This window comes from Danio rerio, chromosome 10, assembly GCF_049306965.1.
Source record: "Danio rerio strain Tuebingen ecotype United States chromosome 10, GRCz12tu, whole genome shotgun sequence".
Lineage (NCBI taxonomy): Eukaryota > Metazoa > Chordata > Actinopteri > Cypriniformes > Danionidae > Danio > Danio rerio.
Window position 1 is genome coordinate 10,730,001 of NC_133185.1, and position 70,085 is coordinate 10,800,085.

A 70,085-nucleotide genomic window follows, 5' to 3' on the forward strand; every position below is an offset into this window, starting at 1 on the left:
GTTAGTATATTGTATTTTGAAACAGCTGCATTGTATAATTGACTTTTTTTTTCACAAACATTCAAAATGTTGGATTTCGCACAACAAAAGCAGTGCATTGCTGTAGTAGGCTTCTTCTACATTCAGACAAATTAATATGTTATGTTTTGAAGAGCATAACAATTAGTGATGCAGCATTATAGATTTTGGTTGTACGATATAGTCTGAAGAATAATCATGTTTTTATGGTTATCACATCTAATGTAATTCAGAACAACAAGCTTTATATTAGGGAAGGAACTATTTAGATGAACTGTTGTTCCCCTTCGGATGGGGAACTTCAATGCTATCAGTGAATTTACTTAATTCATGAATGGGGATTTCGTTTCAGAAAGCCAATCGTCTAAAAGAGTATACAATGGGCCAATGAAATGCCAATGAATTGGCAGCGTAAGCATGCGCACGTGTCCCTTATTGCCAATTATCTCTGCATATAAGCACAGGTGAAGCAAGATCATGCCATCCTTTTCGCTTCAGAGACTTCACAAGAATTCTGAGAGAGTCGATGAGGGTTCCCCTTCGGGGGGAACTTCAGCACTATAAGTGGATTTGATTTGTAAAATCCACGCATTGGGAGGATTCGGATCAGAAGCCGCTTGTCTGGAGAGTATTGAACGGGCCAATGAATGAATTAATTGGCAGCGTAAGCTTGCGCAGGTGTGCGACATCTGCAATTATCTCAGCACATAAGCACACCTGAAGCCAGCAGACGCCATCCTTTTCGCTTCAGATCCTTTCTGAGTGAGTCGATGAGGGTTCCTCTTGCTGATCAGCACTTCAGAGCGAACGAGTGTGTCTCCCGGTCCAGAGTGGGTCTTCGCGGTGGCAGACGGTCGAGCTGGGTTACTCCCTTGCCTGCGGTTCTTTGGGTCCGGTCCTCCAGAGCGGTGCGTATAGTTGCAAACTTTCCTAAAAGAGCAACACAGTCGTGCAGCACGTCCTTTTCAGGATGGCGCTCCGACTGTGCGTTTCTGGATGCGGGGGTTTCCTGGCTCCGGATGATGGACACGATCACTGCATTGCATGTTTGGGGGTCCAGCATGTTAATGCGGTGCTCGCGGGCGGTTCATGTCGTCATTGCGATGCCATGACCGTTGCACAGCTAAGATCACGGCTAACTTTCGCAAAAGAGAGAGCCACCCCAGTTGCCTCCTGTTCTAAAAAAGCAGCGGGCGCTCGGGCAGATCTGAGGGTTTCAGCGGGAGATAATCCGCCGCCCACGGGCTCGCGGACCTCTCGCTCCTCACGGCGCTCCATCCAAGCTTCGGGTGGTGAGAGTGATCCGTCTAACCAGATGGTAGCTCTCACACTCGCTGACACCGGAGATCAGATGTCCTCCGCGGCATCGGAGGGTGGGCTTTCACTGTCCGACGAAGATCCGGACCCGCTCGCCCCCTCCGGGCAGGTGAGCGCTGTCAAATCGGATCCTGAAGCGGACATGTTAGCCGTGCTTTCCCGGGCTGCTTCGGCCGTGGGGTTGGAGATGGTTTATCCCCCAGCTCCGCGGCCGGACCGACTAGATGGGTGCTACGTAGAGGACCAGAAGGCGAAGCCTTCGAAGCCTCTCGTCCCCTTCTTCCCGGAAGTGCACAGTAGGCTCACGCAGTCTTGGAGGGCACCTTTCTCTGCCCGTGCTGCGTGTGCCTCCGCCCTCACCGCCCTTGACGGCGGAGCTGCCAGGGGGTATGAGGCGATCCCGTCAGTGGAGCGCGCTATCGCGGTCAATCTTTGTCCGCGCGGCGCCTCTACGTGGCGGGGTTTGCCCCGCCTCCCGTCCAAAGCCTGTAGGTTGTCTGCCTCCCTCGGAGCCAGAGCTTATAAGGCTGCGGGCCAGGCTGCTTCTGCTTTGCACGCGATGGCCACCTACCAGCGCTACCAAGCGCAGGCGCTGGCCGAGCTGCACGAGGGCGGGTCCAACCCAAGCTTATTACATGAGCTGCGCACCGCGACCGACTATGCTCTTCGGACTACTAAGTCCGCCGCGTGTGCGCTGGGGAGGACGATGTCCACACTTGTGGTTCAGGAACGCCACCTCTGGCTAAACCTGGCAGATATGCGCGACGTTGACAAAGTTCGCTTTCTTGACTCGCCCATATCCCAGGCTGGCCTGTTCGGCGACACCGTCGGTGAATTCACCCAGGAATTCAAGGCGGTGAAAGAGCAGTCGGATGCGATGGGCAATGTCATCTATCGGCGTGGCCGTAAGCCCGCTCCGCCCGCCGAGCCATCCACCTCCGCTGTTCCTCGCCGAGGGCGCCCGCCAACGAGTGCTGCCCCGCCCCCGCCTGCGCCTCCGGCCAAGCGGGCGCGGCGTTCACCTCGAAAGCAGGCAGCCCCTCCTGCCCAGGGCGCCGTTAAGTCCGGTAAACGGACCGCGAAGCGTCCCTGAGACAGGCCATCCGGAGAAGAGGAAACTTGCTCTTTCCCCGCTGGAGGGCGGGGCCCCGATAACAACGGTACTTTTCAGTGCCACCAAAACATCAGTAAAAGAGCACTTTTTCCCTTCCCCGGATGTGACTGCACGAGTTCTGCCAGTCCGGGACGCGCTGCCTTCCGGCTCGCAGACTCTACGTGCTTCGCCAGTGGCTCACGAGCGCTGGGGGGACGGTCTCCCTTCCCTCAGCCCTCCAGCCCCCTCTCCGGAGTCAGGGTGTGGAGCCAGAGTGAATCGCTCTCCTCCAGCTCTTCCGTGGGACCCTCGTGCTTCCCGGATCAGCACACCCACTCCGCGCTGCCCCACCGCTGGTACGTCAGCGATTGTAGCGATGACTCCATTAGCGAGGGCTCTGCCTGCCTGGTTAGCGCGGGCCAGCCCCTCGCGGTGGCTCATACGCACAATCAGACTCGGTTACGCGATTCAGTTCGCGAAACAGCCCCCCAAGTTTACGGGCGTGTATTTCTCCAGGGTCAACCCCCTGTCCGCCCCTGTCTTGCGAGAGGAGATTGCTGCCCTCCTGGCGAAGGGTGCAATCGAGCCGGTTCCTCCAGCCGAGATGGAGAGTGGGTTTTACAGCCCATACTTCATCGTACCCAAAAAGAGCGGTGGGTCACGGCCAATCCTAGATCTGCGCGTTTTGAACCGCTGTCTGCACAGACTGCCGTTCAGAATGCTCACGCAGAGGCGCATTCTCCAATGCGTTCGTCCTCGGGATTGGTTTGCAGCCATAGACCTGAAGGACGCGTATTTCCATGTCTCCATTCTTCCACGCCACCGCCAATTTCTGCGGTTTGCGTTCGAGGGTCGAGCGTGGCAGTACAAGGTCCTCCCCTTCGGGCTCTCTCTGTCTCCGCGGGTCTTCACCAAACTCGCGGAGGGTGCCCTAGCGCCCCTTCGGCTCGCGGGCATTCGCATACTCAATTATCTCGACGACTGGCTGATTTTAGCCCACTCGCGGGAGCAATTGATTATGCACAGGGACAAGGTGCTTCGGCATCTCCGCCTACTGGGGCTTCAGGTCAACCGAGAAAAGAGCAAACTCGCCCCCGTGCAGAGGATTTCTTTTCTCGGGATGGAGCTGGACTCGATCACCATGGTAGCGCACCTCTCCGAGGAACGCGCTCGCCTGCTCTCCTGGGGCATATGGCATCCGCAGCCGCCGTCACGCCGCTCGGGTTGCTCCATATGAGACCACTTCAGCACTGGCTTCACGATCGGGTCCCCAGACGCGCATGGCACGCGGGCACACACCGGGTCTCGGTTACTGCGCTGTGTCGCCGCGCCCTCAGCCCTTGGAACGACCCCTCGTTCCTACAGGCCGGTGTGCCTCTAGGACAGGCGTCCAGCCATGTTGTTGTTTCAACAGACGCTTCCAACACGGGTTGGGGGGCTGTGTGTCGCGGGCATGCGGCTGCGGGCCTCTGGAAGGGTGCCCAGCTGCATTGGCATATCAATCGCCTAGAGCTGTTGGCAGTGTTCCTCGCTCTCCACCGCTTTTTACCGGTGCTGGAGCGGCAACACGTGCTGGTCAGGACGGACAGTATGGCGGCGGCGGCGTATATCAACCGCATGGGGGGTATGCGCTCTCGCCGCATGTCTCAGCTCGCCCGCCGTCTGCTCCTCTGGAGTCACCCGCGGCTGAAATCGCTGCGCGCCATTCACGTCCCAGGCACGCTCAATCGTGCAGCCGATGCGCTCTCACGACAGCTGTTACGTCCTGGAGAATGGAGACTCCACCCCGAGTCTGTTCAGCTGATATGGGCGCGATTCGGGGAGGCCCAGATCGATCTGTTTGCTTCCCCCGAGAACGCTCACTGCCAGTTGTTTTTTTCCCTGACCGAGGGCTCTCTCGGCACGGATGCACTGGCCCACAGCTGGCCTCGGGGCATGCGCAAGTATGCGTTTCCCCCAGTGAGCCTGCTCGCGCAGTTTCTGTGCAAGGTCAGGGAGGACGAGGAACAGGTTCTGCTAGTTGCGCCCCTTTGGCCCAACCGGACCTGGATATCAGAGCTCTCACTCCTCGCGACGGCCCTCCCCTGGCGGATCCCTTTGAGAGAGGACCTACTCTCTCAGGGACAGGGCACCATCTGGCACCCTCGCCCCGATCTTTGGAACCTCCACGTGTGGTCCCTAGACGCGAGGAAGACTTAGGTAACCTACCGACTGCGGTGGTTAATACCATCACTCAGGCTAGAGCCCCCTCCACGAGGCGCGCCTACGCCCTGAAGTGGAGTCTATTCACTGAATGGTGCGTCTCTCGCAGAGAAGACCCCCGAAATTGCCAGATTAGTGTTGTGCTCTCTTTCCTTCAAGAGAAGTTGGACAGCAGGCTGTCGCCCTCCACTCTCAAGGTTTACGTGGCCGCCATCTCCGCTTATCATAGCGCGGTAGCTGGCGGCACCGTGGGAAAGCATAACCTGGTCATCCAGTTCCTTAGGGGTGCTAGGCGAATTAATCCATCTCGCCCCCCTCTCATGCCCTCTTGGGATCTCGCCCTCGTTCTCACGAGTCTGCGATCCGATCCCTTTGAGCCACTCGAATCAGTATCTCTAAGATTTCTGTCCCTGAAGACAGCTCTGCTGGTTGCGTTGGCCTCCATCAAGAGGGTCGGGGACCTGGAGGCATTTTCGGTCAGTGACTCGTGCCTGGAATTCGGGCCGGATTACTCTCACGTCATCCTGAGACCCCGCCCCGGTTATGTGCCCAAGGTTCCTACCACCCCCTTTAGAGATCAGGTAGTGAACCTGCAAGCGCTGCCCTTGGAGGAGGCAGACCCAGCCCTTTCTTTACTTTGTCCAGTTCGCGCTCTGCGCATTTATGTGGACCGTACTCAGAATTTTAGATCATCTGAGCAGCTCTTTGTCTGTTATGGCGGTCGGCAGCAGGGAAGTGCCGTATCAAAACAAAGATTATCCCACTGGATTGTGGATGCCATTTCACTCGCTTATTCGAGTCGAGGTCAGCCGTGTCCCCCGGGAGTTCGTGCACACTCCACTCGGAGCGTTGCATCCTCTTGGGCGCGTGCACGCGGCGCCTCTCTAACAGACATCTGTAGAGCTGCGGGCTGGGCGACACCCAACACATTTGCAAGGTTTTACAATCTGCGAGTGGAGCCGGTTTCCTCAAGGGTATTAGGTAACCCTTTGGTGATTGAGGAGACAACTCGGTAGGGTGTTGAAACACGCTTGCTGCGCCATTCTCCCTAACACGGAGGTACGTGCGCCTTTTTTATCTGTCAGTAAAGTTCCCCGTCAGGTGAGCCCTGCAGATTCCTCCGTGGCCCCCAGCACTGACTCAGCGGAGGAGTCACTTGCTGGCCCACTACGTTGTAGGCCCGCGTTTTGGGTATAGGTGCCTGCTATGCGTGATCCCCACTAGGCGATCCCATATGCTTATTCCGCCATGGTTAAGTCCCCCCCCTGGGCGGACCCGTGTCTTCCCTCTCCGCTAACCACTCTTTTGCTATGCGTACTCCCCCTTTTTAGGGCTAGTCCATATGTAAATTCTGCCATCTATCCCCCATTGGGTAACGGATGGCCTCCGCAGCGTCCTCCCTATCGGGATTGCACGCTTCCCAACGTACTGTCGTATTTCCTAGAATTATCTAGATGCTCACGACTTCCCAAAAAATATATCTAAATCCGTAAAACTTCTGTTGAAGTAGGATAAATTAGGGCCAGGGACACGTTGGAGGACCGCGCCCCCCATGATGTGGGTGCGTCACGCTTGCTTGACTATCTCCTCATCGGGGGTGTTGGTAAGGTGCAGTCATTATGGCGCTTTCAATGGGCTCCCAATGCGTGGATTTTACAAATCAAATCCACTTATAGTGCTGAAGTTCCCCCCGAAGGGGAACGTTCGAGGTTACTAAAGTAACCCTTCGTTCCCCGAGGAGGGGAACGGAAGCACTATACTCCGTCGCCATAATGACTGTCCCTTAGCTGTTTGAAAGTCTCTTCAGCTTAAAAGGATGGCGTCTGCTGGCTTCAGGTGTGCTTATATGCTGAGATAATTGCAGATGTCGCACACCTGCGCAAGCTTACGCTGCCAATTAATTCATTCATTGGCCCGTTCAATACTCTCCAGACAAGCGGCTTCTGATCCGAATCCTCCCAATGCGTGGATTTACAAATCAAATCCACTTATAGTGCTTCCGTTCCCCTCCTCGGGGAACGAAGGGTTACTTTAGTAACCTCGAACGTTCCTCCTGCTATTATCAGCAATTTGAGCAAACGAGAGTTCTCCCGGTCCAGAGTGGGTACACGCGACGGCAGACGGTCGAGCTGGGAATCTCCCTTGCCTGGCGTTCTTTGGGTCCGCTCCTCCAGAGCGGTGCGTATAAGTTGCTTATTTCCTAAAAGAGCAACACAGACGTGCAGCACGTCCTTTTCAGGATGGCGCTCCGACTGTGCGTTTCTGGATGAGGTGGTTTCCTCTCTACGGATGATGGGCACGATCACTGCGTTGCATGCTTGGGGGTCCAACATGTTAATGCGGTGCTTTCAGCAGGAGATAATCCGCCGCCCACAGGCGCGTGGACCTCCCATTCCTCCAAGCGCTCCATCCAAGCTTCGGGCGGGGGAAGCGATCCGTCTAACCAGATGGTAGCCCTTACGCTCAATGACACCAGAGACTAGATGTCCACCGCGGCATCGGAGGGTGGGCTTTCATTGTCCGATGATAATCCAGACCCCTCGCCCCTCCGGGCAGGTGAGCACTGTCAAGACGGATCCTGAAACAGACATGTTAGCTGTGCTTTTCCGGGCTGCTTCGGCCGTGGGGTTGGAGATGGTTTATCCCCCAGCTCCGCGACCAGACCGACTAAATGGGTGCTACGTAGAGGACCAGAGGGCGAAGCCTTCGAAGCCTCTTGTCCCCTTCTTCCCGGAGGTGCACAGTAGGCTCACGCAGTCTTGGAGGGCACTTTTTTCTTCCCGTGCTGCGTGTCCCTCCGCCCTCACCACTCTTGATGATGGAGCGGCCAGGGGGTATGTGGCGATTCCTCAGGTTGAGCGCGCGATTGTGGTCAATCTTTTTCCACGTGGCGCCTCTTCTTGGCGGGGTCCGCCTCGTCTCCCGTCCAAAGCCTGTAAGTTATCTGCCTCCCTCTGAGCTATAGACCTTACATGGCTGCGGGCCAGGCTGCATCGCCTTGCACGCGATGGCCACCTTACCAAGCGCAGGCGCTGGCCGAGCTGCACGAGGGTCGGTCCAAACCAGGCTTGTGAGCTTGGCAGCGCATCCGACTATGCTCTTCGGACCACCAAGTCCGCTGTGTGTGGGTTGGGGAAGCCACCTCTGGCTAAACTTGACTGATATGCGCGAAGTCGACAAAGTTCGCTTTCTTGACTCCCCCATATCCCAAGCTGGCCTGTTCGGCGACACCGTCTGTGAATTCACCCAGGAATTCAAGGCTGTGAGACAGCAGTCTGAGGCGATGGGTAATGTCACTTTCGGCGGGACCGTAAGCTCGCTCCGCCCACCGAACCATCCATATCTGCTGCTCCTCGCCGAAGGTCTATTCACTTAACTTAATAGTGCGTCTCTCGCTGAGAAGACCCCCGAAAATTGCCAGATCAGCATTGTGCTTTCTTTTTTCTTTCGCCTAGAGAAGCTGGAGAGCAGGCTGTTGCTCTCCACACTCAAGGTTACGTGGCTGCCATCTCCGCTCTCATGATGCGGTGGCTGGCAGCACCATGGTAATGCAAAACCTCATCATCCGGTTCCTCAGAGGCGCTAGGGGAATTAATCCACCCTGCCCCCCTCTCATGCCCTCTTAGGATCTCGCCCTCGTTCTCACGAGCCTGCGTCAGATCCCTTCAATCCTCGACTCAGTATCTTTAAGATTTCTGTCCCTGAAGACAGCTCTGCTGGTCACGCTGATATCGATTAGAGGGTCGGGGACCTAGAGGCATTTTTTGGTCAGTGACTCGTGCCTGTAATTCGAGCTGGATTACTCTCACGTTCCAGCCCGGGATATGTGCCCAAGGTTCAATCCACTCTGTTTTAATACCAGGTAGTGAGCCTGCAAACGCTGCCCCCGGAGGAGGCAGATCCCAGCCCTTCCTTACTTTGTCCTGTTCGCACCTTGTGTGTTTATCTGGACCACACTCAGAACTTTAGATCATCTGTGCAGCTCATCGTCTGTTATGGCGGTCGGCAGCAGGGAAATGCCATATTGAAACTAAAGTTGGCTGGATAGTGGATGCCATCTCTCTCGCTTATCAAAGCCAAGGCGAGCTGTGTCCCCCGAGAGTGCGTGCGCACTCCACTCGGAGCTGCGCATCCTCTTGGGCGCATCTTTAGAGCTGCAGACAAACATCTGTAGAGCTGCGGGCTGGGCGACACCTAATACATTTGCAAGGTGTTACAATCTGCGAGTGGAGCCGGTTTCCTCAAGGGTATTAGGTAACCCTTGGTGATTGAGGAAATGATTTGATAAGGTGTTGAAACAGGCCCCCAGCACTGACTCAGTGGAGGAGTCACTTGCTGGCCCACTACGTTGTAGGTCTGCCCGCTGGTCAGTCCGCGTTTTGGGTATAGGTGCCCGCTACACGTGATCCCCACTAGGCGATCCCATATGCTTATTCAGCCACGGTGCAGTCCCCCCTCATGGGGGGACCCGCGTCTTCCCTCTCCGCTAACCATCTTATTATATGCGTACTCCCCTTTTTAGGGCTAGTCCATATGTATTTTTTGCCATCATGTCTCTCCCATTGGGTAGCCAATGGCCTCCGCAGCGTCCTCCCTATCGGGACTGCACGCTTTCCCAACGTACTGTCGTATTTTCCTAGAATTATCTAGACGCTTGCGACTTCCCAAAAAATATATCTAAATCCGTAAAACTTCTTTTGAAGTGGCATAAGTAAGGGCCAGATATCACGTTGGAAGACCGCGCCTCTCTTTGATGCAGGAGCGCTCATGCTATGCCTGACTATCCTCTCATCAGAGGTGGGTAAGGTGCAGTCATTATGGCGTTTTCCAGAGATTTCTCCATTCGTGAATTAAGTAAATTCACTGATAGCATTGAAGTTCGCCATCCGAAGGGGAACGCTCTGGTTACTAAAGTAACCCTCGTTCCCTGAGGAGGTGAACGGAAATGCTATTTTGCATCGCCATAATGACTGTTCCTTAGCTGTAGTTCAGTCTCTTCAGCTTAAAAGGATGGCGTGTCCTTGCTTCACCTGTGCTTATATGCGGAGATAATTGGCAATAAGGCACACGTGCGCAAGCTTACGCTGCCAATTCATTGGCATTTCATTTGCCCGTTGTATACTCTTTGAGACGACTGGCTTTCTGAAACAAAATCCCCATTCGTGAATTAAGTAAATTCACTGATAGCATTTCCGGTTACTTTAGTAACCAGAGCTTTATCATCTGGGTTCATGCGTATATAATCATTTTAAGAATAATTTGTCTAACATATATTTTGTTTTCATTGCACTGAAAGGCACGCACAATTCTCTAGTAGATGTTTCCTACTTCCCGGACAGAGGCAAGCGCGTTGTTCTGCTTGTGCACGCATTGTGTCATTCCTACATTGGAAATAACAAACTTGCAAGCGGAAAATACCTGATGTGGGAACGACTGCCGCTATAATTAATCCGGTGTGGCTGTGTATAAGCCTCGGTGTACATTCTTGGGACATTAACTAGCGCACAGTTGGCAACTTGTCATAACTTTTCCGTGCAACAGAAATGCGGCTTAGAGAAGACTTTATGATTAATTAACTGCGATGAATTAAAGCACAGTTAATAGTGAAATCAGCTAATCGATACATTCGTATTAATGATTACAGTGCATTGTACAAGAGGCATTTTCTACAAAACATATCTAAATGTCTTCGGCTGTCCGCACCACTCACTAATGGTGACTCACGCTCTGCGAAGCCTGTGCAGCTCATACTGAATTGAACAGACGCACGTCACTTTATAGCTATAGAGGCCGTTTTTTGACTGGACTAAATTTATTTTTACGTCTTGGTCACACTATTTGGAGGGCCAGAACATATTGCCTCTGGGGTCGGGTTCAGTCCACGTGCCGCCAATTGAATAGCCAGCCTTAGACCATGTATACACAAACATGGCTGAAGCCTACACTGTGACCCTCCTCCCCCACTTTAGTCAATCAGATCACCTTTCTTTGTTCCTCACACCCAAGTACTCACCCCTCACCAACCGTGTGTAGCCATCAGTAACAACCATCAAAGTGTGGCCAGCGGGGGTGGACTCCACACTCCAGGACAGGTTTCAATGCACAGACTGGAGTATGTTTGCTTCCCAGGCCACATGTGGCTCTCACTCAGACATTGACAGTTACACGTCCTCTGTTCTGGAATATATCAACACCACCATAGACAGCGTTACAACCCAGAAACAAATCATTACATACCCGAATCAGAAGCCATTAATGAACAAGGAGGTGCGCCTCCTGCTGAAGGCACGCAACACTGCCTTCAGATCAGGGGATGTACAGTACATGCCTACAGCACTTCCAGGTTTAATCTGAAGAGGGGCATCAGAAAGGCCAAGCACTGTTACAAGCTAAAGCTAGAGGAGCACTTTTCCAACTCTGATCCTCAGCGCATGTGGCAGGGCATCCAGGCCATCAGAAACTACAAACCCAGCCAGTCCACACCCACAGCCACAAATGTCTCCTTCCTGAACAAGCTAAATGACTTTTATGCCCGCTTTGAAAGAGACCAGGCACGTGCACACATAGGGCTCAACCTGTGCAGTGCACATGCCCTTTTTAGTCTTGGATAAAAAGTGCCCTTCCAAAAGGATCACAAGTGCCCCCGCGACGCGGCACACCCTCGGTCCCGCCCTTCAGTAGGCGTGCGACAACACCGCTCTTGAGTACGCGCGCGATAACACCGCTCTTCAGTACGCGCGCAACAACAACCAACACCCCCCCCCCTCCTCTTAATAAAATTTATTAACTGAGTCGGATCAATGTGCATAAGGGTGCTGGACCAGATGGTATTCCTGGGCGCATCCTCAAAGCCTGTGCAGAACAGCTCGCTGGGGTATTCACAGACATTTTTAACCTGTCGCTTAACCTAGCAGCTGTGCCAACATGCTTTAAAACCACCTCTATTGTGCCAGTGCCGAAACTCTCCAGCCCAACATGCCTGAATGACTACTGCCCTGTAGCACTCACACCCTTCATCATGAAGTGCTTTGAGCGGTTGGTCCTGGCACATCTGAAAGACTCTCTGCCATCCACACTGGACCCACATCAGTTTGCCTACCGTGGCAACAGGAGCACAGAAGATGCAGTCTCCATAGCACTGCACTCTTTACTCACACAAGACTGTGTGCTGAGCCACAAGGCTGTGTGCTGAGCCCCTTCCTCTACACCCTTTTTACCATCGACTGTAGGCCTGTAAACAGATCCAACACCATCATCAAATTTGCAAATGACACCACAGCGAATGATCTAATCAGCAATAATGATAGGACGGAATCCAGGGAGGAGATACAGCATCTGGCCACTTGGTGCACCGACAATAATCTGCTCCTTAACACCAACAAGACCAAGAAGCTCATTGTGGACTTCAGAAAGGGACAAACAGGCTCACATGATCCCTTTCACATCAATGGGATGGCCGCTGAGCCTGTCTCTTCCTTTAAGTTCCTGGGGACCCACATCTCAAAAGACCTTTCCTGGACCACCAACACCTCCAGCCTGGTATAGAAGGCTCACCAGTGCCTATTTTTCTTAAGGCATCCTATTATAAATCAGCCGTCTTGGTGAACTACTACCGCTGCGCAATAGAAAGCATCTTGACCAACTGCATCACAGTTTGGTATGGAAGCGGCTCTGTTGCTGAGCGTAAGGCACTGCAGCGAGTGGTGAAAACTGCCCAACGCATCACAGGGACCACACTTCCAGCCATAGAGGACATCCAGAAGAAACACTGTCTCCCCAAGCACGCAGTATTGTTAAGGACACCTTTCACCCTGCACATTGACTGTTTTCACTCCTGCCTTACAGCAGGCGCTTCAGTTTCCCCCGGACAAAAACCAGCAGACTGAGTAACAGCTTATTCCCCAGAGCTATCTCCCTCTTGAACTCTGCCCATCACTGACTCTTTTGTCCCCTCAATACACCACCCACTCTCCTCTAACTTATACTTCTGCCAATCACTGCACTGTTTAACATTTGCACAGTTAAAATTTGCACATATTCATTGCACTGATTCACTTATTTGAACTGTACATCCCTACTGCACATGGACATTTGTAATTATGGTCACACCCACTGGACATATACATTTGTAATTATGTTTATCTATCTGCACACTTCTGATTATTAATAGCAACCTGTACATATATTCATTTATTGTAAATCTCTGTTCATAGCTAATACAACCTTTATTTATTGATCATAGTACATCCATCTGTAAATATCACCATAGTTTTTCTATAACTGCACTTTATAACTTGTACCTGTATCTTGCACTTGCTGCTATTGAACTGCTGGTTAGACCTAAACTGCATTCTGTTGCCTTGTACTTGTACATGTGTAATGACAATAAAGTTGAATCTAATCTAATCTAATCTAAAGTGCCTCAGTGTCCCACTAGGGATGATATAGAGCCATATCGCACTGCTACAAGAGTGATATTGCATTTAAATAACTGTTCGACAACATGATCGTGTATAAAAAATCCTTTCACAAGAGGAACTACTTTCTTAAAGTTCATACACATATAAGGCTGAACGGCATAAAAAGACACCAGTCTACTGAGATTTTCCAGTATTTCTCTGTTGCAATCGGGAGATCACAATAATTAACCCCAAAAAAGTAAAAGCAACGTAATTACTGCAAGATTACTAAGGTGTAAATACAGCACTACAAGAGAGAGAGTGTCGACTTAGAATGTCACTTACCTGATATGTGATTTGTTCAGCTGTAGTTTGAAGCATATGTTGATCTCTACTAAGGACTTTTTATGCAGTCTTTGTCGCCATCTTGTGGCAGAATGTCAACTGTCTTCGCTCTGTTCGGTACGACAGACTAATGGCCGCTAACGTGCTGAATCTCAGAAATTATGACTATTTAAAATAGGCACTATTGTAAATAAACTGCATAGTTCTAATCTAAACAACTACATTCTCGCCTAATAAAGATTTAAAAGTACATTGTTATCCAATAGCAGCAATATTTGTCAAACTGTAGTCCTCTGCTTGCCACTCATGTGGGTGGAGTAATAAACAAGAGGGAAGAGGCTGTACGAGCGCTGATATTACTTTAATATCTCACGGCTATCAGCCAATCAGATTTAAGAACCAGACAGAACTGTTGTATATTTATATACACACAAAATATTACAATGAAAACAATATATTATTATAAATGTTAATAATATTTCACAATCTTACTGTTTAACTCTACTTTCATTAAATTAAGGCATCATTTGTGAGCAGAAAACTTTTTAAAACATGTCCCTGTAAACTCCCATAATATTTCCACACATTAAGAAAAATTACAGGAATGCATTTGACGGAGGCATATTTTAACACATCTTTTTATATTTTTTTTGGTATGAGAGTTGCAAAATATTAAAGCTCACTCCATTACAGAACTTGTCAAATGTGCTGTTAGATGTGCTTTGCTCATTGTTAATTGAAGGAATGAATTATTAAAGCGCTAAAACAGACTGGCTGTGGGGAGGCACTGAGCGCTAAATATGTTGACGATGAAGATTGAAGTGGGAGAAACTGGGGCAGAGAGAGAGAGAGAGAGGGTGAGAGAGAAACAGATGAGGTGATATGGAGGGTATAAAGGGCACAAGGCAGACTGTTCTGGAAGTGTCAACAGGAAACGTCTTCCCACCCTCATTTTCACCTCCAACACATTTTCAGTGAGCGCTCGATGCCTGCATGCGACAGACTCAAATGTTCCTATTATAAATGAAGATGTTAGCGTTTAAGGGGCTTTCACATTAATCGTGATTTAATCTATTTCAGACAAGAGATAACATGGTTTATATGGCATAAACAGATATTACATTTATAATTATATAAAAAAAAATTTTAAGGAAATTTAAAGTTTTGAACAAATGATAAATGTAAGGTAATTATATATATATATATAATAGTTTTTTTTTTCAATACAATAAATTATGCATTATTTATGGAGATGAAAATGAGAATGAACATTTATTAATTGAATTAAGAAATACAGCAATTTTAAAAAGCTGTTTAGTATATACATTAGCATATTATATAGTGTACACATATTTTTTGGGCTATAAAAGCATGTATATAGCTTATAAACAGAAAAAAATTAAATAAATATATATTTGAATTAATGAAAATAAATTATTGGTGAATAATAAATTACAAATTATATTTTCTTTTTAGAAGCATAAAAATGACCACCAAAAATGAATCTTTATGGAGCATAACTATTTGATTATATTACATATTAACAGAATACATTTGTTTAGTTTGTTTTTGTATTATTTTGAACAATGTACTATTTTATCTACTCATAAACCTATGAAATAATTTCACAAGTTTGGCAAAAGCTGATGCATTGTAATGTTCAATAAACTTTATGTTGTTAAAATTATGGCTGCATGATATTGGAAAAAAACTGACATCGCAATATTTTATTTCCTACAATATACACTAACAGGGCCTCATGGTGGCGCAGAGGGTAGCACAATGGCCTCACAGCCAGAAGATCGCTGGTTTGAGTCTTGGGTGGGTCAGTTGGCATTTCTGTGTGGAGTTTGCATGTTCTCCTCATGCTGGTGTGGGTTTCCTCCAGGTGCTCCGGTTTGCCCCACAATTCTAAAGACATGGGGTAGAGGTGAATTGGTTGTGGTAAAATTGTCCATAGGGTGTGTTTGTGAATGAGAGTGTATGCTGGATGAGTTGGTAGTTGGTGGTACACCTGTCCAACTGCTTGTTAACGCAAATTTCTAATCAGCCAATCACATGGGAGCAACGCAATGCATTTAGGCATGTTGACATGTCAAGACGATGTGCTGCAGTTCAAGTCAAGCATCAGAATAGGGAAGAAAGGTGATTTAAGTGACATTGAGGGCCCTACAGGGGCGGACTGGCAATCTGGCAGAGCGGGCACTTTCCCGCTGGGCTTACGTACTTTTTGGGCCAGGCTGATCATTGTCTTATGATCTGATCGGCCCATAAAAGGATTAGCAGCCTATAGTTTTTTCTGCCTTATTAATTGACGCTGCTGTGATCTGTGACTCTCTGAAAGTAGATGCTTTTTTTCCCGGACAGACAGACTGGGCCGGCCCATGTGACACTCTGCAGCCCATTGGCTCTTTTCTGTATTGACATTGGGCTGGCCCAATCACAAACTCCTATTTTGGACTCTGTGTGAGTGTGCATCGTCTGTGTGTAGTTGTCAAAATAGTCAAGAGTCAGAGAGAAGAAACGCTAGGGAGGCGCAGAGAAATCACGGGAAATACACCGGCGTTTCATTTAGCGGTTCTGAAAAGTTCTCAGTTCATTCTAGTACACGGCTAAAAATGCAAATCACGTGACCACACACTCTCTGCCAAGAGCTGCAGCCAGTAGTTCTGCGGATGAGCATAAACCCCAGGTGAGAGTATAGTGCACGTCAGACAGTTCATCTGCTGGACGATCTCATCTCACTATAGTTGTTAAACGTGATATTGAACTCATCTTGTCTCTATCTAACAACTCTTGTGTCTATGTCTTTTGAATCACTTGTTCTCAGGTAACTCTGTTTTGGCTGAGTGCAAAGATAAGCTAATATATTAATTTATGTAGCATACACTGATTTTGCACATTGACTGATTGCTTACCTTTATCATATAAATTTATTGTACGTTATACTGTTATAATGGCCATTATTGATTATTAAAACTGATATTCTGCAAAAGTGACAGGGTAAAGTTTGTTCTTTTCAATGGAAATGAAAGGTGGCAGTTATAATTAAGCTCTGTTTTGTTATAAATATGCAGAGTGAAGATGACGCTCATATAAATGTGTAGCTACACGAGGCTGTTTGGTGTCTGTTAATCATAATATCAAAATGAAACAAATTTCCTTATATTATGTTTTCATTGTTTAGATAGTGAAACAGCAAGCAGGATGAGATGAATGAGGTTTTAAAGTACACTGTTCCCTTTGAAGAATTACCCATGCATTAGCAGGCAGTGTTTGTTATGTTTATTGTTTAACTTAGCTAATATAGGCTAAGTGAATAGTGTATTGAATAAGCTAAATTGGCTGTAGTGTATGAGTGTGTGTGAATGAGTGTGTATTGGTGATTTCCAATTTTGGGTTGTGGCTGGAAAGGCATTTGCTGCATAAAACATGCTGGAATAGTTGGCAGTTCATTCCACGGCGGCAACCCCTGATAAATAAGGGACTACGAAGAAAAATAATTGAATGAATAGTGTATTTTTTAGAACTCAACAAATATCTTTATGGACAGTATACAGAAATTAAATTGAGATAAAAGTTTGTATTTATTTATTTCACATATATAGCTTTTGAGTTTTATAAAATATGAGTTGATAAAAATATTGGACGTGCATAGATAGCATTTTGATTGAATGTAGTGGGCTGCTCTGGCCCAAAATGCCAGGGGCGATTTTTTGCCCCAGTCCAGTCCAGCCCTGGGGCCCTATCATACATCCGGCGCAATTTGGCGCAAAGCGCAACGCAATTGTTGTTTGCTATAGTTTCAGCTCGATGCAAGTGTGTCATTTTGATGTTTTGCACCACGCTGTTTAAATAGCAAATGCATTTGCGCTCATATGTGCGCCCATAAGCGTTCTGGTCTAAAAAAAAGCAGGCGTGTTAAGGCGCATTGCTGGCGCGTTGCTATTTTGAGAAACTAGAATAGACTGTTTAATACACCAGCTTAGATGAGGTCTGAAGTTCAGCGCAGAGCACGTTAGTTGTGCGCCTCGCTTACACATTGCTTAATACACACAGGATGTTCAGCGATATGAAAATATATTTACAAATGAAAAAGAATTAAAGGATTAAAATATTAAAAATGTATGTTTTCTAGCCTACATAAATATAAAAACCATTGCCTCCATTCCTTCATCTCGAAGGCTTTTGCAGTTTAATCATGAAAATTTGCTTTTGTATAATGTTATTATTATTAGCATTATTATTTATTATATGCATATTTATATTTGTTTTATTAAAAACATGCTTAGATTTGACCACCTGTCAAGTTTTAGACCATATGGGGCATTACAAATGAAGTTAATTATGTATAGGCTAATGGATGTCTGTGTGTAAAACATGTTTCCCTATCCACGAGAGTGAAAGTGGAAGTAAAGAATGAAAAGGTTCATCTCTAGTTTTTGTGCTGTAGATGGTCTGTTTAACTGTTTTCTCTCTAGTGAAGTGTTCAGTTTTTCCACTTACAAAGTCCTCCCCATGTAAATAGCAAATGTGCTATGGCGTGACGCAACTGACTCTTAAAGGGAATGGGAGATAAGACTCTGATTGGTTTATTCTCAAAACACACCTATAACTCATTAAGAGAATAGGTTCAACCCTGATAGACCATGCACCACAGCGCAAAGCGGATTTTTTTCATCCTTAAAAAAGCAAAAGTGGATTCTTCGCCCTGCATTTTGGACTTTGTGCATGGATCGTCAAAATAGTCAAAATGTGGTGTGGTTGTTGGTGCCAGATGGGCTGGTCTGAGTATTTCAGAAACTGCTGATCTACTGGGATTTTCACACAAAATCATCTCTAGGATTTACAGGCAATGGTTCGAAAAAGAGAAAATATCCAGTGAGCAGCAGTTCTGTGGGTGCAAATGCTTTGTTAATGCCCGAGGTCAAAGGAGAATGGCCAGACTGGTTTGAGCTAGTAACTCAAGGCAACAGTAACTCAAATAACCACACGTTTCAACTAAGGTATGCAGAAGAGCATTTCTGAACGAACAACATGTCCATCTTTGAGTTGGATGGGCTACAGGAGCAGAATACCACAACGGGTGCCAGTCCTCTCAGTTCAGATCATCATCTCAGTCTGGTTTCTTGAACATGAAAATTAGTTCACTGTACTCAAATGGCCTCCACAGTCACCTGATTTCATTCCAATAGAGCACCTTTGGGATGTGGTGGAATGGGAGATTCCAATCATTGATGTGCAGCTGACAAATCTGTAGCAATTTGCTATCATCTCAGTATGGAGCAAAATATCTGAGGAATAATTCCAGTACCTTGCTGAATCTATGCCATTATGGATTAAGGCAGTTCTAAAAGCAAAATGAGGCCCAACCCTGTACTAGTAAGGTGTACCTAATAAAGTGGCTGGTCAGTGTATATTGTGATATTAAATGTAGTTTCACCAGACGAGATGAATTGGTCTATTTGAAAAGAATTCAGAATTTTAGATACATTTGTATTATTTTATAAGGTAGAGGATCATAATAAATCAATCTCAAACGTTGAGAAATACAGTAAAGCAACATTATTCCACAAATAAAATGCACAGTGCTTTATGATTTTCTGGAAGTTTAGCAATATTCAGATAAACAAATGTAATAATCAAATGTAAAATACCACCATAGTTTTCATTGCATATTACATCAATACAATTAATCCTTCTTAAAAGTAAAAGTGTAATTTCCTAATGACTTAAAAAATGCCCACACAGTCACAGGCCCTAAAACCAAACATAAATAATAAAAGTTTTGGTAACTTTATGATTAAACATTGCAATGACATATCATGACTGTTTTCAAATGTGTTATGCAGATCGCAGATAAATGCACAGATTGCTAAAGAAATACAAAATTGCCGGTATATGGACTACAAGTTTCAGTCATGCACCGCTCACATGCACCAGTTCCTCATTCTGTAGATTACATACATTCACGGCTGAGAGCTGCTCAAGAACTGATTACAAGGACTATTTATACAACACACACACACACACACACACACACACACACACACACACACACACACACACACACACACACACACACACCAGGGCCAAGTCTTGTAAATAATTTTGTGAACATTGTGATGAGGTTTCCTTGCCTTGCTTTGCTGTGTTTTTGACCCTTGCCTTGCCTTGTTTATGTTGTCTGCCGCCTGCCTGTACACCTCCCTTGTCAGCCTCCCCTTCACATTACAAAATGTAGCTCCAGGGTCAATTATGATACCAATTCAACATTGCACATGCTGTGTTGTGACTATTGTGTGTGCGCATATTGCGATATCGATGCTGAAATATAATGTTCAGCCTTAGTTGAAATTGAAGAAGCAAAGTATTTATTTCCGATTGAACTGAATATTTGTACTCAACTTAATTAAATCCAAACAATAAGAAGGTAAAAAGTAATCCTAAAGGAACCTAACTATTAACTACAGCTGTGTTTGTTCTGTGTGTGTGCATACAGGTGTGTGTGATGCGTGTGTTTGTTTGCCAGTACGCGTTAAACATGAGTTTTTTAAGAGTATGATTGATTGTAACACACACATAGTCAGTTGCACACACTATCTCTCTCACAGACAAATCACTTCCTGTTTTCCAGGTCCTGTTATAAACACACACACACACACACACACACACACACAGTGGTTGACAGGTCAGGTTTATCAGTCTGGCCCTCACAGATAACACTGGACACACCACAGACACTTACTGCATAGCTCCTACTTATCTGCATTGAAATTCAATAAAAGAACAAGGACGCATGAGGAGACGGAGAGGAAGGCCGGTAAATCATCAGTAGCTGCATAATAAACGTGCCGGACACTTCGGATACATCACACACACACATTCGCACACTTAGGATACTAACAGAATGGTTCTTCACTGACAGAATTACAGTGTGTTTATCATAAGCTCGGTTGCAAAATCTATTGAGCTGAATTGCAGTCTATCTAGGGAGCATTTTGACTGTTAGTGACCATCATGAGGGCACCAGTTTGCAAGTCTGCCATATAGACATCTAATGTGCACATGGGAACAGAGAAGTTTAGCTGACATGTTGCTGAGATAGCAATAGATGCTAATAAAAACATAACACATACAGCGGGGAATCTAAGTATTGAACATGTCACTTTTTTTCTCAGATAACATATTTCTAGAGTTGCCGTCGACTAGAAATAATCCTTGGATGTTGGTAACAACCAAAGAAATCCATATATGCAAAGAAAACAAATCTAATTAGTTTACGAATTAAGTTCTGGTAAATCAAATGAAATGATGCATGGAAAAAGTACACATGAAAAAGGGAGGTGTAGAAAGGAAGTGAAATCCCAGACAGCAGCTGAAATCTCTCAGTAGTTTTTCAGCAATACTCTACCCTTCATCATTGTAATATTAGGTGCTTCAGTCCAACATATCAGGATAATGAAGATGAAACCATGGTGGACATTTTAGCAAGACAATGATCCAAAACACAGCCAAGGAAACTCTCAAATGCTTTCAGAGAAAGAAAATAAAGCTGTAGAATGGCCCAGTCAATATCCTAACTTGAATGCAATATAAAATACAAATTAAAGATCAGATCTGATAGATGAGACCCACAGAACTATCAAGACATTTACACTCTGTTGAAGTCTGTGAAAAACTTACACCTAAGCAATGCATGTGACTTCATTCTCCATATGACAGGTGTCTTTAAGCTGCCCTCACCAAAAAAAGCCTTTTATGTAAAGTATTAAATATGTTTCAGTTGTTCAGTACTTTCTCCTTGTGTCATTTCATGGTTATTACACAGAACTCATTTTTCAGATTGTTTTGGTTTTGTTTTATTTTTATGTATGTATTGATTGAGTTTTTATCAAAATCTGGTTCAATTCCATGTCAACAGCTTCTTTAGAAATATTTCACAGAAAAAAAACTGTTAAAAATGACCTGTTCACTACATAATTTCATCACTGTATGTTTGCACATAAATGTTCAATCATTTAAGCTAGTCAGAAGATAATGAGCAATATTTCTAGTAAGTAAGTTTTTTAGACTTTCATTTGATTTTTTTGTTGTCCCTGTAGTAAAATCAATGGAATATAAATTACTAGTTTAGATTAAATAGCTTGTGGAAATAAATTGTATACTGTAGCCACAAATTAGCCGTGGTATACCTTTCTGCTTGTTAAGTCATATGACGTATGCAATACTGTTTCTGGGTCCAAGCCACTACTCGTTTGAATTGAGAAAATATACATTTATGACAACTTTTTAGTCCTATCACACAGTAAAGTGAACTTATATAAAATCATGCTGTTCAGAACAGTCTCTGGACTTGCTGCTTCACAGACACCGATATTTTCACAATTTATAAAAAAATAGGACCCGGAAGCTTTGCGTGACGTCACACTTAACAATCAGATACATGCTACTGTAAATGAAGTTACAGTTAAAAGAGGTGGTTACTAAAGTGATTGCTATTACTACTGTGTAACCACAGTTTAACCATACTTGTAAAACAATGGGTATACTAATAGAAATCACTCAATCACTTGGGAATAGAGCCTTCCCTTATGGAAATTAACCGGAAATTGATAATTTATTTGCCCACTGTCAAAAGTCCAGCGTTTGTTCGTTTTTTGTCCTGTACATGAGCTCCCTTGTCCTGTGTTTATTCAAAAACTTTTACTTTAAAAAACTAATCTCATATATCTTTTATTTTATAAACAATTAATACATTTACATAGAAAAAAAGGGATATATTTTAATGCATTTGGGGGGTGGGGGGGTATGACACCATCGTCAACTTCTGTTCATTTTTGCCCTATACTGCTGACAGCTTACCTCCATATGAGAGAAAGGAATATGCCTCTCTCTCGTATGGAAGGCTTTTCTGGTGTGAGCAGTTTTGCTCTGTAGCTTGCCATGAACAGCATCAGACCTGGGACACGTAGTGGACCATGGTTCGAATACCAGCAAAGGACAGCAAAAACAGCTTTCTACAAAAACAGGAATTACAAAAAAACAAAACAAAGTAAAAAGCTGTTTTGTTAGCTTGCTGTATCAGTCGACAATAATCTAATGCATGCACAACAAGTGCAGTTTTTATAACAGTGCCGACAAGAAAGGCGTTGACATTGGCAGAAATGTACACAGCAGTCTCTAGTGGTGAACTTACCAAAATGACACATACAAGCAAATTTGTATTAGTCAAAAATGTGGGCAGTTGCCTTTAGTGGATTTGCGAAAAACAAAAATCACATAGTTCATAGTTCTCAAAAAAGTGTCTCTGGGCACTTATCTCTAATAAGCCTGGGGTGGATCAAAAAGTAGTTGGTAATGTTTTTATTTCATTGTTTTTCAATGTTTCTGTTTCACTGTTGTCCATATTTATTTATTTATATGCAGAAAACTACACAACTAGCATGACATGAAAGTCTAAAAAAAAGATACAAAAGAGAGTACATGTGACAATGTTATTTAGGTTATTTATATCATGCTAACTGTACGCATACCCTAGTGCCCACTTCAAAACTGAAGTACACTTTAATTTGGTGTAATGTTTTCCATTAAAAGCCAAACAACAGTCGCCACAGGTCTGCCGTAGCTGCTTTCCAGATGTGAGTGGCCATTACTGCTAAAGAGCTGTGAGCTTCTGCCAAACACTTGCAGCAAGTCTGTTTCATTAGCCATAAATTTGCCACAAATTAACAGCGAGCTTGCCTCAAATAAACAGTTTCTTTGTGAGGGCGTTGTTGTACTTCGACAATCACATTGATTTGATCTTCTGCGAGCTGCTGGTTTTGCGTGTCTGCTTTGGTTGGTTTTCCTGTTCTTCGGCAGACTTCATGTGGATATATTACTGCATACAATTACTAGTTCTCTTCCAAACACCACACTGAAAAAAAAATTCACTGGATTTACTCAATTTATTTTAAAGTAAATTGTTGCAAACAATTTATATGGACTGAATTTGAACAAACACATTAGGTTGAGTAATGTTCAGCTTAATTTGTTTAAATTCAGCACACATAAATAGTTTGCAACCACACTGTAAAAAAGTCATGCTTGCCTTACATTTTTAAGCTGAATCAAACTAACCTTATGAATCCATTAAACTTATTTTATGTTAAACTAACTTAAAACAGCTTGTGTAACTTATAAAATAGGATTATTAACTGAGTTTAAGTTAAGTTGCAATAAACTAAAAACATGTCAGGACTAATTGATCATATAATTTTTACAGTGCTTACCTTAAAAATTTAGCAAATCCCATGAATCTTTTTTTTTTTCCAGAGTGCGATATAGGAAAACCTAACCAAAACAGAACCTCATAAACAACATTTAAAAAAAATAAAGACAAAAAATGCAATATTATGATATAAGTTAGAGACAGTTTACTCGAAAATGCATGGAAATGTAATTTATTTATTCTCAGTCCACTTTTTCAAGACCAGTTTAAGTTTCTTTTTTCTGCTGAGCATTAAAGAAGATATTTTGAAAAATGATGGAAACCTGTAGGCTTTGTTTTCCATAATGCTTTCTTTTCCTATACTGTGGAATTCAGTGGCTAAAGTTTCCAACATATCTTCTTTTGAGTTCAGCAGAAGAAAGAAACTCATTGTGTGAATGTATAAAATGTACAATTTTTTGTGAACTGTATATTTAATCTCTTCATGCATTACTTTGAGATGTTGTTGTGATCATATTGATTACTCCTTCAGTGTTTCTATCTTCAGCAAGCTGTTTCTGTGTGTCTGCTTGGCTGTTTTCCTCATCTCGGCTGAGTTCCTGTGGCTACCGGTGGCTGCACTCCTGCATACATTTCCTTAAGTACACAATGTCAGGCTGTTATAAATGACACCAGCCTTAACAGACTAACAAATAAAGATTTATATGTTTATGACTACATATTTGTGCTCAAACCCAAGCACAGCTTGTACAATGTGTAGACACAAAGACAGCATACATGCAACAACATTACAGGAATAACAAAAACAGTAATTCATTTATTCATTCACCTCCGGCTTAGTCCCTTTATTTATCAGGGGTCACCACAGTGGAATGAACTGCCAGCTTTTCCAGCATTTGTTTTACACAGCAGATGCCCATCCAGCCACAACCCAGCACTGGGAAACACCCATACATGCTCACATTCACACTAATACACTACGGCCAATTTAGCTTACCCAATTCACCTATAGCACATGTCTTTGGACTCTGGGGGAAACCGGAGCACCCCACAAATCCATGGGGAAAACATAACTCCACACAAAAATGCCAACTGACCCAGCCAGGACTCAAACCAGTGACCTTCTTGCTGCAAGGAGACCACTGAGCCCCTGTGTTGTCATAAAAACAGGAATTATTTATTATAATTTAAAAACTATAATACTTATATTTTTAAAAAATGCTGGAGAGTGACCAAAAAATACTACGTAAATGTCATTTTATTTTTTAAACCAGGTTTTATATTCCTATTATTATTATTAATGATAATAATAATAATAATAATAATATTTTTATGATTACTTATTCTTTTATATATTTTAATATATAATATATATAATTAGGAGAACAAACATGTTAGCCTAGTTCATTTTATCCCCTGGCTGACCAAAACATTTACAAATTTGTAATTTGTCTTCCACAAAAAAAGACTCTCACTGACTAACCTTTAGCAGTTAATAGTAATGACCCAAGCATACTGGACCAAGGTGAGGAAGCTCCAAACATTTCGGATTGCAGCGCTAGCAATACTGGAAAAAGGAAATGCAGGAAATATCAAGATACTGTAGTTACTTGATCTATGGTTTTATTCCATCTTCTCAAAGCAAAGAGTCCCTGACCCAGCCAGAGTGCATTATCTACACCAAAGTTCTTGCTAACGAACGCATGAGACTGTCCAAATTAATAGGTCTTCTGCAGACGACTCATCCCCAACACCACAACAAGCCCAGAGCATTTTTTGAGCGCAAGGCAAAATAATTGACACACACGCAAAATGAGATGAGAGATGACACAGCTACTGACAAGAAACTTTTCAAAAATTGTCAACTAACTGGCAGCTAATATAAGGCCACTTTAAAGGCCAAAGGCTTACGCTTTTTATTTACAAATGACCAGTGTTGGGCAGTAGCGCTACTAGCTTAACTACGTTTCCCAGTAGCTTGGCGGTAGCATCGCTATTTTTAAATCAAATAGCTTTTCTGTAGCGAAGCTATTATTTTAAGCAAGTAGCGCAGTAGCGTCCACACAAGCTACATTTACCAATCGCGGATCAATAAGTGACGGCACTGATATTCACGGACCTGTGAGACCGGTGTCTAGCTGATGGAAGTAAATTCATATGGTGGCAAGAATAAAGATTTCTTCTTCTTCCTGTTTTAGGGTGTTCAACAACAAACTTTTTGGTGCGTTACTGCCACCTCTTGCCCTGGTTGGTGTTATCACCAAACAATCATTGGGCTGACAAAAAAAAAGATAAAAAAGAAAAAAAAAAAAAAAAAATATATATATATATATATATATATATATATATATATATATATATATATATATATATATATATATATATATATATACATTACATATATATATATATATATATATATATATATATATATATATATATATATATATATATATATATATRTATATATATATATATATATATATATATATATATATATATATATATATATATAGTTTACTGTAGCAAAGGCTAAGGTATACTATGGTAATTACAATTCATGATAATTATTAATGATACTACATTTTGTAGAGTAATTCAATAAAGAAGCGTTGTAAACATCTTTCCCTTTACTATAAATTACTATAGTATTTTAAATGTATAACACCTGGTTTTATTGGATATTTTGTTTTAGCGGTTATATACTATAATGTGTTTATGTTTAGTACAGCATGTTATTTACAGTAAATAACTGAACTAACAATTATGCCTCATGTTTCATTGAAAGCTTTTTTGATCACTAAGATATGATTGACTTGGATTTAAGTGGCTTTGATTTAAACATTAAAATTGCAAAAATAGCTTAGATGTAGCTAAGCTACTTTTGCCAAGTAGCTTTTAGCTTGCTACATTTCCAAGAGGGTAGCTTTTAGTGTAGTTGAGCTACATTTTAAGTAGAGTAGCTAATAGCTTACCTCACTACATTTTTCAAGTAGCTTGCCCAACACTGCAAATAACCTGATGTTTTGCTTAGTAATAAACATACCGCTTGTTTGAAAACAATTTTTTTTTGTCATCATTACTGCAAACTTGTTGAGGGGGGCCTTACAATATTTTTCATAGGAAAAGGGGTTCTCAGCCAAAAAAAGGTTGGGAACCAATGCTCTAGGCTATTGGCGCCGACATGATAGAGAGATTTAAGCATATTTCAGATCAAAATCGAAATCTTCTTAGTGGAGGTGATTCGATTGCATTTTTAAGACCTCTGATAGTGGATTTAGGATATTTTAAGTCTAATTTAGGCCGTATTTTTCAATGAAAATGGTGTGTATTTGAGATAGATTTAAAAAGTCTAATTTAAATGTTTGAATATATTTTTGGGCTAAATCAACTGGAAAAAGCATTTTTAAATCTGAGTGACGAAACTCAGTCATGCACTTTACATGCACACTAACCTAACTGCTGCACAAATGTCAAAAACAGCACAAACAAGCACACACAGGGCTTTTAATGAGGGCCCCAGAAAGCTCCTCTCACCACAAGGCAATCAAGCCGCAGAGTAAATATGGCCATCTGACTGCATGATGTTTAATTATGAATCGGCGGGCGGCACCACAAACAGCGACATCCATCACTCCCCAGTGTCTGCAACACTCTGCCGGGGGGAGGAGGAGAATCACTCAGCCCAAAATCGAATGCTTTCAACCCCAAAGAAGAGTCGAGAGCCCTCCCAGATCCACTTTAACCAAAGCCAAGCTATATTGATCATCAGTCTGTGAAAATGCATGCCTGAGAAGGTAAAATCCAAAATTAAAAGCTGAGATTTGTGATGATTTTTAGCTTGATATGGTATAACTATATTTTGAACAGACCCTAAACAAACATTTCTATCCTAATCAATCAATAAAGCAATGAATATTCTGTAACCGATGGCCAAACAAATTGGTTATCAGTTTGCAAAAGACAAAAATTGTTTTTTTACGACAAAGCAGATTTCAAGGACATAGATGTCATAGACAGGTAGTCATGGATAGAGATAGAAATATAGAGAGGTCTTAGGTAAATAGTTATAGAAAGAGATAGAGAGGTCATAGATAGATAGTTATAGATAGAGAAAGAAACATGGAGAGGTCATAGGAAGATATTCTTAGAAAGAAATAAAAGAGGTCATAGATAGATAGTCATAGAAAGAGATAGAGAGGTCATAGATAGATAATCATAGATAAAGAGGTCATAGATAGACATAGAAAGGTATGGAGAGGTCATAGATAGTCATAGAAAGGTATAGAGAGGTCATAGATAGTCATAGAAAGCGATAGAGAGGTCATAGATAGACAGTCATAAAAAGAAATAGAGAGGTCATAGATAGATAGTCATAGATAGAGATAGACATATTGAGAGGTCATAGGAAGACAGTCGTAGAAAGAGATAGAGAGTTCATAGATAGATAGTCATAGAAAGAGATAAAGAGGTCATAGATAGATAGTCATAGATAGAGAGAAATATAGACAGGTCATATATAGATAGTCATAAATAGAGATACAAATATAGAGAGGTCATGGACAGATAGTCATAGAAAGAGATAGAGATAGAGAGGTCATAGATAGATAGTCATAGATAGAGATGGAAATATAGAGAGGTCATGGACAGATAGTCATAGAAAGAGATAGAGATAGAGAGGTCATAGATAGATAGTCATAGATAGAGATGGAAATATAGAGAGGTCATGGACAGATAGTCAGAAAAAGATAGAGATAGAGAGGTCATAGATAGATAGTCATAGATAGAGATGGAAATATAGAGAGGTCATAGGTAGATAGTCATAGATAGAGACAGATATAGAAATAGAGATAGAGAGGTTATAGATGAAGTGTAGGCAATGATTTTTTTCCAAGGGGCCACATTCTGGGACAGAATGACTCTGGGGCAGTTTTAGAGGGCCATACCAATACTGTTAAATTGTTAATAATTTGAATTAAAAAAATCTATTCAATAAACATTTTACGGTCTGAAAAAGAGTAAATTCTGCACAATAAAGTATTTTAAAGGCCAGCACCACAAAATTAAATTCAAATAAACACCACTGGGTTGTTTGATTGATTACTTCACCTTAGTTTTTATTTACTCATTCATTCATTCATTAATTTTTGATGCTCTGTGAGAGAATTGTAGCCTGTGTTTGGCTGAACAAGTGTACTTAAGACTTTTTTGAGGTGGATATGTGATGTAATGATCACCACTGACAAAGCATCTATCTCTGGATTTGCTAAATCGTTAGTCTGAGGTAATTAGTCTATAGAATTCTCATAGACTGTAAAAGATATGGACGTAGTATCCCTGATGTCACCCATAGATGACGCAAAAGAAGCTACATTTAGGCGTCGCCAACCATCGCCATTTTGTTCGCTCGCCATTGCTCGCCGGGTGGTACCAAACAAGGACAAAGGGGTGGAGCGTGAGAGGAGCTACAGGCGGCTGCTAGCATTTTGTTTAGATAGGCTTTTCTTTGGGAGAAATGTTGAAACTTTATTATGGGATTCGTTTGTGTTCTGACCAAATGTGCTTGGTTGTGTACTATAGCAATACAGTGTTAAGTTTTTTTTTCTTTTTAAACACTGGTGTAATACATTGTGCAAATAAACATTGTTCTTATCATGTTTTTCGACAAGAGAAAACGCAAATTACTTCTAAACACTTAAAATATAGTCTGTGTTAATAAATGCAATTTATGCAGGCATAAAAGTGCATGATAACGCTTCAGATGACTGTTATAGCCTACAGCTAATCAATCTGTCAGATTCTAGAGTGCATTACAGGTCTAAAGAAAAAATTAATTATCTTAAATAAAACAAATACATGTATAGAGATGGTGTATAAGTATATAATTTCACTCATCTGGGAAATGGAGGCCACGTGAATGGTTTATGAGCACAATTAAGCATGCCATATAATCTGATATTTGCAAGAAATAATTCCAAAAGGCAATTGACTGTGTGAAGCCACATAAAACAAAAAAAAAATATGACGTATATGCAGAGTTCAGCGGCTTATCAGTCGGAATCAGCTGAGGTGGAGTGACGGCGACCAGCGAGACCTAGCTGTCACTCAAGTGTCCACTATGGAGTTAAATTTGTTTCTTTAAAATTAAATTAAAAATATTTAGTTACTAGTATTTAGCCAACTTTAGTTGGCTGTTCATTCCGCTGTGGCGACCCCGGATTAATAAAGGGACTAAGCCGACAAGAAAAATGAATGAATGAAAGAAATCTTTTATTTTTTTTAATTGTATTGTACCTAATTTTGGTCAAAAGCTTCATATGTTTGTTTGAATAATAAAGACACAAAATTAGCCTTCTCACAAGCAAAACATTTCAACCTGAAAGCAAAGATTCTAGATGTGCAATTAAAGACAGCAGAAAAGAGAGCAAAATTAATGAGTGTGCAATGAAAATTGTGGTAACTGCATAATAGGACAATTGTTTATTTTGCAATCCAAATATTTGCAATCCAAAATATTTTATTATCATTTACATAATGTGTACAATGTTCAATGTGTTTTTTTTATTTGAAATCTTTTATTTTTTAATTACTACATACTTAATTTTTCTTTAAAACTAAATATTTTTGATGGAAAAATAAAGAAACAAATCTAACTCCATAGGCCACGCCCTTAATTATGCAGACTTAACTTAATATAAATAAAACAGATGAGTTGAAAAAAAAAAAATTTCACCCCTCACAGTTGTCATGAAAGGTAATATTAGCTATATGAACTAAAATCGTTCTTTGTATCAGGCTGTAAACACCTTTTTGTCTGCTGTAAATGTGGTCCTTTTAACATTAAACTCAATCGAAATTTGCTCTATTCTGAAGCCAGAACTAGCAGAATTTCAATGATTTGCAGTTGCAGTTACTTCTACATTTGCTTCAGGAGGGAGAGCAAGAGGTTATTTCTTGGTAATTCCCTACAAAGTGTGAACTTTATAACTACGCAGACATTTTGAAAACTGTTCAAATCCAGAAAAATAAGCAATTTTGTGTCCTGTGTCGCCATGCTAATGATGTCATACCCTAGATTTATGATTTGGTATTATACAAAACACCAAAGATGCTTTAATTTGTTTTGCATTATATTAGTGCTGCACAGAGCATCATTACACCACTACCTATTCTCAAAAAATAAGTGAATGACTTTGACATAATAAAACCAGAATGACTGTGGCATACAGTAATAAAAGCTTGTCGTCCCAAAGGATTTAATGAAGAGCACAACTTCCATGATTCAACACTCAGTCACAGCCTCAAAACATCTTTGTTTTTTTGTGAATACAGTTGATTAAAATGACATGCTGTGCCTTCTTGTATCTTCTTACAAATTACTTTGTAGTAATCATAGACAAACCATATACACTTATATGATATCCTTCCAGCTGCAACCCATCTCTGGGAAACAGCCACACACTCATACACTACGGAAAATTGTAGTCAACCCAATTCACCTGTACCGCATGTTTTTGGACTGTGGGGGAAACCGGAGCACCCAGGGGAAATACACACGAACCCAGGGAGAGCATGCAAACTACAAACAGAAACGCCAACTGACCCAGACAAGGCTCGAACCAGCAACCCTCTTGCTGTGAGGCGACAGCACTACCTACTGCGCCACTGCGTTGCCTAGAGAGCACTATATTTTGTATGACATTATAAAAGATGAGTTTGAAAATACCTCAAACAAACATTTTGTTAATGATGAAGTAACAGAAAAACAAACAAACTGTGATTTAGGCACAATTGCATGAAGTTGTTGGAGTGGCTGACAGCCACCAACAGTAAACAAGGCAAGCGTAAGTCAGCTGATTAGTCACATGATTGCAATGTTCACTATGTCAGAGTTTATTTGGCAAATGCGTTTTCATCTACCATTATTTGCATTCACTTTGTAGTTTAATGGATTTTCATTCAAGATTTGGTGTTTCTATCACTAGATAAAGTCATAAAACACTTTAAAATGTCCATTAAAACAGGATGTTGGAAAACCCAGCTACTAAAATCGATACACAGGATTTCGCAACCAATGGCCAAATATATTGATTATCAGTTTGCAAAGTCACTAATGCAAGAAAACATAACTCAAGGAATATGCATAAAAGAGTACAGTGTTTAAAAAATCACAAGATGACATGAATTTATGATTAAAATTCAAATATCAATTTCAACCTGCATACAAACGTTAATTCATTCATTTTTCTTTGGCTTAGTCCCTTTATCCATCAGTGATGGCCACAGCGGAATGAACTGCCAACTTAGCCAGCATATGTTTAACACAGCGGATGTCCTTCCAGCTTCAACCTAGACCTTCTTGCTGTGAGATGACAGAGGTAACCACTGAGCCACCGTGACGCCACATACAAATATAAAATAAATAAAAACTAACTAAAATATTAACCTTTTGTGACCATGTCAAGCCACATTGATTCACATTTTGTGAAGATAAACATATGCAAAAATGCTAAATTCAATGACAGTAGATCAGAGATTTAAAAAATGATGAGTATGTCATGAATGATATAATTTTTTATCATTTTGAAAAAGGTCTTAAACAAACTCCTTTATCATAAACTACAAAAGTGAACCTTTTATAGTGTTGACACGTAATGCAGAATCGAAAAGCATCCATGGCTTTATTGATCAATTCTTCACATGATACCTCTCTGGTCTTTTATAAGAGACAATTTGCCGCCGCGGTGTGTTCTTTTTTGCAAGCGGTGGCGAGATGGTGGAATAATGCAGGCGCATTGATTGACGGATTGATTCAGAGAGGGGGTGGTGAGGGGCGGAGCCTGGCTTCTGCTTAGCTCTGCTTTTTTTATCAAGCTTCATGCCGACCCTCTGAACCTCTGCACGCTTATTAGATTTGCACATTAATGTTTGATGACTTTGCTCATCCTCACCAACGCAAACCAATCGGCTGCAGTCAAAGGCACTCAAGGTCAGATGGCGATGCATCACTTCCTCCTGTGGCGGGGAAGAGTGAGGGTGGGGAAGGGTGAGGTGTCACCTTTACAACCCATCAGCCAATTAGAAACCCAGCAGGACGCATTGTGGGACTATGCAGGGCTCATGTGATCGTGATATATGATACACACACCAACTCTACTGCGCTCAGCGTGGAGATAGGGAGGATGGGTGGAAAAACAAATGGCCCTACAGTATTTGTCCAGTAGATTTAGTCAACACTTTTTATGTTACATTGTGAAGTACATTCTCTTCATCTTTATCCTAGGTGGGAAATAGAGAGAGATGGATGACGGTTTGGAGGATATAAAGAATGATAGAAGGCAGGAAGTAAGGAGAGAGCTTAAGAAAACTTTGAGTCAATTGCTGAAGGACAAAAATCCTAGCAGCCATTTCACTGAGATATGCATTCACACGTGAAAGAAAACACTATTGCAATATTTTCTTCATGTAGACTTTAACCAAGGGCCAGGTCCAAGGATGTAACTTAGGTTTGAGAAGTTGGGGGACAAATATGGAGGTACATTATTTGATTTAAATACATTTTCTTACATTCACAATCATTTAGGGAATATGGTGATTAAAAGTGCAGGTAATAATGAGCTTGATTAAATAATCATTATTTAAAACCAACTTAAAAAAAATCAAAAATAATAAGAAAACTTTATGAACTGTGTGTGCTGAACTATTTTGTAATATCAATTACAGATCCACAGCAGAAAAATATTAATGTAGAAAAAAGATATGAAAATGTTGATCATTAATGAGTCTGTCAATTGTGGTTCTACATGGCACGTTTAAAAAATCATGAAAAGTGTGAAAAAAGGCACAAACTGGATATTGAAAATTTTCTTACCGTGAATATGTAGCCCTGTCTACACGAATTATGTAGCCAGAGGGTTCAGCTACTTTTTAAAATACTTTTATTGTTTTAGAAAATGTGTACATATTAGTAAACAAATACCAATCAAAGAACACCCACCCCATCCCGACAGAGCCATAAAAAAATTTATACTATACACATGCAAAAAAGAATAATAATAATAAATAAATAAATAAACAAACAAATAAATAAAGAAACTAAAATAATAATAAAAAGGGAATTTTTGTCAAAATAAAAAATAAAGACAATGACAACAATACATTTCAAATGCAAGTGAAACATATATTAAAGTTAGTCATAACAATCACAGTGCACATTAACACAGTCACATTGTTTGGGATTACTGAACGGTCAGTCCATTCTTATCCAAAGAAATACAGGAAGAAGTACCAAATTTTGTAAAATGTGTGCCTTTTTTGTTTGATTAAGTCACTCTTTCAAGAAGACATTTCCTTAATCCAGAGTTATAAAGATGTACCATGAATGCTTTTCCTGTGAATGGCAATCAGGCTCTTCACATACAATAGACACAAATTAATAAACTTCTGTTCATATGACTTCAGAGATAAGGCAGGTGGGAAAAGAACAAGAATACAAATGTTAGGGCAAACAGGAATTTCTTTATCAATAGTTTTTTGAGACTATCAATTCTTTCCAAAAGGAACACAATGGACTAGTGCGCCCTTGTAAATCAAACATTTTCCACAAATGTCCAAAATATTTTTCTTAAATTCGTTTAACATTTCTGGTGTTATAGGTTCTCATTCTCGTTAATTTATTATCGATAATGTATTGATCAATCGTTTTCCCTTGAACAATCTGAAAGTCTTCAATCCAAGCCAGTCTTTTATGATTTGAAGATTCTTTGGAAGCATTAACAAATTTGTTATCTTCTGCTCCTTTTAGCACTACCAGCTGACTGCCTATCTCCATCTGGTTGGCTTTTCCAGTGGCTCACCGCGTATTTCAGCAGGCTTGGAACGTTGATTGGAGTTGATTGTGATGTGGGGGTGCGAGTTTGATTAAGAATGGTTCCAGAAACCAGGTAAAACAGAAGCAAATAAATAAGTAATTAAATAAATACAGGCTGAAAACGTGGTGAAATCAGGCGGCCATGACTTTCTTTTTCTAGATTTCTTTTGAAAACACTATCGATTGGCTTTAGGGAAGGGGGTGAGTGGGTCAGTTAGTCGGTCTATCAGTCAATCGCCAGCGAGCTGGCCTGGTCATCTAAAGTTTATATTACCCCCTTTGGTGGATTTACACGAGAAAAGAATAAACAAGAGAAATTTGATATTATCAAAACGCATACACAGTGGCAATTCAAAGTGCTTTACATACAAATTAAAATGAGTTAAAATAGGTTATAAAAGAATGAAAAAGAAAACGAAAAACATAATAGTGCGATCTGTCGGACGCAACACAGTGCTCATTCAGTAAAGGCACAGACAGATTTTCAGTCTCGATTTGAATGTGCCTAATGTTGGAGCACATCTGATCATTTCTGGAAGCTGATTCCAGCAGCGAGGGGCATAGTGGCTGAAGGCAGATTCACCCTGCTTTGACTGAACCCTTGGAATTTCTAGTTTATAAGATCCTAAAGATCTGAGTGATCTGTTAGGTTTGTATTCGGTGAGCATATCTGTAATGTATTGAGGTCCTTGGCCATTTAGTGATTTATAGACCAGTAATAATACTTTAAAATCTATTCTGAATGTAACTGGCAGCCAGTGTAAAGACCTGAGGACAGGTGTGATGTGCTCTGATTTCCTGGTTCTGGTCAGAATTCTGGCCGCAGCGTTCTGGATGAGCTGTAACTGTCTGACTGTCTTTTTGAGAAGGCCAGTGAGGAGACCATTACAGTAATCCACCCTGCTGCTGATAAAAGCATGAACAAGTTTCTCTAAGCCTTCACTGGAAACAAAGCATCTGATTCTTGCAATATTTTTGAGATGATAGTATGCTGATTTACTGACTGCTTTGACATGACTGTTGAAACTCAGATCTGACTCCAGAGTCACACCAAGATTCTTGACCTTATTTTTTGTCGTTTGACCTTTAGAGCCAAGGTACGCATTCACCTTGAGAACCTCATCTCTGTTCCCAAACGCAATGAGTTTTCTCTTTGTTTAACTGAAGAAAATTTTGGCACATCCAATTGTTAATTTCATCAATGCATTGGCAGAGGGTGTCAATGGGGCTGTAGTCATTAGGCAGTAAGGCTAGGTAGATCTAAGTGTCATCTGCATAGCTGTGGTAGGAGATTTGATTCTTTCTCATTATTTGGCTCAGAGGGAGCATCTAAAGGTTGAACAGGAGAGGTGCCAGAATCGAGCCTTGTGGGACTCCACATGTCATGGGTGTCCACCTCGACCTATGATCACCTAAACTGACATAGTAACCTCTCCCTTCAAGGTAAGACCTGAACCATTTGAGGACTGTCCAAGACAGCCCAACCCAGTTTTCCAGCCTATCCAGAAGTATGCTGTGATCGACAGTGTCAAATGCAGCACTGAGATCGAGCAATACCAACACTGTTATTTTACCTGAATCTGTATTTAGACGTATATCATTGATTATCTTTATAAGAGCGCTCTCTGTACTGTGATGTGCTCTGAAACCAGATTGAAAATTGTCTAAACACCCCCTGAAGTTTAAGAACTTGTTGACCTGGTTGAAAACAACTTTTTCAATGATTTTGCCAATGAAAGGGAGATTTGAGATTGGCCTGTAATTGCTCAATATGGTGTTATCCAGGTTGCTTTTCTTCAAGAGGGGTTTAACAACTGCAATTTTAAGTGAGTTTGGAAAAATCCCTGAGAGAAGTGAATCATTTACCACTTTTAGGAGATCCATTTCTAAACAGGTAAACACCGTTTTGAAGAATGATGTGGGGAGCGTGTCAAGGCTGCAGGTTGATGTTTTTATAATTTGCACCATTTCTTCTAAGATTTTACCGTTAATTGCCATGAAATCAGACATAATGTCTGACTTCTCAAGTTGTGGTTGAGCTTGTTTGACATCAACACAACTTGGCTGATTGGATGAGCTGATTGCCTTTCTGATATTATTGATCTTATCAGTAAAGAAATGAGCAAATTCATTACATTTACTTTCAGAGAGTAGCTCACTGGGAATCCGACTGGGGGGGTTTGTGAGCCTCTCTACTGTTGCAAAGAGTGTGCGAGCATTATTTACATTGTTGTTTATAAGGTTTGAAAAGAAAGTCTGTCTAGCAGTTTTTAGTTCCACATTAAAAGCCTAAAGACTGTCTTTATAGATATTATAATGGACTACTAGTTTCGTCTTTCTCCACATACGCTCAGCTTTCCTGCATTGTCTTTTCTTCATTTGGACTGCTCTTGATTTTCTCCAAGGGACTCTCCCTTTGCCAGTTCTCTTCCTAACTTTAACAGGAGCAATGTCATTTATTACATTTTCAATTTTAGAATTAAACAAATCAAGGAGAGAATCAACAGAGTCTGCAGATATGCTTGGTGCTAGCAATATGGCCTTCATAAACTGCTCACTGGTGTTCTCATTTATGCATCTCTTTTTGACAGAGACAGATCTGTCTTTAATAGCTGGAGTGATCAATATATCAAAGAAAATACAGAAATGATCAGATAGTGCCACATCCTTAACAACAGTCGATGAAATGTGTAAACCCTTAGTTATAAGTAGATCAAGAGTGTGTCCACGATTGTGTGTGGGTCCTTGAACATGCTGAGTTAGATCAAAAGTGTTAAAAACAGTCATCAGTTCTTTTACAGCATTGATTTTTGGATTATCAATGTGAATATTAAAATCCCCAGCAATACTAAAATAATCATATTCAGATGTTACTATTGATAACAGCTCTGTAAAATCATCAATAAAAGCTGGAGAATATTTTGGAGGTCTGTAGATAATGATCAGTAAGATGCGTGGAGCACCTTTTAGTGCTATACTTAGATATTCAAATGACAAATAGTCACCAAATGACACTTGTTTACACTCATATACATCTTTAAACAGGGCAGCGATGCCTCCACCTCTCCTATTAACTCTGCAAACACTCAAAAAGTCAAAGTTTAAAGGAGCTGCTTCATTCAGAACTGCTGCGCTACAACTGTCATCTAGCCAAGTTTCATTTAAAAGCATAAAATCAAGGCAATTTGTGTTGATAAAATCATTGACTAAAAGTGACTTGTTATTGAGTGATCTGATGTTTAAAAATGCTAACTTAACAGTTTTAGTCGTTTTCACTACAGAAGTCTCAGATATACATTTAATAGATACCCGATTTGAATGATTTGCTATACGGTCTGAAAGAGTCTTTGGTTTTCTGTCACGTAATAAGACACATATCTGCACAGAGAAAGCTACAGACACACTGGGTTCCTGCTTGTTCTGTAAACATCTGATAAAGACAATGTTATCTAAGCAGGCACCCAAGACACATCAAATGCAGTTTTTAAGTTCACCAGTTAAAGATGAGGTGTTTTTTGGGACCTGGCGCTGTCGCAAAGACCTGAGGCCTTTCCTAGGTGTAGGGCGAGGTGGGCTTAGAGATGGGTGTGTGGCTTGCTGACTTTTGGTTGCTAACTGGGGGCTAGCAGCAATGGAGTGTGAGAGTTTAGTTCCAGCACACACCAGTTCCTCCATCTTTTTTGAAAAATCCAAGAGAGGCGAGCAAGGTGACAATGAGAACGTGTCCGGTGACAGAGGCTGTGGGTCTGGGGTTTCTGGCTGCTGAGATATGTTTACTTGGCTGTTTTCCTGGGGATCATCAATGAGTGCTGAGACTGCTGAGACTTGATGCTGTTCTGATGCATCACAGTCTGCCTGTGTTGAGCTCAGTGTGCAGGGCGCAGACGGCAGTTTGTCCGTTATCAGCGGTTGTTGTGGCTGCGTGGTGTTATCTCTGTCCTTGTAGAATGCGTAAGCCACAAGTCCACTCAGGAGCTGATTTGAAGTCCTGTGGTCATCCGGACATTTGCTAGGTGTGTGTGTTTCATTCCGTTCAGTGGCATACACAGCTGATGGATAATGGAGGGAGAAGAGGATGTTGTCTTTCAGCACTTTTGCACCAAGCTTGTTTGGATGAAGGCCGTCTGATGTAAACAGCTGTCTTTGGTTCCAGAAGAGATTGAAGTTGTCGATGAAATTCAGTCTTTTCATGTTACATGTTTTCTGCAGCCATGCATTTAGACCAAGGAGCCTTGAAAACATAATTGTCCCTCTTGCAGGGAGTGGTCCACTGATGAACGGCTGAATTTTCAATCTTTCAACTGTTTCCAAAAGCTCACAGAAATCTCTCTTGAGCAGTTCTGACTGCTCCTTCCGAATATCATTCTTGCCCACATGGATGATAATCCGTTTTGCAGTCTCATGTTTCCTTAATATGTTCTCAAGTTCTTTGTTTATATCAGAAACTGTAGCATGAGGAAAGCAGTATGTCATGGTTTCTCTGCTCCTAAAATTTTTGATTATTGAGTCTCCAACAATCAATGTTCTTATCTCTGTTGCGATCAGAGCAGAATGCCGCTGTCTAGTCGGCCTTGAGCCTTTGTTCAGAGCAAAGTTAATTGCTGAGTCATGCGATCTCTGTCTAACTGCATTTGGGGATTCTTCACCCATATTACTCAAAACTTCATATCTGTTCTGAAGCTGTATTTGAGTCCGAGCTGTATTTGGGGTAGAGATTGCTAATGCAGCAGCGTATGACCTTCGTGATCTGACCCCACGAGTACCCTTTGGTCTCGCACCTTGTTTATGCCATAGTTCACGCTGATTTTCAACAGTTTCAATCTGTTTTTCTGTTCTCAAAACAGTAGCTGGAGTAGATTTATAGGGCTTACCGGCTGAATGCTGTGAGGCTCCACGATGAACCGGTCCTGTGTAATTCGACAGTTCTGGTTGGATCGCAAGTAACTTTGTTTCAAGAACTGCAATCTTTTGTAAAAGTTTATGGCAGTTGGTGCAGCAGTGAGATTCCAAATCACTATGATCCAGAGCCATTTTCACAGCCGTGTTTTCCCGTCTCAGGAATGAAAGCAGCTGGTAGCGGGAAGATTGTTTAGAAGATAATTCCTCTTTTGTTGGTAAAGTTGTACTCCAGAAAGTTTGTAGATTCGATGTTGATCTTCAAACTGTTTCGTTTGAGCACTGTTCTGATAGGCTCAAGTTAAAATTAGATTATAAAATAAAAAAGCAGGAGTGCAAGGAGCGGAGCAGTAGGCAAAGACATCCAAACAGTAGCAAAGCAGGAAGTGTGAGCCCATCAGACTCTGGCAGATCTGCAGAAACACAAATTGCAAGAAGACATACCTCCGCTTACGTATTTCGCTATCCCCAGATTTGTAGATCTGGGTACGTATACGCAATGAGCCTGGAAAATTGGGGAGAACATGTACATGGTGAAAGCTATGACCTTATCCAGGACCCACTAGTTGGTCTCAAAGAATAACACTGAACATCAGTGAAACAGACTTTTTACTGCTACATCAGGTCTAACAGACTTGGTTGCTATAGTCCAGGGTTGACCAAACTCAGTCCTCGAGGGCCAGTGTCCGGCATATTTTAGCTCCAACCTTCTATAACACACCTGCCTGGAAGTCTAGTATACTTAGTAAGAGCTTGATCAGGTGTGTTTAATTTGGGTTGGAACCAAAATATGCATGACAGAGGCCTTTTAGGACCGAGTTTGGACATTCCTGCTATAGTCTAACCAAGCCAAATGTTTGTTTGTTTCTAAGGACAGTCCTTCAAAACAAAAAAATAGACTTGTTACACAGAGCCAATGCTGTGCAATTAAAATCAAGGTTAAAGAGGCCTTGTGGGGACACCAGCATCCCACACAGCATCCAAAACACAACATATGCTGATGACCAGCCAGGCAGGTCTTTTTATAGCAGGACTTTAAATTGGAAGAGATGAAAGTGTTTAGGAGAGAAAAGAGGTATCTGTATGGAGGATGGTGGCATCTGTGTCTTCACTCCTCTGGCACTGCAAGTGTTTAGATGAAGATTTTCCTTGAAGTTGTCTGTCTGCCCACGCCAAGAATAAAGCCTCCATCTGACACTCAAAGGTAAAATATAATGCCAAAATACTCCTGCAGTCTGAGCCCTCAAAACTTTAACACCATCCTGCTGTGTCGTGATTTATAAAACTCAGACCATCTGTTTCACCTTTCTACTGTCGTTCCTCCTCCACAACAGGACTTTCCCGCTCTCAGAGGTCCTGCCATCCATCTAAAACGAAGAGAACTTTACTAAAAGCTGATGTCAGCATGTACGCGCTCTGCTGTGAGACCCCAGAGGTCACAGAGGTGGAGCGTTCTGTAAATATACTTCCTTTCTTTTCAAGAAGCTCAACCTACAAATTCCCGAATGGAGTATGTTTAACAACATTCTCCTAACCTGGAAACTCATATTTCCGCCCCCGCAGCAGGACTTTCCGGCTGTCAGGGATTCATCCATCTATCCAAATCTAAGATCACTAAGATAAATAGCTGAAATCTCTGCTGTGAGACCCCCGAGGTAGAATTCCCTGTAAATATATCATTTCCCTCTCATGAAGTTCAACCTACTCAACCTTCTTCTAGTTTAGAAACTAACATTGTGACCCATCCACAGCTAAGATCCCTTAACAGAGCTGAAATCAGCATGTGCTCCCGTATGTAGCTCTACCGTAAGGCCCCCTGGTCTCACAGTTGCAGCTGCATTACCAGGGGCTCTCTGAATATTTTTCCTTTCTCCATCAAGAAGCTCAACCTAAAAGATCTGACATTGCTCAAATATTTAACAACACTCTCGTAGCCTAGACACTCACACTGCCACCTCAACGCAAGAATTTTCAACTCTCAGGTTCTGCCATCAATCTACAGCTAAGACCACTTAACATTAACATAAAGCTGAGATCAGTTACTGCTCCCTAATGCACAGTAGCTCAACCATGAGGCTTTCAGGTCACAAACATGGAGCTATACAACCAGGCCCCATGTGAATACATAGAATAGAATAGAATAGAATAGAATAGAATCTTTATATTTGAAGTTTAGCCAGCACATCCTCATTAAGGAAATGTTTATCAATGTCTTGGTTTGCTTTTTTGTAGCTCAGCACTTCTCCAAAGTGGTTGGGATCATAGACACATTATTATGGTTAGTGTGATTTCACCAAGTACGAAATTATCTGGATCAACATCTATGTTGGTTCTGAGACAACATTACAATCAGCCGATCAGATTTAAGGCATACGTTAACAGTTTAAGGTAAATTTAGACTTACAGTTAAAATGATGTGCTTCTATGCCATTGTTACGCAACTATTAAAGATTTTGGGAATAATTTACAATTAGGGATAGGTTTAGGGGTTGGATTAGATATGTATTATAGCCCATTTCCACTGAGTGGTACGGTACAAATATTCATTAATAACCATTCTATAAACATGATTTGATTAAAACTGCAGATCAATGTGCAAAACACCCTACTCTTACGTCTGCAATTCTATAAAATAAATAAATAAATGCAACATAAATATACACATACAGCCCCTTATAGTCTCCTATATGTTATCAATTACAGAAACTACACACAGCCTACATTTACTGTAGTCTTTATTTGGGATCAAAAACAACAAGCAACAGACTGTATAGCCCACAATAACCTCTCATCTGTATTTTTAATCTTCACCAGCACATGTAACCTCTTGTCAGAAAGTAATTTTGAGTTCATAAGAGTCCAAAAGGTGATAATAATAGTTAAACATGGCAGTTTGTTCATGTTTTAGGTTGCTGAAAGAATCATTTGCCTCTTTGTTCTGGAAGGATGTCAGAAGCACTTCAATAATCCTGCGCACATCATTATCATCAGCTCAAGAAGTTTGGTATTTCAAATATAGACAAGCAACGAGCACCACAAGCTCTCTGGAGAAAGCGAAACCGCTCGTGCTTTTATTCGGCCTTGTAAAACAACATCAGGACATGGCAGGTTTTGTTCTTCTTGGCTTTGTGGCTGTTCATCAAGACGGTGACAAGGTTTGTTAGAGCTTGGGAAAACCATGGCTCGTTATTTTATGTATATATTATAGCGTGTATTTAAAAATGCCGCTTGCTTTGTTTTCATTCTCCTGGCTTCTCTGTGAACCAATAGCGTTTAGCTGCGCATTTCGCTCTGCCCTATGGTACCCTTTTGTTGTGCTAGGTACCCTTTTAAAAGGGTACCCAAAAAATGGTACGGTTCACTTTTGGTACCTTTTGACAGTGAAAACAGCTATAAAAGCGTATCAACCCATACCGTACCGTATCACTCAGTGGAAACGGGCCATTGCATTTTCAAACAGGAATGATGTTCCAGAATCAACTTAGATGTTAATTCAGGATTGTGTCCCACTTGCGTCCACACATATCACCTGTGTCTACTGTCATAACATCCTTTAGTGTCGCCCCATCTACTCCTCAACCGTTTTTATGATGATGATATTACTTCAAGGTCATTTTTAAGTTGTATGTCATTATTGCGCATACGCACATGGTTCTTCTTAGGTGTGAGTATGCATACATGAAGAGAGAGAGAGTGCTACACAGCTGCAAGTTGGATGCTGATCATTAACTTTGCAATTTAATTTCATTTGCAATGTTCATTCATTCATTAATTCATTTACTTTTCGGCTTAGTTCCTTTATTAATCTGGGGTCACCACAGTGGAATAAACCACCAACTTATCCAGCATATGTTTTACACAGCAGATGCCCTTCTTGCTGCAACCCATCACTGGGAAACATCCATACAAACATTCACACACACACACACACACACACACACACACACACACACTATGGTCAATTTTAGCTTACCCAATTCACCTGTACCGCATGTCTTTAGACTTGTAGAGGAAACCGGAGCACTCAGAGGAAACCCACGCCAACACATGAAAAATATGCAAACTCCACACAGAAATGTCAACTGACCCAGCCGAGGCTCAAACCAGCGACCTTCTTGCTGTGAGGCGAATGTGCTACACACTGTACCACTGCGTCGCCATTTGTAATGTTCATAAGAGTAATTATTCCTTTTTGTACACTGTATTTTCACGTTTGATATCGGCTGGCACAAACCAACTATAAAGATGTACAGATTATAAATCTTTAGACAGATGTGACAGAGCAAGGTAAATGTTTGCACCTTGTCTGCAATGAAAATACAGCTGTTACACTTGCTTTGATAGCTACTTAAAATAATCATATGTAGCTGTTACTGACTATTTAAATCTAGCAGGTTTGATGTCTCAAATCCAGTGATGTGGGTAGTTATGAATCTCTCTTGCCAATCAGTGATCTGCAGGGCTTACATGTCATATTTAAGTAACCATATCGCTAACTTGTAACCTCAGCCTAGGTAATACTGAAAAAAAATAATAATAGAGCTGTGCTGAATTGGGCAGAAATTACTATATTAGCCATGAAACTAGCATTGCCTTTCTACAGCAGGGCTTTCCTGCTCTCTGAAGTCCTGCAATCCATCTGTAGTCAAGATCAGTTAACATAAAAATAATATCAGTATGCTCTCCCAGTTGTAGCTCCACCATGAGGCCCCCCTGGTCCCAAAGCTGCTGCACATCCAGGCCCTGTGAATTTACATCCTTTCCCTTTCAAGAGGTTCAACTGACACATCCTTCAGTAAGCAAATTCTTATCAACACTCTATTAGCCATGAAACACCACATTACTCCTCAACAGCTGGCTTTTCCCACTCTCAGAGGTCCTGTCATCCTTCTTCAGCTAACATCACTTAACATAAAGCTAATATATGCATGTGCTCCCTGATGCAGCTCCGCCTTATTGCCCCTTAGTCCCAGAGGTGCAGTTCCCTGTAAATACACTTTACCCTACATTCATGCATTTTGCACATGCCTTTATTCAAAGCCAGTAGTGGACAGTAACTAAGTATTTTTTACTTCACTACTGTACTTAAGTATGTATTTATCTGAAAAGTTTTGTTGCAAAAGGAGATAAATCCATTTTGAGAAATGTTGGTTGTTTGATATTATTATTTAGGATATCAAAATTCAATTAAATTCAATTCAAAATCAAAATTTTTAATGTCGATAAATAGTTCATAAATAAGTCAAAAACCATGCCAAAATACAACATTTTTATCTTAACATTATCAAACATCTTAAATTGGTAAAAAAAAAAACAATATATCATGAATATATGGAATAATACTAATAATTTTTTTTTTTTTTTTTTTTTGCTAAACGCTATATATCTATCTTAGGCTATAATCTACTACAGTAATACCATGAAGAAAAACGAGTGAATCAATGTTTTGTTTTAAAAGTAAGATCAAGTTAGTTAGATATTCGACTGGTAGCTTGTTACAGAATGAGTGGAGGCTCCTTTCACCCTGCTGCTGAAAACCAAACCTGTATGATCAGAGTGGGCGGAGCCCTGGTGTCACAGTTCTTGCCTCTGTTGCAGTCTGTTGAGTCCGCGACACAAGTTCGCTCATATTATTATGATTATATTAGTATTATTATTATTACTATTATTAATATTAATGTCATATATCTAAAATATGTACAATAATCTGTCCTGGCTAAAGGTCCCAGATCACCAGTTGGGATGGGAGCTAATCTCATATTAGAGCAATGCTATTTTAAAGGATGATAATTAAACCATAATAACAAATATAACTGTAAGCAAAAGAAAGTTAGGCCAATTTAATGTTAGGCCAATTTAATGTTAGGTTAACGTTAGGCCAATTAATAATCTATTCAAAGAATGGTCAAAGCGAAAGTAACCGGTGCTGGAGCTCTTGAAAGCAGCAAGACTGTCAGGTGCATGAGCACAACTTTTTGTCAAGTCTATTTGGAAAAACAAAAAAAAACAAAAAAAAAAAAAACGATCACACCAGTTTCGTTTCCAGTCACAATGTCATGAAAGAAAAAGGGAGCTTTTGCCGCAAGTAATCATCCTCTCATTCGGTATTCACAGAAATTATTTAAAGAATAAACTTACAAAGGACACTTTGTAGCCTTGCAGACAAGTATCTTGTGATGGGGAGAAGCGCAGGAAAAAAGGCACCATTTCACTGAAACCCCTGGCCTTCTTCCTTCTTCTTGACATCAGCGGAGACTCGTTCCCTGCTGCATTTGTTTATTGTTGACAGAATTCTTTTATCTTGGTCCACTTTTGTAGCGCTTTTATACAAGTTGAAGGCTACATATTCAGCTGACAGTTTGTCGGCATGACACAGACCAACATTACTCACATCTGAGCAAACTCGGAGCACTTAACTGGTGGTGACTCTCTTCACAGGGGATGCTGAGCTCGCATCTGAACAGTGATTTCCAATAATAAAATCCGAATGTCAAAAAATGGCGTTCATCACGTTTTGCAACCAAACTCTTCATCTATACTTTATCTGAATTTTTATCAGGAAATTGTTACTTTACTACACACCAAATCCAAATATTGTTCATTGGAAGCTATTTTGAAAGGACAAATTGTCACCTGTAAAAAGATTTGATAGTGGTGTTTAATTTGCGAACAAGCTGAATTTTATAAAATGGGTTCACAAATTGCAATGAGCAATTCATTTGTGTATTGGACTGACATCTGCTAAATAGTTAACAGCTCAGTGATTCAAATGATCCGTTTACAGTGAGTCTACAGTAAACAGTTCACTGATTGAAATGGTTTAATTAGAATGAGTCTACAGTAAACTATTCACTGATTCAAATGATCAGTTGAGAGTGAGTCTCCAGTGAACAGTTCACTAATACAAAGTCCTTTTAAGGCAAGTCATTTCACTCAGCAGCCATCGTCTCTCGGCAGTATGCTCGGCCATTCTGTTTAAATGAAAGTTTTCCAAAACTACTAGCCAAGCTCACGATTGCATTTCATATTACGAATAACCAATAAAATTAAACAACAAATGTCTATTAAATGTTCGTATCACACAAAATCTGCAGAAATTCACGTCTGATCCGAGCCCCTCCCTCTGAGAGTTGTCATTCTATATCGATCGCTGATTGGCTCCTGTACTAGAAGGTGGGTTTTATTCACCATATAGTGATCGCTGATTGGCTCCTGTACTAGAAGGCAAGGCTTAAATTGCCATCAGGACAGTTACACTTTTCCCCATTCAAAAGAATTGGAGTGACATGTCTTATTCTATAGTCTTTGACTAATACAAATGATGAGTTCAACGTGAGTCTCCAGCAAAGAGCATTGAATCACCAAGAGGCCACACTCTAGTGCGATTTGGTAAACAGCCGCTAGATGCTGTGGCGGCCATTTTGGAATGAAAATTCCAATAGAACAACAGCATATTAAAAGTCTGTTAAATAAACTATTAAAAGTGCTAATGTTTGTGATAGTAAAGCCCAATTCTACCCCTTAACCCTTACCACTACCCCTCGTTTTGTACGTTCCCATGAAGGGGTAGGGGTGTAACAATTCTCTTTAGCTTGAAGGCGTAGGGCTGAGGAGAAGGGGTAATTAGCCCTTTGAATGAAAATTTTTCAGGACCACACTCATAACCAAGGGGTAAGAAAACTTCCCAGAGTACACCAGTCACAATGGCAGTATTGCCGAACCCAAAGATAAGGAGATCCACAAATTAGTATTTTTTGTCATTATTACAATTTTTTTAAATAAACAAGCAAATGTTTTAATACTGTATATTTATAACCGCATTCGTGTTTTACCATAATGCTTTAAAAAAAAAAAAAAAAAAACTGCATAATTTCTTGATCTAAAATCCCTAAAAATAACTCCTGTACAGCAGTTCTACAACATTCTGACACTCAATGTTACTCGAATACCCTTTCAGTAAAGTCTAGTGCTGGGAATAATGTTAATGTCTGCTATAATGTTAATGTTGTTTTTGGTGTATTTACATGATGAATATGGCCACTGTGTAAATGCACAGTACAGTTACAATCTTACTGCCATTATGATAGATGATTAGATCATTATGACAACATGATATATGCCTTCAGTCATTTCCTGAAGATAAATACCAAAAAATAACACAACTGGAATAGCTACAGCAGTCATGATTGTCTGATCTCATATGAAGCAAGAGATTGCGATGACATATGATGACGTGCGCAGGTGCTGTAGTGCTGTCCCAATTCTTAGGGGTAAATTTTGAAGCCCTTCCCCTTCACACTCGGATTTAAGGGCCAAGGGGAAGGGGTAGGGGTACAAAAAAAGAATTGGGATTGGGCCTAAGTGTATTGTATAAGTTATATAAAGTTTATATAAGTTTATTTTACAGACTTATAATATGCTGTTGTTCTATTGGAGTTTTCATTCCAAAATGTCCACTGCGCCATTTAGTGGCTGTTTCCCAAATTGCACTATAGTGTCGTCTCTTGGTGATTTTATGCTCTTTTTCTCCAGTAAACAATTAATTGATTCAAATGATGCATTCAGAGCGAGTCTCCAGTAAACAATTCACTGATTCAAAATGATGCATTCAGAGTGAGTCTCCAGTAAACAATTCACTGATTCAAAATTATGCATTCAGAGTGAGTCTCCAGTAAATGATTCACAGATTAAAATGATCTGTATGTGAATATGTTTTCACTTCAGTTACCATGAATTATCAGTGTGGTTATTAAAGTGTGACAAGTTTTGTTAATAACCATTCATTCCAATTTACCTGTAAGAACTTTTACTTTTTTAATAAGTAATTTAAAAATCAAACACTTATCTTTTGACTCAAGTAATATAAAAAAGGAAGACTTTATACTGGAGTAATATTTTATTAGGTCATCTGTAATTTTACTCAATTGCATAATTTGAGTACTACTGTCCAAAGCAACCAACATTTCAACCAAGGTCAAAGTTCTTGGTTTCCCTGTGAATCGAACATATGACATTGCCATTGATAGAGTCTTGGGCTAGTCTCTCCTGTAAATAAAATAACATTTCGCTCTCCACAGTGGTCCTCTCCAGCTGTCCTGCCATCCTTGAATTTGCATACATGCAGCTAAAAAACACTTAACATAAAGCTGAGATCAGCATATGCTCCCTGATGCAGCTCTGCCACGAGGCCACCTGGTTCCAGAGGCGGAGCTGCACAACCAGCCTCTCTAAAAAAAAATCATCTTTTCTACTTTAAGGAGCTTGATTTACCAATCCCCCTGTGGATCCTATTGGGCAAATGATTAACAGCCCTCCCTAACGTTGCCGCCTCCGTGCACACACCACCAACCAAATCCACATCCCATAAATCCTCCATCCCTGTTGCCTGGCCGACAGGTAGCATCACCTAGGGAGGGCACAGGCAGCGGAGCACAAGAGAAATAACAGGGCTGCAGCTGCGTTCCACAGTCTCATCATGCACAATTACAACTACTGGCACCACAAAAAGGAACACGAGCTCCGAAATGTCAGCAGGCGTCGTAAATTACAGGACACACCGTTGAGACAGTTACTCACGAGTGCCTGAGTGCAGATGAGGAAAACTAGAGCGTTAATGGAAGAATGATCTAATGCTGAGTTTGGCTCTGGTGTTTATGTTGCTTATTTAAACCAGTAGCACTCACTGGCTGTAAATGGATTCATTTCAATTATAGACAGATGTCTGATTTACTTTGGTAATTCATCAAACCTATAACTCAGTTACATATCTCCAACAAGTATATTTCAGTCATTAAATAACTAGCAAAAATCTGAAATGATATGTTTATTTCTTATTTGTCATTTTAGTAAAACATAAAGATTAGATGTTTCTTAGCTGTGTCATTTAGGTATGATAACTTACATATGCTAATAGTCTGTATTTCTTAAGGCTGGGTGTTGGGAAGGATGTGGCGAGGACACAAATGCAAATAATTAAGGATTTTATTACCTAAAATAAACAAAAAACAACTAAAACACACTGGGAAAACACAAAAACATAACAATACTGACTTCACTCTGCTTGGCTTGACAGACACAGTATAAACGACGATGTACCAGCACAGGACAGAATCCACTGGGAGAATAAATAGGGAAAGCAAACCAATAATCTGACAAGAAGACAGGTAAATATAATGATAAATAATAAGATGACAAAGTGGGTGGGACAAGACAATAGATGGGAGAGCACATAGTACAAAGACACAACACAAGCCATGTGCTCACGTAAACCAGGGGTTCGTTCTTCGTACCTTGCTAAAATGATCTAAGATGATTTTGCAGATAGATCTTTTAATCCTGATTACTGATCTCTGGCTGATTTGGTGCTTCAAACTAATTTGTAAATCAGAATAAAATGTCTGGATGAACTGATCTGAGATCGCTTTGAGTGTTGTGAAGGACAAATCTATCAATCCCTGAAATCATGATCAGCAATGCAACAATTGTCTGACAGCACCGCAGCGTAATGACATCATCTGATTAATATCAATTATCCATGTGAGCAAAATTACATAAATTTATCAGTAAACGGTTTGTTAAATATTTATTCATTCATTTGCTTTTTGGCTTAGTCCCTTTATTAATCTGGGGTCGCCAAAGCAAAATGAACCACCAACTTATACAGCATATGTTTTACGCAGCAGTTGCCCTTCCAGCTGCAACCCATCTCTGGGAATCAGCCATACAAACTCATACACTATGGACATTTTAGCCTTCCCAATTCACATTTAGCACGTTTTTGGACTGCGGGGAAAACCGGAGCACCCGGAGGAAACCCACGCGAACGTGGGGAGAGCATGCAAACTCCACACAGAAATGCCAACTGACCCAGCTAAGGCTCGAACCAGCGACCTTCTTGCTGTGAGGCGACAGCACTACCTACTGCGACACTGCGTCACCCTGTTTGTTAAATATGACACGCAATAACTTTCCACATTTGTTGTGAGCTGCAGGCTTCACACTTTCATGTGGCAAGAGTATTCATCATGTATTTCAATGCATATCAATGTATTTAGTTCTACATTTAGAGTCAGTTTTCTTTATTATAGTAGCCTAGGCCTACTAAAGTTTTTTTCGGCGTAAGGCGTAAGGAATAACTGTATAAATTAATTTTTCATCTAAATGGCGTTTTGATACAGTAAAGGCGTCCTCAACTTTTGTGAAGCATCAAATCACCGTCATATTAATGGTCAAAACACATGCATGATTGCATAAATTATTATTCTTTTTTTAAATCTAGTCCTGTTTATATGAAATGAATCTGCTCCTAAGCAAGTTTGAGCTACCAAAACTGTTACTATAACAACAAGGCTCAGATAAGTTTTGAAGAACGAAACGATCCTGGATCGTGTCAAATCGTCAATACCCAAATCCAGCTAATTGAGTAATCCACGTATGAAGAACGGACCCCTGGACTAGAACATGTAGCCAATGAGAGAACTCATTAACCGCATTGACATGAAACACAACACTAAAGCACATGATCACAATGTAAACAGCAAGCCACGTGCTTTAAACAACACCAACAGAAGACTTAGCGTAAATGAAAACCTTAATATGCACTCAAACATGTGGCATGCTTGATCTGAAACTGAAACCAACTAGACTGAGGCACTTGAAATAGAACAGCATACCACAAACAAAACAAACCTACACGAGGACAAGACCAAGACATATCAAGCGGGAGCATACACGGTCCAAGCGCAGCCAAGACGACACTCATACAAAGATGAAGACAGACAAGAAATATGAGCAAAGCACAACATACTGGACAAGACAGGACTAATGTCTGGACACTGTCACCAAAACAAGAATTAACAAAACCGAAGTAGCAGAATCTTAACAATATTACAAATAGACAGAAATTTTAGCAGTAATTAAATGAATTTAGGATTAAATCATGTGCATGTGGGTTTTTAAAAAGCCAAACTATGTAAACCAGTGCATTACATTGGTTTATTTATCTTAAGGATTTAGATTAAATTCTGATTAAATTTAGATTGAATTTAGAATAATTTCAAAAATTGTATTAATTAGTACTTAAATGATAAAAAATAATCCACCATGCAAATGTTATTATTATAATTCACGGTTAGTCATTTCATATTTTATGCTATACTATATCATATATTTTATATTTTGTATTTTATTACATTTAATTTTATATTCTATCAATATTACTTTTCCTGCTCATTCAAACAACTTTTTTTAGTTAATTTAATCGTTTTATATTGGGAATGAAGGAATTGAGTGGAACCCAGCATTTTTTTACAGTGTAGAGTTGGTAGATTTAATCCGTTTGAGCTGAATGAATTGCATAAATGTAAAAAGCCCTAATGAGAATGTTTGAGAAATATCAATACAGTGCTGCAGCATTGTGAGCGCTGTAATTAAAGGCTATTTGTCTCATCTTTGGCAGCAAACTCGATCCATCTCTCTTTCTCCGGTGGCTTTTGACCCTTGAGTTACAACGTCCTCTCCTGAGAAATCATTTGCTCTTCTACATGTTCCTGATCACAGCACTCCATGGGGAAACACACAACTCCGTCAACACATTCACAATCCCTCAAGAGAACATTGTCCATCCTTCATCTTTTAGACAGCAAACAATTACCAATTCTGCATATGCCAAAGCACTTTGTTTTTCTTCTACTTTAAAAAATGCTGGGTTGTTCAAAACGAAATAAAGTGTAGCAGCTAAAAATAGTATAATTACGCAAATAGAAATCTGATACATGTCAATATGTGCAAATGTTTGGATTTCATGGAGGTAAAATGTGTGATGTACATACTGTATAATATTGCAAACAATGTCCACATACATATACACTCATTAAACACACTTTATTAGGTACACCTGTCCAACTGCTCGTTAACGCAAATTTCTAATCAGCCAATCACATGGCAGCACCTCAATGCATTTGTGCATTTAGACATGGTCAAGGCGATCAGCCGAGCATCAAAATGGGGAAGAAAAGTCATTTAAGTTACTTTGAACGTGGCATGGTTGTTGGTGCCAGTCGGGCTGGTCTGAGTATTCAGAAACTGCTAATCTACATGGGTTTTCATGCACAACCACCCCTGGGGTGTACAGAGAATGGTCAAAAAAAGAGAAAATATCCAGTGAGCGGCCAGTGAGTGGTCTGTGAGCGCAAATGCCTTGTTGATGCCAGAGGTCAGCTTATAGAAAGGCAATAGTCGCTCAAATACCCACTCGTTACAACCGAGGTATACAGAATCTATATCTAGAAGACCTGGGACTTCATGTATTAATGCCGCATACACACAACATTTTTTTTTTAGATTAACTAACAATGAAATTAACGTGAGAATGTGCATTGGTCCATGCAAACGTCATGTCTGGCATGCCTCCATTTCTTATGTGTGTTTTTTTTATTTCCATTCGCGACTTCTAGACGCAAATGTGTTAAATTGCACACTAAAAAGAATCTTTGAGCCGTGCAATGGCAGCTGTATGGAACGGGATCATCCGCATGTCTAGCAGGTATATAAGGTTTCCACACAATGCAGTTGACAAGCCAAATATTAAAGCAAAATTTGCAGCGATCGCTGGTTTTCCCGATGTAATCGGAGCGATCTACTGCACGCACATTGCTATAAAGGCACCATTTAAAGATGAATTTGCATACGTGAATCAGAAACATTTCCATTCAATAAATGTGCAAATAATACGTGATGCTCAAATGCGCTTAACATAATACACACACTTTTTAATGATCACTACTTGTCTTCCTCGTTATGAATAGGCAAAATTTTATATGTAGTGGGGAAAAAAAGAACGAGTTTATTAAATGCTGGATTCCAATCGAGTTCATGACTGATCATGTCAAAACATGTTGCTGTGCGCTTTACGAGCTATGCCACTCATGCTGTTGTTTGCTACTCTCTTTAGTTATGTTGCCTCTGTTAATCTAATTAGCACATGGCCTGAATAGACACTGTAAAATTTTACACCTTTACATCGGACCATTTCTTTTTTAATTCACTCACAGTGCGATGTTCAGACCCCATTGCGCTAACCGCGCCAGCTAAACTCTCCCACTCTATTTTTTTTTATTATTAATTCTGGAGGACAAACTTGCAAATGACACAGCTTTTCTCCGGTCAACCTCCAAAAGGAGCACCTCCAATTCACATTCTGTTCAAAGTTTCTCTTCTTGCTTGCTGTTGCCATTGCTTTTTCATTTGGTTTTGCCAAAGGAAATGCATTACCATATTTATTAGGGGGAGGAGGCAGGGAGGGGTTTTGCGCTCATGCACGTGCGCTCAGTTTCACGTTAATTTAGATGTACAAAGAGAATTGCATGGCATTCCATGTTGGCTACACAGTGTTTCATACATCTGAATTTTTTACTGCATACGCACAAAGCTGTAAATGTGCGTATGCAGTAAAAAAAAATCAGATGTTTGAAACACTGCGTATGCGGAATTCCAGGCAATTCTCTAATATTTTAGCATGAATTAGATGCAAGTCTACGTAAATGAGGCCCCAGGAGACCACACTGGGTGCCACTCCTGTCAGCTAAGAACAGAAAACTAAGACTACAGTTCTCAGAGGTTTACCGAAATTAGACAATAAAAGATTGAAAAAAGTTGCCTGGTCTCAGTTTCTGCTGCTACATTCAGATGGTAGGGTCAGAATTTGGCATCAACAACATGAAAACATGGATATATTCTGCCTTGTATCAGCGGTTCAGGCTGCTGGTGGTGTAATGGTGTTGGGGATATTTTCTTGGCACACTTTATGCCCATTGATACCAATTGAGCATCATGCCAACACTACAGCCTACTTAAGTGTTGTTGCTGACCATGTCCATACCTTTATGACCACATTGTACTCATCATCTGATGGCTACTTGCAGCAAGATAACACACCATGTCATAAACTGGTTTTATAAGTTCACTGTACTCAAATGGCCTCCATAGTCACCAGATCTCTTGAATAAATATTAATATACAGAGAATGAAGTCTGGATAATGTTAGGCTACTGGCAGTTTATTACCAGGTTATTGAACCGTAATTTAGGGTTAAGGTTAGGGTCAGGTTAAAAACACCAAACCTGCTAATATATATCACTTCAAACTATTAAAAAAGTCACTTTAAACAACAAAAAAACTTTTCAACATTACAAAAAATGAACATATGGGACCTTGCCAATTTATAAGCATAAATAAAAACAAACAAACAAAAAAACAAAACAAAACAAAAATGCATTAATCTAAACGTACGCAAAACTGTTAATTTGTAATTAATTATTTTTTACAGTGTATTATGTTAATACCAGTAAACTACTAAAAAGAGGGAATACTGACTCATCTATTTTAACAGTATTTTTAATTCTTATTCATGAATTTGTTTGTAACATATTAATTTTTATTTTCATTTGTTTATTTTTTAGAGGACATGTTTATTTATAATTGATAAAAAAATTGTAGGGGATAGTGGGAAAATAAGAACACTGTAATGTATGGTCTTGTTTATAATAAAAATAGATTCATTATAATTGTGTGTGCATATATAATTGTCTTTAACAAGTCTTACTTTTTTCATTCATAGCTGCATCATGAATATCCTGTATGAATTATGAAGCAAGCTTTAAATTAAAAAGCCCTTAGATAAGCAATTTAACAGAGATGCTGGCAAAATGACTATGAGTGCATGTATAACTAATTTCTAACTGATAAGGCTTTCTTTAATTAGACTGCTGGGTGTTCATGTGAAAAAGTAATATTAAATAAAACTCGTCTATAAACCAAGTTGACAAACGGAAAAGGGTATAACAAGCAGAATGAGCACCATCATGTGGCAAACACTGTGATACTACACTGCAGCATACTGCAAAAATACAGTATACATATATAAATGTTTCTAGTATGTAGCATTAAGAAACAAACAGGCCATGTCATGTGCAGTGTGACCTTTTCGGAAAATACATGATATTGTATATTGTTGTCAGGTTTTATTTTTACATTGTTTAAAGATGTTGCGTGTTTTATGAAATGGAATGAAGTGTCTAATTTGTTTCAGTATTTTAAATGTATTCTTTTATTCAACTAAAACCTATATAATACATCTGTCAATCAATCAATTAATTAATCAATTCAATTCAATTTGTTTATTGTCATGTTCACAGTAGGAAACAAGTTTCCCTGTACAATAAAATTCTCACTTTGCTGTCCACAGTGAAGTCATACAGTACACATAACATACACATAAATACGCATATACACAGAAGTGACGGAAGTAAAACTATGAAATGTAAAAATATAAATATCTATGAATGTAAACAATATATAATACTGATTGCAGACTAATGTAAACAGATGTGAACAATGTATAGTAGTTGTTTAAAATTGTGCTTATTGCAAAAAGTGCCTAGTGCAATTGATGTCCAAACAACAGTATAATTCAATCAATCAGTAGGCGCAGTAGGTAATGCTGTCGCCTCACAGCAAGAAGCTCACTGGGCTGCTATTTCGAGCCTCGGCTGGGTCAGCTGGCGTTTCTGTGTGGAGTTTGCATGTTCTGCTTGCATTCGCGTGGGTTTCCTCCGGGTGCTCCGGTTTCCCCCACAGTCCAAAGACATGCGGTAAAGGTGAATTGGGTATTCTAAATTGTCCGTAGTGTATGACTGTGTGTGGATGTTTCCCAGAGATGGGTTGCCGCTGGAAGGGCATGTGCTATATATATTAATATTAATAAAAACTGTTAAGCCTTATCAGAGTTACTAAAATAACAAATGAGATATACATAAAAATCCTTGGTATTTATTAATTATTTTTCTAAATTAATTTATGCAAATGTGATTCATATAATATGATGAAAAGTTTCAGTAAAAGTTCACAAAATGTTAAGGAACATCTCATGTTGACTCATGTTAGTACACTTTGAAAATGCAGTTTTTGAATGTGTAGGAAAATATATTATCACATATTATATTTATGAGTTTATGAACATTTTAAGTCAAAATTAAATTAAATTAAATTAAATTAAATTAAATTAAATTAAATTAAATTAAATTAAATTAAATTAAATTAAATTAAATTAAATTAAATTAAATATTTCACAGTGAAGGGTTGCGGCTGGAAGGGCATCCGCTGCGTAAAAACGTGCTGGATAAGTTGGCGGTTCATTGCGCTGTGGCAACCCCAGATTAATAAAGGGACTAAGCCAAAAAGAAAATGAATGAATGAATGAATGAATAATTTAATTGTATAATGTTAGTTTTTGTGTTAATATTTATAATCAAACCACAGTTAGGTACACAGTTAGCAACATAGGTTCATTCTGAAAACATAGCCTTTTATATGTTTCTGGAGATCACAAATTATGTAGCCAGAGGTACGTTTGGCTACATTTTGTCTCTCAAACGAACCCTATGGGGTGGTATGACGCCGTTATCAGTTTGTATGGTTAGCTCGACATGTACGTTGACGGACTTGAAATGCAGAATGGAGTTGACTACGACGACAATGTAGGAGTCTGGTGAACAACGGTTCCATATTTATACAGCACACAAACACAGAAGTTGCTGAGTCTTGTTATCTGTTTAGTGATATTACAACGCATTACCTTTGTCTTGCTTTGCCGTGTTTTTGACCCTCGCTGCCTGCCTTGTGACCATCTGCCTGTAGATGCAATCCAGAGTTGTGTTTATCAACTACAACTCTGGATTGCCTGCATACATCTTTTTGCCCCTGTGTTAATCATTGTTTACCTGACCTCTCTAATAAACCTGCATTTGGATCCGCACCCCTGTTGTCAGTGTCATGTCACCTTTATATGCGAGGCTTTTTTTTTCAAAATACTGTCGGTTAGGTGTAGGGAAGGGGGTGGGTGGGTCAATAGTTGCTTTTCAAAATACTGTTGGTTGGGTGTGGAGAAGCGGGAGGATGAGGGGGTCGGTCGGTTTGTACGTCAGTCAGTCGACAGTGGCCTCTGGTGGATTTATGAGAGAACAGCAGGTGCGAATAGCACTCGCTAGATAAATTTGAGATCTCAAAAAAGCATACACAAAGCAGCCTCTGGCAGATTTGCGAAAACAAAAGCTGCAAAAAAAAATCATAGCTCCTGTGACACTCTCTCCAGACATGAATATAGGGGTTTGTATTTAGAATGAGCCTGGGTTGATAGTGCATTGTTTTACTGTTTATTCAACAACAAAAAAGCCCACCTAACTGTATACAACAGAATAATACGATTTTCTAGCACACTATTAGTCTAAATATTACACACATGCTCTCTCTGCGGGGCCGCTGGAGGTAAAGTGAGTAATCTAACAGTCAATAAAGCTCGTAGATTTCATCTAATTGTCTCCGCTCTGCAATCAGGGCTCATTTTCATCAAGTGCCCCTCACTAGAGTGTTCATCGCCTCGTGGTTTACCGTCAAAGCCTTCAGCTAAAAGGTTAGAGTTTTGATCATGAGGCTGATGAGAAATGGGAATTAACCAGCGACTAAACTCATCTAAGATCTGTATTTCCCGTATTAGCAGTCAGAGGCTGCTACACACATGCACGCACGCTTGATGAGCTGTTTGCTCTCCAGAGACTGTAAATGGAGAATCATGTAGGTGGGCACTGAGCATATTGGGGTAAGAGAACTTTGTGAGGCATAAAGGTAATTTCTAATGTCACAATAATTTGCATGAGGTGTGGCATCATAATGTAAACGTGTATTTGGTTTTAGCATATATTTAGTACAGTGTGTTAAAGTGTTAATGTGAGCATTGTGTTGTGGTTTGAGATTTTATGGCATAAAAGTAAAGATTAAAGAACCCAATTCTATTTTTTTTACCCTTCCCCTTGGCCCTTAAAACCAAGGGTTAAGGGGAAGGGCTTTAAAATTTACCCCTAAGAATTGGGACAGAACTACAGCACCTGCACACATCATCATTTGTCATCACAATCTCTTGCTTCATATGAGATCAGACGTTCGTGACTACTAGTTATTCCAGTTGTTTATTTTTTTGTATTTTGGTATTTTTTTGGTATTTATGTTCAGGAAATTACTGAAGACATATATTAGGTTATCATAACGATCTAATGTGGCAAACTATACTTCGCATTTACACAGTGGCCATATTCATTTTTATAAACACAAAAAAACAACATTTAAATTATAGCAGACACTGTAAAAAGCTCTTTGCCAGCCACTAGACTTTTCTGACAGTGTATTCGAGGGTCATCGAGTGACAGAATATTGTGGGACTGCTATACAGGACTTTTTATTATGGATTATAGATCACAGCATTTAGCAGTTCTTGTTTTTGTTTTAGCATTTTTTAAAGCATGGGGGTAAAACACGAATGCAGTATTGAATATATTAAAATATGTGCTTGATTGTTGTAAAAATTTGTAATAATGACAAAAAATACTAATTCGCCTTCAATCTAAAGAGAATTGGGACACCCCTTCCTCTTCCTAAGGAGAAGGGCTAAGGGGTAGAATTTGGATTGGACCTAAGTGTGTCAGCTAGTTTGTTTGCCAAGCATGAATGTTCCAGTAATGTTTTTTAAAAAAAAAAACCTTCTGAGAACATTAATATTATATGAGACTACAACTTTATTGAATAGTTTTGTATATAGTTCTTATAACCAACAAATAATGTAAATACATAATCTAAAGAAAATGGAAATTCAAACCTTACAAAATATTATTATATTGATGGAATGTTCCAATAACAAAATGAATAATGTTCTGCGAACACAACATACATTTTTTTTAATGAAATAATAACAATATATATTCATTCATTCATTTTCTTGTCAGCTTAATATTCCTTCATTATTTTTCGTTGGCTTAGTCTCTATTTTAGAGGTCACCACTGCGTAATAAACCGTCAACTATTAATTGGCATATGGTTTATTCAGCAGATGTTCTTCCAGCCGCAACCCAAAACTGGGAAACACCCATACACTTATTCACACACTATGGTCAATTTAGCTTATTCCATTCACCTATACCGCATGTCTTTGGACCTGTGGGGGAAACCGGAGCACCCGAAGGAAAACCACGCGAACACGGAGAGAGCATGCAAATTCCACACAGAAATGCCAAATGGTCCAGCCAGTGATCGAACTAGTGATCTTCTTGCTGTGAGGCGACAGTGCGAACCACTGAGTCACCATGCTGCCCACATTTTAAATATATATTTATTATAACCAAAAATGAATGTTCTAAGGACCTTCCACAATAATGCTTTTGTAACTTATTGAGAATGTAAGAGAAACGTTCTCTAGCTAATATCAAAATAACACTAATATAATGTGGATGTTCTAATAATCTTTTAATGATGTTCTGAGAGTATTAATTCAACAAACATTGAAGACTGAAGCATGAAAAACTTTAATTAATGCTATCCTAACCACAAAAATTAGGCAGTGGCGCAGTAGGTAGTCCTGTCGCCTCACAGCAAGAAGGTCGCTGGGTTGCTGGTTCGAACCTCGGCTCAGTTGGCGTTTCAGTGTGGAGTTTGCATGTTCTCCCTGCCTTCGCGTGGGTTTCCTCTGGGTGCTCTGGTTTCCCCCACAGTCCTAAGACAGGGGCATCTGCTGCGTAAAAACTTGCTGGATAAGTTGGCGGTTCATTCCGCCTTGGCGACCCCGGATTAATAAAGGGATTAAACTGACAAGAAAATGAATGAATGTTCACATATTCAAAACAGTGATATAACTTAATGAGAATGTTAAGGGAACATTTTAAGAACCTACAATGGTTAGCTGGATTTTATCAAAAACAAACTGCAAATGAGAAGACATCAAGCAATCCATCATAATCCTAAAGAAGTTGCAGAAAATGAGAGTTGATCAGAACAACAATTGTTTGATAAGAAGTTTGTTGTCACTGACCATCAGGGATATTTCACCAAATATTGCTGTCTTAACTCAGATTTAAACATTAGTTAAAGTGCTGGCTATTATAACATCTAAAAATTTGGAACTTAGTTTTTTTGACCAATTGTCATGTTTGTTCTAAGAATTTGTAAGAAAAATAAAGTTAATTTTGAGATATAAATGCTTGGACGAGTCATGAACATCACTGCTCCTGTCAAAATGGCTCGGTAATAACTAGATGATGCAGGAGACCGTTATAGTTGTTTTGTACTCATAGCTGTTGATTTTTGAATGACCAATTACCATATTTTCATCAAATAATCTGATATAATGACTAAATCAACAGCTAACTATTGCTGCATGTGTAGCTGTATATTTAATGTTGATTCTACCAGGAACACAATATAATTTATTAGGGGTCACAGTTCCCTCTGGTCTTTCAGACATTGTCAAGAATAATTGGCCAATAAAAATAAACATTATCACTATTAGAGGCAATAAATGTATATTTGAAAAATAATCATGGTGTCTTAGGTGACACATTCATTATCTAAAACTGTGTTGTGGCCTAAATCTCTTTACAAGTTGTCAAAGTAGAATTATAAGGTTCTATCTGTGTTCTAAATGATTTTGAGATATTGAGCTTCAAAGTTTATGCATTTAACAAACAACATGTGTGTAACAGTTCTCTTCCATGACCCTAAATGTACTCTAGACGTAAATTATTAAAAAAACAATTTACATTTGCAAATTTATTTCTTACTCCAAACAATGTCATGGACAACAAACAATCCGGCTTTAAGAAAGGCCACTCAACTGAGACTGCCCTGCTCTCGGTCGTGGAGGATCTCAGACTGGCTAAAGCAGACTCAAAATCATCAGTCCTCATTTTGCTGGACTTGTCAGCTGCTTTTGACACTGTCAACCACCAGATCCTGCTATCTACGCTCGAGTCACTGGGCGTTGCGGGCACTGTTATACAAAGGTTCAGATCTTACCTCTCTGACAGGTCATTCAGGGTGTCTTGGAGGGGAGAGCTGTCCAACCTACAGCATCTAAACACTGGGGTACCTCAAGGCTCTGTTATTGGGCCACTTCTCTTCTCCATCTACACATCATCTCTAGGACCAGTCATCCAGAGACATGGAATCTCCTACCACTGCTATGCTGATGATACCCAGCTATACCTCTCTTTTCATCCTGATGATCCCTTGGTTCCAGCTCGCATTTCAGCCTGCCTGTTGGATATTTCACACTGGATGAAAGATCATCATCTTCAGCTGAACCTCGCAAAAACAGAAATGCTTGTAGTTTCTGCCAACCCGACTCTACACCATAACTTTTCAATCCAGATGGATGGGACAACCATTACTGCATCCAAAATGGTGAAAAGCCTTGGAGTAACGATTGATGACCAACTAAACTTCTCTGACCACATTTCTAGAACTGCTCGATCGTGCAGATTCGCACTCTATAACATCAGAAAGATCCGACCCTTCTTATCTGAACATGCAGCTTAACACCTTGTTCAAGCTCTTGTTCTCTCCAAACTGGATTACAGCAACTCTCTACTAGCTGGGCTTTCAGCTAACTCTGTCAAGCCTCTTCAACTGCTCCAGAACGCAGCAGCACGAGTGGTCTTCAATGAACCTAAACGAGCACATGTCACTCCGCTGCTAGTCCGTTTGCACTGGCTGCCAGTTGCTGCTCGCATCAAATTCAAAGCTCTGATGTTTGCCTACAAAGTGACTTCTGGCCTTGCTCCTTCTTATCTGCTCTCACTTTTGCAGATCTATGTGCCCTCCAGAAACTTGCGTTCTGTGAATGAACGTCGCCTCGTGTTTCCATCCCAAAGAGGGAAGAAATCACTTTCGCGAACGCTCACGCTCAATCTGCCCAGTTGGTGGAATGAACTCCCTAACTGCATCAGAACAGCAGAGTCACTCGCTACTTTCAAGAAACGACTAAAAACTCAACTATTGACTCCACTTCACTTCCTAATCTGCAATTGCCTCTCTGAATATCACACTAACTGTACCCAAAAAAAAAAAAATTTAAATAAAAAATACTAATACTACTAATACTTTCCTTCTTAGACTTTACAGACCTGAAACTTGCCTATAGCACTTATTCATTGTTGCTTTTATAGTTGTGTAGATTGCTTCCTTGTCCTCATTTGTAAGTCGCTTTGGATAAAAGCGTCTGCTAAATGACTAAATGTAAATGTAAATGTAAATGCAAATTGGGGTAAAAAAAGAGGAAAAAAACAGGGCAAATGCATATAGAACTTCTATTTCTAAAAAGTCATTTTCAGCTAGGAATTATAATCTAGCAGATCATTAATTGAAGCATTACTTTTCAAGAATTACAATCAGTCTGTAAATCATTTTTTATGTAAAATTTAAATTATATTGTAACAATTTGTTGATGATTTTTCTTGTCAAATTAAGCATACAATGATATGCTACATATTTTGACCAGTGCAGCTGTTAATCTAATTAATATGATTTATATACTTTAAATAAGTTATTAAATTATATGCCCCATGAATAGTATTTGCCCCACAGGGCATAATATTAAATTTAAAGACATTAAACTTTAAAAGAAAACAGACAATGAGCAAACCAGTTTAATAAGCACTGAAACATGTTTCACTGACTATATATACACCAATTAAAACATTTCACATTTAATATATAACTTTTTTTAATAACTGTTTCTTTTACAACAATATAAAATGTAACATTTCATCTCAATGTCATAAAAGGCTTCTAAATCATTATATTTACACACTTTTTCAGTTTGAGGTTTCTGCTCAATTTTATGTGGTGCAGTATTATTTAAATGTCTCTGATTTTGTGTTTCTGTCTGGTCCGCCTTCAACAGAGCAATGCGGGGAAATGACAAAGAAAGCTAATCCCAGTTGGCCATCGTGCATGCATTCGAAATGTTGATTGGCTCACAGAAAGAACCTTATAAAGCCAAGCTAGAGTTTGACTTTACAATGTATTCACAATGATATGACATTATTGTATTTACATTATTATAACAATGCAGTTACAATGTTATAACAATTTAATTACAATATTATAACTGTTATAACAATGTAGTAATTATAACGCTATAACAACGAAGTTAAAACAATGAAATTACAATGCTATAACAATATAGTGATTGCATTGTTATAATAATGTGATTACAATGTTATAACAATGTTGTAACTGCAATGCTAAAAAAAGTAGTTATAACATTGTAATTACAATATAAATACAATGTTGCAATTGCAAAGTTATGACAGTGTAAAAACATTGTTATAACAATGTAATTACAGTATTATCACATAATAATTACATCCAAAACAAAAGTTTGTGAATACAAATCTACTATGTATATGTATGTATAAATAGACAAATACAGTACATGTAATAAACAAAGAAATATTTGGGTTTATTAATATATATATATATATATATATATATATATATATATATATATATATATATATATATATATATATATAGGCTGTTATTACAGTGTAAAAATAATGTAATTACAATGTAATGACATGGTCACTAAGTTTGTAATTACATGTGTACTGTGTATGTTTACGTTTAGAACTATAGATAAGTGAATAACAAACAATAACGAAATGACAAAGAAAGCAGATCTTAATTGACCCTCATGCATATATTCAAAATGCTGATTGGCTCACAGAAAAAACCTTATAGAGCCAAGATAGTTTGACTTTGCAATGTAATTACAATGCTATAACATTAATGTATTTACAATGATTTAACAAAACAATTGCAATGTTATAAAATATAATTAAAATGTTAAAACAATGTATTTACAATGTTATAACAATGTTATACAAATGTAGTATTTACAATGCTATGACAATATAATATTTATGTTATAATAATGTAGATACAATATTATAACAACGCAATACAAGGTTGTAACCACAAATTTATGACAGTGTAACAACGTTGTTACAACAATGTAATTACAATGTTATAACAAAGTAATTACATCACAAATGAAAGTTTGTAATTATATCTATTATGTATATTTATGTAAAAATACACAATTACAGTACATGTAATACGCAAATAAACATTTAAGTTTATAAATATTATATTGGATGTTATTACAGTGTACAACAGTGTAAAGTGTATGTTATAACTGTTATAACAATGTAGTTATTATAATGCTATAATAGTGTAGTTAAAACAATGAAATCACAATGTTATACCAATATAGTGATTATAATGTTATTATAATGTCACTACAATGTTATAACAATGTAGTGATTACAATGCTTTAACAATGTAGTTATAACATTGTAATTACAATGTAAATGCAATGTTGTAACTACAAAGTTATGACTACTAACATTGTCATAACAATGTTATTACATAATAACTACATCCAAAATAAAAGATTGTAATTATATATCTACTATGCATATTTATGTATAAAAACACACATACAGTACATGTAATACACGAAGAAACATTTAAGTTTATGAATATTATATTTTATATTATTACAGTGTAAAAAACAATGTAATTACAATGTAATGACATAGTAACTAATTTCGTAGTTACATGTGTACTGTGTATATGTATGTATACAACTTTAGATAACGACGACCGAACGATAACAAAATTACAAAGAAAGCTGATCCTGATTAGCCCTCGTGCATGCATTCGTAATGCTGATTGGCTTACAGAAAGAACCTTATAGAGCCAAGCTAGAGTTTGACTTTGCATCGTCTTTACAATGTAGTTATAAGAAAGTAATTACATTGCTATAACAGTATTGTAATTACAATGTTATAACAATACAGTTAGTTATAACAGCGCAATTAATGTTATAACAATGTAATTAGAATGTTATAACATTGTAATTATAATGTCATAACTGTGTTATAACAATGTAGTAATTACACAGCTCTAACAATGTAGTTATAACAATGTAAATACAGTGTTGTTATAACAATCTTAAAATCTTAAAGGTCTTAAATTGTAAACAACTTATAAAAACATAACAATGTAAATAAGTTGTTAATTAATATAAATATGTGAATAACTCAATTTTGACAAAAATTTCTGATAGAGCCTTATAACTCAAAGGTGACAATACATGAAATATACAAAAACACATTTGCGAGACTATTATAGCTGTAAATACAATGCTATTACAATGTAGTGTATATAATGCTATAACAATGTAGTATAAACAATGTTTTAACAATGTAGTTATAACAATACAGTTTTTTACAATGTTACAACAATGCAATTAAAATATTATTACTTAGTAATTACACACAAAGCAAAGTTTGTAACTACATATGAACTATAAATACACAAATACAGTACAAAAAATACACAAAGAAACATTTAAGTTTATAAATATTAAAAATGGGATGTATTTACAGTGTATAAGCAATGTAATGACATAGTAATTAAGTTTCTAATTACATGTGTACAGTATATATTTATTTATAAGCTAGAGTTTGACTTTGTTGATAAAAACCTTTATTGTTTTGTTTTATAATTAAAAGTTTTAAACTGTAAACAAATTATGAAAAAACATTACATGATGTCAACAAGTTGTCAATTAGTATGAATAAGTGAATAACTCAATTTTGACAAAAAAAAAAATCAATTAGAACCGTGTAATTCCAAGGTGACAATACTGTACTGTACATGAGATATATAAAAAAATACATTTATGATACTACCATAGATGTAACTACAATGCCATACCAATGTAGTAATTACAATGTTGTAACAATGTAGTATAAACAATGCTATAACAATGTTATTACAATGCTATAACAATATAGTAATTACAGTGTAATAACAATGTTTTAATTACAAATTTGTAAGTGTATTAATATTGTTATAACAATATAATTACAATGTTGTTACAAAGTAATTACATCCAAAATAAGTTGCCATTTAATATAAATATGTGAATAAATTAATTTTGACAAAAATGTCAGATAGAACCTTATAATTCTAAAGTGAAAATACTGTGATGACAAGTATTTTTGGTCTGGCTCAAATAGACGACTGTCTTGAGGTCAGGACAACACTTCAGCTAAGATAAAACTAGTTTTATCATTTACACATATTATTAATTTGTAGTATTACTTGAATATTTGAAAGATATATTTTGTTTGTGTCGTTATAGTGTGCAAAATATATGAATCTGCCTTTGAAGATCTCTCAGATTTTGATTTTAAAAGGGATAGTTCACCCAAAACTAAAAATTCTGTCAATCACATATTCACCCTTGTTACAAATCTGTTTGAGTTTTTTTTTTTTTTTTTTCTGTTGGAAATGTTGAAAACCACTAACCATTGACATCCATACTATTTTATTTCTAACATACTGCAAAAGAAACCACTTACTACAGTACAGTAAATAGTGTAACGAAGTGGCTGACACAGAGGGATCCATTTGCAGTATATTTATTAAACAGAGTTTAATAATAATAAGCACACAGATGGTATGCGTGTGTGAACTCACATCAAACACAGTAGTATCAGGTTGAAGGGCTGACGGCAGGCAAACACTGGGTGAGTATGCAGGCATGGGTCAGAGGAAGGCGGCGTGTATCAGAGTTGGTAATCAGGCTAGGGTTCAAGGCAGGCGGCGTATATCAGAGTCGGTAATCAGGCTAGGGTTCAAGGCAGGCGGCAGGCAAGACAAGGTTGGTAAGTAGTCCAAGGTAAGCAACGGGAAAGCAGGCATAGAATGAAAAACGCTCAGTAGTGTTAGCCGGGGCAGAACAAGACTTCGCACTGAAGCTGTGTGTGTGTGCTGCTTATATGTGTGAGCCAGGCGATTGAGAGATGTGCTGCAGGTGTGTGTGCCAATCAGTCAGTGGGATGACGTAATGTCAAAAGTCCGGTGATGATGACCTCTGCTGGCCAGCGAAGGGAATGACTGGGACTGAGTCGGTGACAAATAGTGAGTAAGTGTTAATTTTTGGGTGAAATATTCCTTTTACTCCTCTACAATATACAAAGGTTTATGCTTATTCAAGCTACTTATTTAAAATGAGCTGAACCAACATAATTCTAGAGTTATGTTAAATCCTCTTAAATTTCTAGTAACAATTGAGTAAACTTAATTGATTTGTCTGGCGAGGCAGTGGCACAGTAGGTAGTGCTGTTGCCTCACAGCAAGAAGCTCGCTGGTTCAAACCTCAGCTCCGTTGGTGTTTCTGTGTGGAGTTTGCATGTTCTCCCTGCCTTTGGGTTTCCTCCAAGTGCTCCGGTTTCCACCACAGTCCAAAGACATGCGGTACAGGTGAATTGGGTAGGCTAAATTGTCCATAGTGTATGACTGTGTGAGTGTAAATGTGTGTGCGGATGTTTCCCAGAGATGGGTTGCAGCTGGAAGGGCATCCGCTGCGTAAAAACTTGCTGGATAAGTGGCGGTTCATTCCGCTGTGGCGACCCCGGATTACTAAAGGGACTAAGCCGGCAAGAAAATTAATGAATAACTGATTTGTGCTGGGACTACATGAAGGAATTGTGAGGAACCCAGCTTTTTTAGAGTAAGCTGCTACCCTTATGTCAATGACTCTAAACTAAGAAAACTCCACAATAACTTCATTTCATTTTTCTTTGGCTTAGTCCCTTTATTCTTCACACACAGAGGAATGAACCACCAACTTATCCAGCAGATATTTTACACAGCGGATGCCCTACCAGCTGCAACCCAGTTTTGGAAAACACCCATACACTCTCACATTCACACATTATGGCCAATTTTCGTTTATTCAATTCACCTATACCACAAGTCTTTAAACTGTGGGGAAATCTGAGAACCCGAAGGGCACCCACTTACGTCGTTACATTTAGTTTGAAAATGAAAATTGGGTTGACGTCAGTGTCCAACGTCCAACCTAAAATCAACCAAATATCAATGTCTAATAATGTTACAGATTGATTTTGTGTGGACATTACCACTATGATGTTTATCAGACGATGGATTTTGTTTGCTATACCTGTGCTGATTAAGCATTAAGAAACACTTCAGCAATGCTTGACTGTAATCTACACCTCCCTAAACACATAGGTGTCATGCATATGACATCATTATTGTTTTTAAAGACTTTCATTTTCCCGTGTTTACACAGACATGACAACTGTGTCATTTTTTTTAAATGTACAACAAGTTTTCAGATTTATGCATTTTTCAGTCCCAAAACACTGGCAACATTGGCAGACAAACAGGCAAAACATATAAAACATTTCTCATTTCTAGCTGAAAACATTGTGTAAACAGAGAGATGTCAAACCTGCTTCACTGAGCTCTGCAGGAACCACCTTTAAATCTCCACTGTCATTGATACAGCCTTAGCCTTCATCATCATCATCATCATCTCACATCTGGCCTGATCCTCTTTGCCAACAGTTGTGACACACATGTACACTAAAGAGGAGTGGGAAAAGCCAGATCCGTACGGGCTCAATTGGATTTACTTCAAGCAGTCTATGGATACAATCCTCAACCATCACCGAAATGAGAGAAATGACCACATTCACCTTAATCCAGATTCTGTAATCACAGCTTCTTCTAAGTGACATTTTAATACCCAGACTGCAAGCTTACCCTCTGGGCCCACATGATGCAAGAAGTAGAAATAATCCAGGAGCAAGGAACCCCCGCTATTGATGTAATACCACGAATTAGGAATTAATGACACAATAATGATCTTTGAGAAGCATTTAAAATGAGCAATTCATACAAAGATGAAAATTATGTTATTTATTTACTCACCCTCATTTTGTTCCACACCTTTATGACATTTTTAGAGAGATTAATGTTGAATGCGGTTGGTCTGTTTAATATTTCCGTGAAGACTACTTGAGGCATAATTATAAATAAAAAGAAAATGATAATTGAACTAAAACCAATCAAAAACGAATTATAATTAATTTATCCAATTCATTCCAAATTCAAATAGCCATTATGTTGTTCATGCTTAAAGGGATAGTTAACCCAAAAATGTTAGGTCAGTAATGTCCAGATCAAGAGATTCAGCTGTGCATGTGTAATGAGAGCAGAGGATTGTGGCAGGTGTAGTCCAGGAAAATAGCAAGGGTGATAGCCAACCCAGACTCATTATGGATACGTACCTCATGAACATGTCTGGAAATTGCAAAATTACATCCTAGGACTCTCACAAGTGCCATTCGCACCTGCCGTTTTTGCGTAAATCCACCAGAGGCCACTGTCAACTGACTGACTAACTGATTGACTGATTGACTGATTGACCGACCAACCTCTTAACCCACCCACCCTGTTCCCTAAGCCCAACCGACAGTGTTTTTAAAAGCAATCCAGAAAAACAAAAGCACTCACAGCTGCCTGATTTTACATTTTCAGATCTTACCAAGTTCTCACCTTGTTATTTACTTGTTTATTTTATTTTTTGCCTTTTGTTTTACCTGCTTTCTGAAATGAACCCCGTTGTCATGGTCTACTCCTCTCTGTGTTCTAAGTACGTCCACGTATATGGCAAGTAAGTGCAAACTGGTAACAGAGGAAAAGCCGTACACATGGAAGTAAGAGGTCAGCTGGTAGCACAAAAAAAAAACAGTAGCCATCGGTAACACTAAAAGTCTACAAATTTTTGGACTAAAAAACCCAATCATGCACCACACACACATAACCGGTTCCTGACCCTGACTGATTGCAAACACACAGCTGATACTGCTCAAGTACTGATTACCCACACATATATATGGCTCACTTTGAGACATTCTTTGCTGAGTCTGGTTAACTGTTTGTGACATTACAACGCATTTA

The 70,085-nt window shown here is 39.6% G+C and overlaps 1 long non-coding RNA gene across 1 annotated transcript; it reads right to left on the reverse strand.

Moving 5' to 3' along the window:
* Positions 1-22,095: 22,095 nt before the first annotated feature.
* LOC141376316 (uncharacterized) lies at positions 22,096-24,223 on the reverse strand. The gene is made up of 3 exons (XR_012386151.1): positions 24,081-24,223; positions 23,649-23,709; positions 22,096-23,293 (listed from the first exon to the last, which is right to left on the reverse strand). It is a non-coding gene; the product is annotated as an uncharacterized lncRNA (long non-coding RNA).
* Between the last annotated feature and the right edge of the window lie 45,862 nt (positions 24,224-70,085).